Below are 72,089 nucleotides of genomic sequence, written 5' to 3' on the forward strand. Positions count from 1 at the left end.
GGCTACTTGCACACTGCCAGGCTTGTGGTGCTGGGGATCTGGCATATTAACTGGGGTGGATCGGCAAGGTGCACAGGGGCGGGAGGGGCAGGCTCAGCTCGCTTTTCCCTCAGAGATCCACTTCGGGAGGGGCCCTGTGGCACCAGGAGGGAGTCAGACCCGCCGGAGGGACGGATCCGCAGAAGCACAGCGTTGGGTGTTTCCGCGGTGCAAGCAAGTTCCCTGGCAGGAACTGGTTCCTTTAGGGATTTGGCTGGGGGATGGGCAAGAGAGATGGCGCTGGCGAGCGCCTTTGTTCCCCACCAAGCTGCGCTCTGTCATCCGGGGCTCAACAACTCTCCCTCCCGTTGTCCTCCAGCCCTCCCGTTCTCCGAGCAGAGCTGTTAGCTTATAACCTTCCAGATGTTAAGTCCCGCTTGCTGTCCGAACACACTCTGTCCGGCCCTTCTGCTTTTGCCAGCCAGACTCGGGGTCTCTGCTTGGCCGGCAGGCCGCCCCTCCGCCCCGGCTCCCTCCCGCCAGTCCGTGTAGCGCGCACCGCCTCTCCACCCCTCCTACCCTCTTCCGTGGACCTCTCGTCTATGCTTGGCTCCGGAGAATCCGTTCTGCTAGTCTTCTGGCGATTTTCTGGGTTACTTAGGCAGGTGTGGGTGGAATCTAAGTGATCCGCAGGACGCGGTGAGCTCAGCATCCTCCTACACCGCCATCTTCCTCTAATACTTAATTAAAAAATGTGTTCTTTTGTTCCCAGAACTCGTTCCAGTAGAGGTGTTGCTGATCCGGGATGAATAAGGTTTGCCCTTGACCTCCAGCACAGATCACTGGCTTATCCTGGAAGGATACAGCTTGGGAACAGGCCAGATGGAAGAAATGCATCGGATGAGGTATGGCCAGAGCACAGGGAACTCACATCCTTTTCAGGGGACCTGTCTCCCCCAGTCTCCACGTGCTCACTAACCTGGAAGCTCTGTAAACTATTTTTAATTTAGGCATTCCTTTGTGTGTGTAATGGTCCCTCGTTGTGGCTTTATTTTACACCTCCATGATGAATAATGATGTCAAACATTGCTTCATGTGCTTACTGACAATACGTTATCTTCTTCAGTTAAGTGTCTGTTCATCCTCTGTGTCCATTTTCAAATGGAGTTTGTTTTCCATTATTAAATAATAATTTTGAAATATATTTTATTTTTTAATTTATTTTTAATTTTTTTAAGTTTATTCACTTTGAGGAGAGAGAGAGAGAGAGAGAGAGAGAGCAGTGGAGGGGGGAACAGAGAGAAAGGGAGAGAGAATCCCAAGCAGGATCTGCACTGTCAGTGCAAAGCCCGATGTGGGGCTTGAACCCACAAACTGTGAGATCATGACCTGAGCCAAAGTCAGATACTTAACTGACTGAGCCACCCAGGCACCCCTGAAATATATTTTAGATACAAGTCTCTTATCAGAGTTGTATGTGTTTTGCATATGTTTGCTCACTCACCGTGACTTGCTTTTCCATTTTTTTTCCAGCATCCTCTCTCTGTCTACCCCCCCCCACTCCCTCTCTTAACCTGCAAAGAGATGGCTCTATTCCAAACTTTAAATCAAACTATAACTTGAAGTTACAGTTATAATTTCTCCTTTCTTTTTTTTTTTCTTGTACATATTTGTGAGTGTGTGCATGTGTATGATTTAGCTCTATAATATTTAGCTCTATAGGCGTCTATGTTTGTATATCCACCACCACAGTCAAGATCAAGGCACTTCCATTACCACAAAGATTCCTGGTATTGCTCTTTTATAACCACATCCATCGATTCCCCTGTTTTTACCTTCACTTACAACTGAAGTTTGTCATTTCAAAATGTTGTATAAATGGATTCATACAATATGTTACATTTTGAAATTGATTTTTTTCACTCAGCACAATTCTCTAAAGATTATTATATATCCATAGTTTATTCCTTTTATTTTTTTTTATTTATTTTTTTTTTAATTTTTTTTTCAACGTTTATTTATTTTTGGGACAGAGAGAGACAGAGCATGAACAGGGGAGGGGCAGAGAGAGAGGGAGACACAGAATCTGAAACAGGCTCCAGGCTCTGAGCTGTCAGCACAGAGCCCGACGCGGGGCTTGAACTCACGGACCATGAGATCATGACCTGAGCCGAAGTCCGACGCTTAACCGACCAAGCCACCCAGGCGCCCCTAGAGCTTATTTTTAAAAAATAATAAAGGTGGAGTGCCTAGGTGGCTCAGTCAGGTAAGTGTCTGACTCTTGATTTTGGCTCAGGTCATGATCTCACAGTTCAAGAGTTTGAGCCCCATGTCAGGCTCTGCACTGACAGAGTGGAACCTGCTTGGGATCCTCTCCTTCCCGCTGTCTCTGCCCTTCCCCTGCTCACTTGCTCGCTCTCTCTCAAAATATATATTTAAAAAAAATTTTTTTTTCAACGTTTATTTATTTTTGGGACAGAGAGAGACAGAGCATGAACGGGGAGGGGCAGAGAGAGAGAGGGAGACACAGAATCGGAAACAGGCTCCAGGCTCTGAGCCATCAGCCCAGAGCCCGACGCGGGGCTCGAACTCACGGACCGCGAGATCGTGACCTGGCTGAAGTCGGACGCTTAACCGACTGCGCCACCCAGGCGCCCCAGTTTATTCCTTTTAAAGCTCAGTTTTTTCCCATAATATGCTCGTATCACAGGTGTTTTAACCATTCACCCACTGAAGGACAGCTGAGTTATTTCCAGTTTTGGGTTATTAGTAACAGAGCTTATATGAACATTCATGTGCAGATGTTTATCTGAATGTACTTTTCATTTCTCTAGGATAAACCCCAAAAGTGCAACTGCTGGGTCATACGGTAACTGCATGTTTAGTCTTTTAAGAAACTGTCAAGCTACTTTCCAGAAAGGTTGTACTGCTTTACATATTTGCCAGGAATGCATCGATGATCTGGTTTCTCTACATTCTCACCAGCATGGGGGTTTTATCACTGTTTTTTAATTTTAGTCATCCTGATAGATGTGTAGTGATATCTCATCATAGTTTTAACTTGCACTTCCTTGGGGGCTAATGATGTTGAACATCTTTTCATGTGTTGTCATCTGTTCTCTTCATTGAAATGTCTGTTCATTTTCTAATTGGGTTACTGATTTACTGTTAAGTTTTATAGTCTTCCATGTATTCTAGACACTAGTCATTGTTGGATATGTGATTGGCAAATATTTTTTCCTGTTGTGTAGCTTGTCTCTTCTTTCTCTTCACGTTGTCTTTCTGAAAGCAAAACTTTTTCATTTTGTTGAGGTTTAATTCGTGGATTTTTCCTTTTATGGATGACGATTTTAGTGTCAAGTCTAAGAACACTTTGCCTTGTGCAAGACCCTAAAGATTTTCTCTTTATTTTCTAAAAATTTTATAGTTTTGTGCTTTACATTTAAGTCAATGATCCCTTTTGAGTTAATTTTTGTATAAACTGTGTGGCTTATTCTGATGATTTTTTTTTTTTTTGCCTGTGGATGCCCAATTATTGAAAAGGTTATCCTTCCTCTGTTTAATTGCTTTTGTATCTTTGCCAAAAGTCAGTTAAGTATATTTGAGTGGCTCTATTTCTGGGTTCTCTATTGTGTTTCATTGATCTATGACACTATCTCTCCACCAATACCACATTGTCTTCATTATTGTAGCTGTATGATAAACCTTAATATTAAATAAAGTGATTCCTATCACCTTATCCTCCTTTGTAAAGACTGATTTAGCAATTCTAGGGCCTGTGCCTTTCCATAAAACTTTTTAAGAATATCTTTATCTATTTTTGAGAGAGACAGAGCACTTGTGTGAGCAGGGGAGGGGCAGTGAGAGAGGGGGACAGAGGATATGAAGAGGGCTCAATGCTGACAGCAAGCCCCATGTGGGCTCAAACTCATGAACCGAACCATGAGATCATAACCTGAGCTGAAGTCAGAAGCTTAACCAACTGAGCCACCCAGGCACCCATCCATATAACTTTAAGAATAAACTTGTCTATTTCTACAGAAAAATGTGCTGCTGTCTTAATAGGAATTGCATCAAATGTATAGATCAATTTGAGAATTGAAACTATACTATACTGAGACTTCCAATTCATGAACATAGTATATTGTTTATTTAGATCTTTGATTTCTTTTTTTTTAATGTTTATAATTTTTGAGAGAGAGACGGAGCACAAGCAGGGGAGGGGCAGAGAGAGAGGGACACACAGAATCTGAGGTAGGCTTCAGGCTCTGAGCTGTCAGCACAGAGCCTGATGCAGAGCTCGAACCCATGAACTGTGAGATCATGACCTGAGCTGAAGTTGGACGCTTAACTGACTGAGCTGCCCAGGTGCCCATAGGTCTTTGATTTCTTTCATCAGCATTTTGTAATTTTCAGCAAAAATATGCTGTATACGTTATAAACATATACCTATGTTTCATTTTCAACATGACGAATTACATCAATTAATTTTGAATAGTGAGCCAGGCTTGAATACCTGAAATAAATTTCATTTAGTCATGATGTGTATTTTTTATACATTGTTGTATTTGGTTTGCTAAGTTTCGGGTGAGTTTTTTTCATTTTTTTCACAGTAGTTTTCTTTTTTTTATATTCTCTTAGTCTGGTTTTGGTATCAGGGTAATATTGACCCCATAAAATAGGCTGGGAAGTGTTTTCTGTTCTTCTCTTTCCTGGAAGAAATTGTGTAAAATTAGGGTTAATTCTTTAAATGTTTGGTAGAATTTTCTTGTGAAACCATCTGAGCCTTCTTTCTTGAGAGTCTTTTAATTACTAATACATTAACTTAATGATTAAAAAGTAAATTAATCTATTTCATCTAGGTTGAGTCTTGGTAGTTTGTGATTTTTGAGGAATTGGTCCATTTCATTTAAGTTTTTGAGCATATGAATATTTGAATAGATTAATTACTTGTAGTATTCCCTTATTAAGTTGTGTAATAACTTCAGGACCTATAATGATATGCCTCATTGCGGTCCTGGACTGAGACAGATGATTTTTTTTCTTTTGATTTATTTTTTTTAATTTCTTTTAATTTATTTTTTTAATTTACATCCAAGGTAGTAGAATATAGTGCAACAATGATTTCAGGAGTAGATTCCTTTGTGTCCCTTACCCATTTAGCCCATCTCCCTTCCCACAGCCCCTCCAGTAATCCTGTTTGTTCTCCACATTTAAGAGTCTCTTATGTTTTGCCCCCCTCCCTGTTTTTATATTATTTTTGCTTCCCTTCCCTTATGTTCATCTGTTTTGTCTCTTAAAGTCCTCATATGAGTAAAATCACATGATATTTGTCTTTTCCTGACTAATTTTGTTTAGCCTAATACTCTTTATTTTTTATTTAAAAGAAGTTTTTTAATGTTTACTTATTTTTGAGAGAGAGACAGACAGACAGACAGACAGCACAAGTAGGGAAGGGGAAGAGAGAAAGGGAGACACAGAATCTGAAGCAGGCTTCAGGCTCTGAGATGTCAGCACAGAGCCCACTGTGGGGTTTGAACTCACGCACTGTGAGATCATGACCTGAGCTGAAGTTGGACGCTTAACCGACTGAGCCACCCAGGCACCCAAGCATAATACCCTTTAGTTCCATCCACATAGTTGCAAATGGAAAGATTTCATTCTTTTTGATGGCTGAGTAATATTCTATTGTGGATATACACACACACACACACACACATATATACACATACACATACACATACCACATCTTCCTTATCCATTCATCCATCGATGGACATTTGGGCTCTTTCCATACTTTGACTATTGTTGATATTGCAGCTATAAACATGGGGGTACATGTGCCCCTTCAAAGCAGCATACTTGTATCCCTTGGATTAATACCTAGTAGTGCAATTTCTGGGTCACAGGGTAGTTATGTTATTATTATTATTATTATTATTATTATTATTAAATATGAAATTTATTGTCAAATTGGTTTCCATACAACACCCAGTGCTCATCCCAACAGGTGCCCTCCTCAATGCCCATCACCCACTTTCTCCTCCCTCCCACCCCCCATCAACCCTCAGTTTATTCTCAGTTTTTAAGAGTCTCTTATGGTTTGCTCTCTCCCTCTCTAACTTTTTTTTTCCCCTTCCCCTCCCCCATGATCTTCTGTTAAATTCCTCAGAATCCACATGAGAGTGAAAACATATGGTATCTGTCTTTCTCTGTTATGACTTATTTCACTTAGCATAACACTCTCCAGTTCCATCCACATTGCTACAAAAGGCCATATTTCATTCTTTCTCATTGCCAAGTAGTATTCCATTTTATATATAAATCACAACTTCTTTATCCATTCATCAGTTGATGGACATTTAGGCTCTTTCCAAAATTTGGCGATTGTTGAAAGCACTGCCATAAACATTGGGGTACAAGTGCCTCTATGCATCAGCACTCCTGTATCCCTTGGGTAAATTCCTAGCAGTACTATTGCTGGGTCATAGGGTAGATCTATTTTTAATTTTTTGAGGAACTTCCATACTGTTTTCCAGAGAGGCTGCACCAGCTTGCATTCCCAACAGCAGTGCAAAAGAGATCCTCTTTCTCCACATCCTCACCGACATCTGTTGTTGCCGGAGTTGTTAATGTTAGCCATTCTGACAGATGTGAGGTGGTATCTCCTTGTGATGATGATGATGATAAGCAATTTTTCATGTGTCGGTTGGCCATCTGGATGTCTTCTTTGGAGAAGTGTCTATTCATGTCTTTTGCCCATTTCTTCACTGGATTATTTGTTTTTTGAGTGTTGAGTTTGGTAAGTTCTTTATAGATTTTGGATACTAATCCTTTATCTGATATGTCATTTGCAAATATCTTCTCCAATTCCGTTGATTTCCTTTTAGTTTTGTGATTGTTTCCTTTGCTGTGCTGAAGCTTTTTATTTTGATGAGGTACCAATAGTTCATTTTTGCTTTTGTTTCCTTTGCCTCCGGAGATATGTTGAGTAAGAAGTTGCTGCAGCCAAGGTCAAAGGTTTTTTCCTGCTTTTTCCTCGAGGATTTTGATGGCTTCCTGTCTTACATTTAGGTCTTTCATCCGTTTTGAGTTTGTTTTTGTGTAAGGTGTAAGAAAGTGGTCCAGGTTCATTTTCTACATGTCGCTGTCCAGTTTTCCCAGCACCACTTGCTGAAGAGACTGTCTTTATTCCATTGAATATTCTTTCCTGCTTTGTCAAAGATTAGTTGGCCATACATTTGTGGGTACATTTCATTTCTGGGTTCTCTATTCTGTTCCATTGATCTGAGTGTTTTGTGCCAGTACCATACTGTCTTGATGAGTACAGGTTTGTAATACCGCTTGAAGTATTGAGTGTTTTCTTGAGTGTTTTGTTTTTTGATTCTCGTCAATCTTGCTAGAAGTTTATCAATTTTATTGAATTTTTAAAAAAGATCCCAGTTTTGTTTCATTGATTTCTCTCTACCCATTTCCTGTTATCAGTTCCATTGATTTCTAGTCATGCTTTAATATTCTCATTCTTTTGGCTTTGGGTTTATTTTTCTTTCATTTTTCTAGTTTGTGTAGGCAGGAACTTTGATGGTTAATTTGAGGTCTTATTTCTAATGAAGACATTTAGTGGAATAAATTTCCCTCTTGGCACTGCTTTAGTTGCATTCCGCACACTTTGATATAGTATTTTCATTCAGTTGTCTGTATTTTTTAAATTCCTTTGAGATTTTTCCTTCAGCAGGCTTTAGGTTTAGAATACAGGTCATAGGCTTCTTTTGTGGGGTGTGGTTCCTCTGACAGTTCAATTTTCAGGCACTCTGTGGTGTTATTTTGTTCTTTCTGCTTTATCTGGGGCTCCCACTGGTCTCTGCTAGTGCTGAGGGGGTAGAAGGGTATCCCCAGGGTGGGCAGTCTGCTGTATCCTGGTGGGAAAAGAGCATCTCAGGTCTGCAAGACAAAGAGGTTTCTAAGCCTGGACAATTTGTTGTGGCTGGGGCTCCCAGCTACTCTGACTTATCTAGTTATAGGAGGGAAGTCTCGGGCTTGGAGGGGAAGAAGAGCACTTCCTTGGCCAATTATTTCAACAGGGCTCTGAGATATGTCCTCCTCACCGGTGGTGCCAGGCTCATCTATGCTTCATTTCAACCTAGGTTTGGAATGGGCTTGCCTGGGCTGCCTTTTGTCTCTAGGTTGGGAATAGAGAAACACCAGATCTTGATCTCCTTCTTATGTTGGGTAGGGAGAAAGGTAAGATGCCCTTTCCCTGTGTCATTTCTCTAGTCCTGCTATCCCAAACTGTTGTTTCTCTTAGTAGCTTCCAGGTTTCTCCCTTGGTTGCCTCATATATTATTTTAATGTTTATAGTTGTAATGTATATAGTTGAGGGGCAGTGAGAAATGAGTCTATGCCATCTTGTCTGAACAAGAAGCTTACATTGTCTTTTAATAAGTAAGTTTTTAAAATGTTGATGAAGTTCAAATTATTGATTTTTTTTCATCTTTTATGGTTTGTGCTTTTCTAATCTTAAATAGGAAATCTTTGCCTAAACTAATGCTACAAAGATTTTCTCTTACGTGTTCCTTTAGAAGTTTGATAGTTTTAGCTCTCCTGTTTTATTTTTTAAATATTTTTAAAGTTTATTTATTTATTTTGACAAAGAGAGTGAGCAGGAAGGGCAGAGAGAGAAAGAGAGAGAGAATCCCAAGCAGGCTCTGCACCAGCAGTGCAGAGCCCAGGGTAGGGCTTGAACTCACAAACTCTGAGATCATGACATGAGCTGAAGTCAAGAGTCAGACGCTTAACCAACTGAGCCACCCAGGCTCCCCTAGCTCTTATGTTTTAGTTCATGATACATTTCACAATAATTTTGTACGTGCTGTGAAGTAGCAATCAAGGTTCATTTTTGGGCATATGGCTATCCAGTTGTTTCAGAACCATTTGTTGAAAATGTTATACTTATCTATTGAGTTGCTTCTAAATATTTGTTAAAAATCAATTGTTCATATATATGTGAGCCCATTTATGGACTCTGTTCTATTGATCTATATTTTTACTTTAGCAAAAGCCCTTCGAATTTATTCTTCATTACATTTCCATATTAATTATAAAATCAGCTTGTCAATCTCAACAACAAAAAGAATGCTAGGATTTTGAAATTAAATCTACAAAGCAATTTAGGGAGAATTGACCCCTTAATGAAATTGTACTTTCTGATCCATGAATATAGTGTATCTCCCCATTTACTTGGGGACTCTTTTATTTCTATTAGCAATGGTTTATAATTTTCAGTATGACATGTTTTGCACATTATTATTAAATTTACCCCTAAGAATTTCATGGTTTTTGAAGCTATTGCATATGTTAGTAAAATTAAATTTCAAGATTTCCAATTGTTCTTTGCTAGTATGTAGATAATTGATTTCTTTATTGACTTTGTGTCCTGCAATCTTGCTAAATTCATTTATTATTTCTGATACCTCTTTTGCAGATGACTTAAGGTTTTTTAGACATAGTGCCTCTTTTCTTTCTTTCTTTCTTTCTTTCTTTCTTTCTTTCTTTCTTTCTTTCCAGTTTCTAGGCCATTTAGTTCTTTTTCTTGCCTTTTGCACTGTTTAGGATTTTGAGTAGTGTTGAATATAACAGTGAAAGTAAATATTGCAATCTTGGGGGGAAATATTCTATTTTTCACCTTGAGTATTAAGTCAGATTGAGAAATTTGCCTTTGATTCTTACTTTGGTGAGAATTCGAAATCAGAAATAGGTTTACATTTTATAAAATGCCTTTTCTGTATCTATTAAGACGGTGATATGATTTTTTAAAGTTTGTTAACATTATACATTCCTATGATAGATGCCAGTTGTCAAGCCATATTATCTTTTTATATATTGCTGAATTTTATTTGCTGATATTTTGTTAAATATTTCTACATCTATTTTCATGAAGGATATTGGTGTGTAATTTTCTTATCGTGTGTTGGTTTGGTTTTAAGATTAGAATAATTCTGGCCTTATAAAAGGAGTTGAGAAAGATGTCCTCCTGTTTTATATTCTGAGGGTTTGCGTATAACTAGTATTACGTATTCCTCAAGTATTAGGTAGAATTCATCTGTGAAGGAATCTGAGCCTGGAGCGGTTCGGGGGAGATGGTAGGGGGAGAGAGGTAGGGGAAGTAAGGAAGACTCTTTTTAATTGTTACCTTAATATTTCCTATTACATGCTTTGTAGCAACTGTTGATATTAACATTTTGAAGCCCATTTAATTCTTTTAGGACGCCCCAGCAGTACAGTATTTGCAGACATGAAACAATGCTTTGGTCAGCTTTTTTCCCCCTTTTCTTTGTAAGGCCTCATATTTATAGTCTTCCAAATACTAACACATTCAATTTTGTCTTTAAATGAGTCTGGTTTTCCTGTGGCTGAGAAACCATTAAGATCCAAGAAGTTCCCCTTGACAGTTGACTTTTCTCTCCATGACAGTGTAGGTAACTAAGTTTCATCCTTTCATTTTATCCTATGGGCAGCCGAAGTATTTTATTGCGGCGGCATGGTGAGAGTTTATGAGACTCATCTATTCTGGAAAATTAATTTAATTTCTTGGTCAGTTGAATGCCGACCTTTTTCTTCTCACTCTTCCTTCATTGTTGACCCCTTGCAACTTTCTCTTTCACCATTTTGCTTTTCTTGCCCTTTTCCTTTTAAGTAAAAATTAGAATATAGACTGTTTCAAGATTTGATCACCTTGGATATAAAAGTACTTAAAAAAATGCCTTTGAATCGCAGAAGATCCTTTTCTCCACACTAGCCTTGAGCTGGCTTCTTTATACATGTTTTCACTACCGTATCTTTTCCCTCCCCCCCTTTCATACTCATAAACACCTAAACAACTCCAAATAAAAGCCAGAAACTATGTGACTAATGCCAGTGACAGAGATAAATAGAGGTAAAGCCCAATCGTTTGTTAAGAAGTGAAATTAAACACAATGAATTTCTGGAAGTTCACATCAGAGTCCTTCTATAAAAACTATCTACCAACTCAAAATCCTTAAATAAAACCTATATTCCCCAGCCACCCAGATTCAAGATACATAAGAAGAAATTTGTTATTATTACTTTTTAGTATTTTATTTTATCTTTAAGTTATGTTTATTTATCTTTGAGAGAGCACAGAGACAGGCAGAGAGAGAAGGAGAGAGTATCTGAAGCAGGCTCTGTGCTGGCAGCAGCATTCCTGATGTGGGGCTCGAACTCACAAATTGTGAGATCGTGATCTGAGCTGAAGTTGGACGCTTAACCGACTCAGCCACCCAGGCACCCGAAAAAGCAATTTATTATTAGCATATATTGTTTTATTTAGTTGTGTTTTTATTACAAGAGTTGCGACAGCATCTATCTCCTGCAGCATTAATCCTAAATCTGCAGTTTTGGCCTTTCGTTATGAACTAAAGAAGTACTGTTCTTTCATTATGAACTAAGTCAGTACTAAAGACTGATCTCTAATGTAACATTTTTGTTCTATGAAAAATTACATTTGGAATGATAATCTCTCTTGATTCAAAACCAGATTTCGTGAGAATCCAGTCTCTATTTATTACTATTAGTTATTCACTTTCCGGTCTCTCTGCAACTCATTGTCATTTAATTCCCACACCAATCTTTACATAGAATCTACTCTTTTCAATTCTCATTCTCTTCGACCTGTCTTTACTCTTGACAGTATGGATTGTCTATTCCTCTTAAGAGTTTCTTTTTGTTTCCATGGTATTATTTCATCTATCCTCTTAATACTCTGACCATTTTCTATTTGGGTTTCTGACTACCCTTTTCCCCTTTCTGCCTTCAGGGCTCAATTATTGATTTTCTTATCCCTGAGTATATTCTTCTTTTCAATGTTTATTTATTTCAGCGGGGGGAGCAGGAGGGAGAGAGAGAATGCACGCGTGCATGAGAGGGGCAAAGAGAGAGGGAGATAGAGGATCCAAAACAGACTCTGTGCACTGGCAGCACAGAGCCCAATGGGGAGCTGGAACTCACCAACTGTAAGATCATGACCTGAGCTGAAGTCAGATGCTTAACTGCCTGAGCCACCCTGGTGCCCCATCCCTGAGTATATTCTTGTGTCACATGTACGCCATCTGTTTGGTTGGTCTCATATATGCTCATGAATTCAACTCTAGATTTTCAACCCTAATTTTTTTCTGAGTTCTGTTTCACAGTTCCAATTCTTGAGTATAATTTATCTTTCCTTTCTTCCCCTCTCTCTCTTAGTGTCATCATTCTATCAACCCAGCCCCTCTTAGTTACCTGAGTATTACCTAGGGCCATTCAACGTTTAATTTGTAAGTGACCATGATCAGTCCTAGCTCTTCTGGAAGTTCACATGATGCCTTTTTGCAAACTAGACAAAATCAATCCCTTACAGGAGATATAATGCTTCCTAAAACAACATATAATAATTTCAACTCTGCAATTATTTACAATAAAACATTTTATATGAATCTGTGGTGACGAGGATGTAAATGGCACTCCCTTAGATATTGTGCTCCCTATCATCAAGCAGTATACAAGGTATAGAACTGTACACAGAGTAATAATATTTTATATCCCTGTGGCTAAGACAGAAATGGTCAAGGTAGTATCCATCACTTCTAGGGGACTCTACCAAAATTTAAAATATCCCCTAAGGAATCTTAATGATACTTACTACCTTCGAGTGGATCATGGAGAAATGATTAGTGTTGTGAATTCATGGCAAGAATAAGTTTAAGTACATGAAATAATTATACTAGCAATATCTTGCAGACATGTGAATAAATGTCTTGGTGATATAACCTCAGCATTGCTCCTTGAATGATGCCATAAAATATGTAAGATATTCAGTTTCCAAATAGGTGGTGAGCACAAATCCTAAGAAAATATAGGCAATAATCTTGCTGGTATGCCCTATAGAAAATATGGGAGAGTTTAAAACATTTTTGAGATTTAGTGATTTGCTAGGGCTTTCAATAGCTTGAACTGCAGGTTCCAGACAATTAGCAAACCATTATGAAAATAATACATGAAAACAAGCATCTAGAATATTTTAGGGAAGGCAGAAGTTATTATCCATTGAAGCTGTTGGAAGCTTGTAAGCTTTCTTTTTCTTTTTCTTGGGGGAGGGAGGGATTATGTAGTCACTTGAGAATAGTGTTTGATGAAAGGTAATGGTGAGACTTTCTGGCAGAAGACAGCTATGCTTAGTAGGGCAGCCCCAGAAAAAAACATTTTGAGTGGAGAGTGGTGGTTAAGTAACATATCCATGTGGACTTCCGTAAGACTTTCAGAAATACTGGTGGGAAATTTTTGCAGGAGGCTAAATAATACACAGTACATATATTTCAGAAATACTTGAATTTCCTGAATATAGCTAAGTACTTGAATATACAGATGATCCTTGAACAATGCAGGGATTAGAGGGACTGACTCTCTGCATAGTTGAAAATCCATGTAAAACTTTTGACTCCCCCTAAAACTTAACTGCTAGTAGCCAACTGTTAACCAGAAGCCTTACTGATAACATAAACAGTCAATTAATACATATTTTGTATGTTATATATATTATAAATTGTATTTTCATAACAAAGTAAGCTAGAGAAAAGAAAATGTTATTAAGAAAACCATAAGGAAGAGAAAATGTATTTACAGTACTGTGCAGTATTTATTCACACGTTAAGTGGGTCTGAGCAGCTCCAGCCTGTGTTATTCAATGATCAATGGTATGTATGTTTCAGAAATATACTTAAATTACTTGAATTTAGAAATACATAGACATATGTTTTAGAAATACTTTTAGTATTTCAGAAATACTTGGGGACAGCTTTGCAGGAGACTGGATAACCCAGTGAAAAATATATATGTGAATAATGAAGATATATATATTCATTACATCTACAGACTAACGAAGCATAGGAAAGTCCAGTTATTTAGTATATGTATATAATAAACACCATTTATACATGTAAATATACTTTAGAAATTAGATCATACTTTATGCATCTATATCTTTATTTTTCACATGTCTTATCATAAGCATTTTGCCCACGTTAATACATATTTTTCAAAATCAGTATTTAAAAGTCTGCGTAGCAGTTCAGTGTGAACTGTAACATAACTTGTAATTTTATTTTTACTGTTCTTGTGTTTTTATCTTTCTAAGTAGTGCAGAACATTAAAATAGAAAAATTATAAGAGAATCTAAAACCCAGAAAAAGATTTATGTACAAAAAGCTGAGTTATTTCCTTGGCATGTATTCCTGAAGGGCAATTTTATGAGATGATTGAATAAGAGCATTTTTGTGAGCCTTGGTATGTACTTCTGAATTGTTTTCTGGAAAGGTTATACAACTTTTTTGACAAAGTAATTTGACTGCTCTATCAGGGGAAAATTGTAGGCACAATGCAAGTGGACTTAAGGATTTGGAAAAGACTTATTTCGTTCTTTTTTTTTTAATTTTTTTTTTAACGTTTATTTATTTTTGGGACAGAGAGAGACAGAGCATGAACGGGGGAGGGGCAGAGAGAGAGGGAGACACAGAATCGGAAACAGGCTCCAGGCTCTGGCCATCAGCCCAGAGCCTGACGCGGGGTTCGAACTCACGGACCGCGAGATCGTGACCTGGCTGAAGTCGGATGCTTAACCGACTGCGCCACCCAGGCGCCCCAAGACTTATTTCGTTCTTATGGAAAGTTTGAGAAATGCGGAGTAGATAATATTTCAATAAAATGGATTTAATGTACCCATGGGTGCTGATTAAAAATAAGGACATTAGCCTTTATATTTTTTCAAGTTTTATTTAAATTCTAGTTAGTTAATTCACAATGCAACATTGGTTTCGGGTATAGAATTTAGTTATTCATCACCCACATAAAAAACCCAGTGCTCATCACAATAAATGCCCTCCTTGATGCCCATCATTTATTTAACCCATCCTCCCACCCATCTTCCCTCTGGTAACCATCAGTTTGTTCTCTATAGTTAAGAGTCTATTTCTTGGTTTGCCTCTCTTTTTTCTCTTCTATATTCATTTGTTTTTTTAATTCCACATATGAGTGAAGTCATATGGTATGCCTTTCTCTGACTGACTTATTTTGCTTAGCATAATACATTCTGGCTCCATCCATGTCATTGCAAATGGCATGATTTTATTCTTTTTTTATGGCTGAGTAATATTCCATGGTGTGTGTGTGTGTGTGTGTGTGTGTGTGTGTGTGTGTGTGCATTCATTAGTTGATGGACATATTTGGGCTCTTTCCAATATGTGGCTATTGTTCATAATGCTGCTTTAAACATCAGGTTGTATGTTTAAATTTGATTCAATATTTGAATCAATATTTTTGTATCCTTTGGGTATTTAAATACCTATTAGTGCAAATGCTGGACAGTAAGGTAGTTCTATTTTTAAATTTTGAAGAACATCCATACTGTTTTTCAGACAGTGTGATACTGGCACAAAAATGGACACATAGATCAATGAACAGAATAGAAAACCCAGAAATAAGTCCATATCTATATGGGCAATTAATCTTTGACAAAGCAGGAAAGAATATCCAACAGAAAAAAGAACACCACTTCAACAAATGGTGTTGGGAAAACTGGGCAGCAACATGCAGAACAATATAACTGGACGATTTCCTTACACCGTAGACAAAAATAAATTCAAAAATGGATTAAAGGCCTAAATGTGAGACAGGAAACCATCAAAATCCTAGAGGAGAACACAAGCAGTAACCTCTTTGACATCAGATGCATCAACTTCTTATAAGACCTCAGCCTTTAAAAGGGCTTCTCAAAGTTTGCCACTGGGGTCTCTTCTTTTAAAATCAATGATATAAATGAAAATATAGAAAGTCTGCTTAGAAAACTTGGTGATCAAGAAAATCAACATTTGGGAAGCAGTTGCTTTATTATACTTTGCAGGCACCAGAACACTGTAGTTAAAAGCAAGAGATTGGAGTCAGATTGGGTTTTATTTTTAATTTAATTTTTTTATTTTTTAAAGAGATATTTTTAAAGTTTTTTAATGTTTATTTTACTTTTGAGAGAGAGAGAGAGGGAGAGAGAAAGAGCATGAGGGGGAGACTGGCAGAGAGAGGGAGACACAGAATCTAAAGCAGGCTCCAGGCACTGAGCTGTCAGCACAGAGCCCGATGCGGGGCTCGAACTTTCGAACCGTGAGATCATGACCTGAGCTGAGCTGAAGTTGGACACTTAATCGACTGTGCCACTCAAGCGCCTCCAAATAGGGTTTTAAAGATTAGCTTTACCCCCTGCTCACTCTATAACTTTTGTCAAGTTACCTAACCTCTCTCAAACTCATTGTACTTTTTTTTTTTTCTTTTTCTTTTCTTCTTCTTTTTTTTTTTTTTAATTAAAAGGACTTTATTTTTTGGAGCAGTCTTGGAGTCACAACAAAACTGAGAAGGTGCAGATCTCCCATATAGCCCTTGTCCCCACACATGCACTGCCTCCCCCATTATCATCACCAGCCCCCCCACCAGAGTGGTACATTTGTTATGACTGATGAACCTACACTGATACATCATTATCAACCAAACTCCACAGTTTACATTGGTGTTCACCCTTGGCGTTGTGGTACATTCTGTGGTGTTGGACAAATGTGTAATGATGTGTATCCATCATTATAATGTCATACAGAGTATTTTCACTGCCCTAAAAGTCCTCTATTCATCCCTTCCTCCAACCCTCACCCCTGGCAATCTTTTTACTGTCTCCATAATTTTGCCTTTTCCGGAGTATCATATATTTGAAATCATACAGCGTGTAATCTTCTCAGATTGGCTTCTTTCACTTAATAATACGCATTTACATTTCTTTCATGTCTTATCATGTCTTGATAGCTCCTTTTTTTTTTTAGTGCTAAATTATTTTCCATTGTCTGGATGTACTACCATTTATCCATTCACCTGCTGAAGAACATTTTGCTTGCTTCTATATTTTGACAATTATAAATAAAGCTGCTAGCAACATCCATGTGCAGGTTTTTGTGTGGATTCTAAATGTTCAGCTCCTTTGGATAAATACCAAAGAGCACAACTGCTGGAATGTATGGTAAGAGTATGTTTAGTTTTGCAAGAAACTGCCACACTGTTTTCCAAAGTGTCTATACCGTTTTGCATTGTTACCAGTGGCGAATGTGAGTTCCTGTTTCTCTACATCCTCACCAGCATTTGCTGTTATCTGTGTTCCAAATTTTGGCCCATCTAATAGGCATGTAGTGGTACCTCACTGGTGTTTTAATTTGCATTTCCCCGATGACACATCATGTCAATAGTTTTTCCACATGCCTATTTGTCATGTGTGTATCTTTTGTGAGGTGTCTGTTATGGTCTTTGGCTCATTTTTTAAACCAGGGGGTTTGTTTTTTTATTGTTGAATTTTAGGAATTCTTTGTATATTTTAGACAAAAGTCCTTTATCATATGTGTCTTTTGTAAATATTTTCTCCCAGTGTGTGGCTTGCCTTCTCATTCTCTTGACAGTGTCTTGCACAGAGCAGGAGTTTTAAATTTTAAGGAATTCCAGCTCAATTATTCCTCTAATGGATTGTTCTTTTGGCGTCTCATCCTTTTGGTGATGACCTTCCTTCCTGCTCTTGTTCTTATCTATGTACGTGTCACGTGGACACGCCCATTTTTCATGAAGCATTTTTAGTTTTTTAAAACTTACACTGTTATTTGGGAAATTCTGTCATGGTAAGATTGCATTCATCTCCACTAAGAAAAGTAACTTCAATCAACTTGCTGAATTCTGTGGCTCAAGTTATGCAGGTAGTTGTGTTAATCCTCAGATCACTTTTCTAGGTGTGCAAAATGGTTTGGTGCTGATCTAGCTGCATTTCGGGGAAAAGAGAAGCAGAGAACTTCCATGCTGCTCCACCATCTTGGCCCCTCCCCTTACATTTTTCTTATGTTTATTATTTTTGAGAGAGAGGAAGAGAGAGAGAGGTGAGCAGGGGAGGGCAGAGAGACAGAGGGAGACACAGATTCTGAAGCAGCCTCCAGGCTCCAAGCTGTCAGCTCTCAGCACAGAGCCCAATGAGGAGCTTGAACCCACGAACTGTGAGATCATGACCTGAGCTGAAGTCAGACGCTTAACTGACTGAGCCACCCAGGCGCCCTACAAAACTAGTTGTAAATAGACCAAAATACTGTTTGTATTATAAAGGTGTTGACATAATTCTCTACTGTTGTTAAATTCCGAGATAATTACTAAAAATATTTGAAAAAGTTAAATCTAAGTCTTGTCAAATCAACAAGTGCCCTGAATTTCACCCTCTGCTTGGCAGTGGACTTTATGGAAAAGGCACAAAAATTTGACCTACTTAGTCTGACACAGAAGTTGTCCTTCTAAATTTGAGATCTGTCCAGCTGGCAGTGTGACACTGACAGGCTTAATCCCTCACTAACTGTCATTTCCACAACTAAAAAGGATTACAGGGGGTCACACTGTCCATCTGTCATCCTTTCCAATGAGTAAAAATATTTTATATTTAATTTAAAAACCCATGACTATTCCCCGTAACCAGTGGTAAGGCTGTTTCATATGCTTTTGTAAAACACACCTCTACATTCTATTTGGGATCTACTAAACACTTTGAGGATATGCCATATCTGCCTATAATGTGCCACCTACACACAACGGGAATAGCAAGGCAGTCCAGAGAGCAAAAATGTCTATTCTAAGAGTATTGGTTTAAACTCTGTTGAAAGAAAATAAAAAAAATAACTCCGTCAATACCAATGTTATTATTATAATAATTCACATTTAATAATTTTTTGTGCCAGGTACTATATAAATAATATCTATAAGTTAACAGCAATTTGGCGCAATGTGTTTTCTTTTTCCTGATGGAGAGTCTGAGACTAAAATGTTAAGTATCAAAGCAAGCTATACTTCAAGCTGAGTTCCAATTGGCATAATCCCTCACATTTCTATTTTACCCAATAACCAACAAATTTTCTTTCTTTCTTTCTTTCTTTCTTTCTTTCTTTCTTTCTTTCTCTTTCTTTTGAGAGAAACAGAGAGGGCACAAGAGAGCGAGGGGCAGAGAGAGTGAGAAGGAGAGAGAGATAAGTGGGGCTTCTGCTCACCCGATGCAGGGCTCAAGTTTATCCGATGCAGGGCTCGAGTTTATCTGAAGCAGGGCAGGAGCTCGCCCAAAGTGAGTCTCAAACTCAGTCAGTGTGGGACTCAAACCACCAACTGTGAGATCATGACCTGAGCTGAATGCTTAACGGATGCTTAATGGCTGAGCCACCGAGGCGCACCATTACCCAGTAACTTTTTTCTTCTTCTTTTTTATCCTCCATGCTTTGTAAGTCTGCAGTCTACTTGATTGCCACTTTTGGAATACTTTTCTCTATTCTCTACTTTCTAGGACTTTTTGGAACATTGGGCTTGGCTTTCCTATCTAAACCATGATTCTATTAGACTCTTTTTATAAAATTCTGTGTCTTGGGCACCTGGGTGGTTCAGTCAGTTGAGCATCTGACTTCACCTCAGGTCATGATCTCACAGTTCATGAGTTCGAGCCCCGCATCGGGCTCTGTGCTGACAGCTCAGAGCCTGGAGCCTGCTTTGGATTCTGTGTCTCCCTCTGTCTCTGCTTCTCTCCTGCTCACACTCTGTCTCTCTCAAAAAATAAAGTTTAAAAAAAAAATAAAAAAATAAAACAAAATTCTGTGTCTTTGACTGGATTTATAAATGTGGTGACCCAGCTCAATCCCTCCCTTCCTGGAAAACATCTTGCCAGGCCCCTTCTATCTATGGCCTCTTCTGTCCCTTTTCACATCAGAACAGATGCTATTAGCTAGTGGCTGCTGGGCCATACCTACCCTAACATGTTTATCTAACCCCATAATGTTGTTCATTGTTCATTGTGGTTTTTTTTCTTTTCAGCATTGTGGCCATATTTTAAATGGATTTATTTCAGAAATTTGAACCAAAAGAGAATATATTATATAGTTCCATTTATATAAACTACCCAGAATAGGTAAATCCATAGAAATAGAAAGCAGATTGGTCATTTCCAGTTGCTGGAAGAAAGGGGGATTGGAGAGAGCTGCATATGGGTACAAGGTTTTATTTTGGAGTGATTTAAATGTTTTGGAACTAGATAGACGTGGTGATTGCACAATATTATGAATGTACTAAATGCTACTGAAGTTTTTTACCTTAAAATGGTTAATTTTATGCTATGTTACTTTCACATACATGAATGAATGAATGAGTGGAGTGATGTCAAATTTTATGCCTTTCTTAGGAAACTGTTCTCTTATTCTCACCATGTAAACACCAGCTAGAACTTAGTGGACATTACTCCATTAGACAGGAAACTATGTTTTAAGGACCACCAAGACTCTAAGTTTAAAGACTCTAAGTTTTTCTTCCAAATTTTTATTTAAATTCTCGTTAGTTAACATACAGCATAATGTTGGTTTCAGGAGTAGAATTTAGTGATTCATCACTTACATATAACACCCAGTGCTCATCATAACAAGTGCCCTCCTTAATGTCGTCACCTGTTTAGCCCATTCCCCTGTCCCTCCAGCAGCCCTCAGTTTGTTCTCTATCATTAAATGTTTCTTATGGCTTGCTTCCCTCTCTCTTTTTTCCCCCTTCCCATATGTTCATACATTCTGTTTCCTAAATTCCATATATGAATGAAATCATGTGGTATTTATCTTTCTCTGACAGCTATCAATCACTTTAATAAACTTTGGTTTTTTTACCAAAATGTGAGGCTAACACTTTCCCTTCTATTTTGAATAACAACCTGGCTGGATAGATTATTCTTGGGTGCATATTTTTCTCATTCAGCATGTTGCGTATATCTCACCACTCCTCTGGCCTGCCCAGTTTCTGTGGACAGATCTGCTGTGAACCTGATCTGTCTTCCTTTGTAGCTTAAGGACTTTTTTTTTATCCTTTGCTGCTCCCAGGATTCTCTCTGTGTCTGTGTAGTTTGTGAATTTGACTATGATATGTTTTGGTGATGGCCTACTTTTGTTTAATTTAATGAGAGTTCTCTTTGCTTCTTGGATTTCAATGTCTGGTTCCTTCCCCAGACTGGGGAAATTTTCAGCTATAATTTGCTCAAATAAACCTTCTGCTTCTTTTTCTTTCTCTTCTTCTTCTGGGACTCTTATGACATGAATGTTACTATGTTTTAAGGAGTCACTGAGTTCCATAAGTCTGCATTGATGATCCAATACCTTTCTTTTCCTCTTTCTCAGCTTCATTATTTTCCATAATTTTATCTTCTGTATCACAGATTCGTTCCTCGGCTTTGTCCATCCTCATTGTCAGGGCATCCATTCAGGTTTTCATCCTAGTTACAGAATTTTTTATTTTGGCCTGGCTAGTTTTTGATTCTGTTATTTCTGCAGTACGGGATTCTCTAGTGTCTTCTATGTGTTCTCAAGTCCAGCTAGTATCCTTATGATTATTGTTTTAAATTCTGGTCCAGACATTTTACTTGTATCTGTATTGATTAAATCCCTGCTGTGACTTCCCCTGTTCTTTCTTTTGGGGTGGATTCCTCTGTCTTGTCATTTTGTCTGGGCTACTGTTTGTGTGTGCATGTGTGTGTGTGTGTGTGTAATTGTTAGGAAAGTCTGTTGTGTTCCTGCTCCTGAGAATGATGGCTATATTAATAAGAGGTCAAAAAAAAAAAAAAGAAGCTAGATCCTATGTATGTTTGGTGTGCTTGTTTAAAAAACCCTAGATCCAAAAAACAAACAAAACAAAACAAAACAAACAAAAAAACAAATAAAGGAAGCTAGGTCCTGTTTCCCCTAGAGCTGAAGATTTGCAGTGCTCTATGATCAGTAGACTTGGTGCATATGAGGGGTTTGTGCCGGTCTTCTGAGGGTGGGGCCTGCTGCATTAATTCTTAGGCAGATTTGCCCCAGTGAAGGTGCACCTGCAAAGTGCAGTGGGGTGGGGCTTGGTGTAAGCAGCCCCAGGCTCCACTTGGTGGTGCTGTTTTGCTTACTGAAGTCAGACCAAACTTTTCTTGACTTGAGTCTGAGAGTAAAAGTCAGGGCCAATTTTCTACATGCCTTAGCTGTTCATTTTAGTGTACCAGAGCTATTTCTCTACATGTTCCATCAAAAGCAGGAAAAGAAAAAAAATTGCTGAAAGATCTACACCTTTAAAGAAAAATAAGTTTCAGTGGAAAAGTAAGGAAACAGATTTCCTTTCTGGAAAAGAAGGATATTCTTTTATGTGTAATATGCAAACAGAGTATATCAATGTTGAGCCAACATCAAATGGGAAGCTTATTCCTTTACCTACCTCTTTGGGCATTGTACAGGTGATCCCTAACTCAGAGTGACATTTTAGTAATTAAAACTAACAGCAGTGGATTGGAGAAGGGCAAGTGGAAAGAAAGAGGAAAAAAAAATAGAGACAAACAGCAGAAGCATAAAATGAATAGTATCCTATTTCCCATACTATCCCCAATACTCTTTATGATTGCAAAAAGACAATTACTGGTTCCCTCTTCTAAAAAATAAAAATCATGGAATCATGTCTGAAATCAATTGAAAAAAAAAATGGATCAGTGTGCTTATACTCGTCTAATGGTTTCTTCACTTGGAAGCCTGTGTAGTAAAGAGTTTAAGCCTGTGTAGTAAAGAGATTTTACCTTGGCTTCTGTGGGGTAATCACTAAGCTTTTGGAATGACAGGTCAGAAAGCAGTGTCTGTTTTCCTGGGCCTTGCTTCACCAGATGGTCTAACAGTATGATGCATGGTGGGGTGTGGCTATGCCCAGGGGGCAACCACACCAGAAAACCCAGCAATGTTACTTAGGGTCATGCTGTTTCAGACCACCTAAAGACTGAGTTCAACTATGTGGGCAATGAAACCTCTCAACCATACCTGTGTAACGGAACCCCAATAAAAGCTTTGAACACTGAGGCTTGGATGTATTTATTTCCCTTGTCAATATTCCATGTACATTGTCACACACTGCTGCCAGGAAAGTAATGTGTCCTGATGCCCCAGGGGAGGACAATGGGAGCTCTGTGTCTGGTACTTCCCTGGACTCCATCCCATGTGCTTCCTCCACTGAGTGATTTTCATTTGTATCCTTTCCCTGAAATAAACTGTAACCATGAGTATGACAGCTTTCAGTGAGTTCTGAGTCCTAGAAAGTTTACAAATATGTGGGTGGCTTTGGGATCCCCACAAACCTGTTGTTGGTGTCCGAAATGAAGGCAGTCTTGTGTGACTATGTGCTCTTTAATTTTGCAATTGGCTAAAACTCTTCACAAAGTCCCATTCTTGACTTTTTAAAAAATCCACACGTGCATGTGTGCACAAACATGCACCCACACACACATCATATTTTGATTACTTCATGGGAGTAGAATTCATGGGGACAGGGACAAATTTCACCTCTGTTTTACCCAGTTCCATACTGTTTTAAATTTTTCTAAGTATACATTACTTTTAAAATAAAAACATTTAAAAAATTAAGAATCTCCTCTTTTTAACATTACCCCTTTATCAAACAAGAAATACTGTGGAGAAGAAAGATATTGTGTAAAGATAACAGAAATAGTGAAACTGAAAACCAATCACAGGAATACATAATTAAGGTGAAATTATGCACTATACATGATAATTTATTTTAATGCTTGGCAATATTTTAAAGAAGTATATTGAACTGGGTGTATGATGTGCTTGATTTTGAATAGCAATTAAGTCATTTAAACTATAATTAGAATTTTAAAAGAATTCATCATAATTTTTCTAAAAATTCACACTGAGTCACAATATTGCTTTATGAAAACCACATCAAAGAACTATTTAAATAAATCTTGAAAAGTTTCATGTTTGTATCTATGCATATGTTGGACAATCTTCAGTCAAAAAAAAAAAACCCAAACTCAAACTCCTCTAAATGTCAAATTTGGGGCTAAAATAAATATTTAGAAATAGTATTGAGAGATAGTAGACTTTAAGAAGTACAGTGAATGCTAAAATACAATACAATACAATACAATACAGCAAAATAAAATAAAATTAAACAAGAAGAATCTGCTGAGTTCTCCTTCCTCTCTTCCCTGTCCATTTAGGAACAAGGGAAAGGTAGGGCCCTAAACTTAGGCCAAAGGTATAACTGTTTCATGATGTTAAAGACAAAACATGATGTTAGAGAGAAAATGAGCAAAGCCTGCTTCTTCTAAACTGGGCAAGGGAGCCCATCTGTCATTACTTTCTTTTTAACAGGTGTTCTTTTTTTTTTAATGTTTATTTATTTTGGAGAGAGAGAGAGAGAAAGCAGGGGAGGGCAGAAAGAGAGAGAGGGAGACACAGAATCTGAAGCAGCCTGCAGGCCCTGAGCTGTTTGCACCAGAGCCTGATGCAGGGCTCAAACACACGAACCATGAGATCATGACCTGAACTGAAGTTGGTCACTTAACCAACTGAGCCACTCAGGCACCCCAGCAAGTGTTCTAAAGTGGTAGAAAGTAGAGTAAGTTGATAATGGAAAAAGAGGAAACACAGTCTCTGATTGGCAAAAAGGTGGGCTTTTTAGGGGCCCCCGGGTGGCTCAGTTGGTTGAGCGGCCAGCTTCGGCTCAGGTCATGATCTCACGGTCCGTGAGTTTGAGCCCCGTGTCGGGCTCTGTGCTGACAGCTTAGAGCCTGGAGCCTGTTTCAGATTCTGTGTCTCCCTCTCTCTGACCCTCCCCCCGTTCATGCTCTGTCTCTCTCTGTCTCAAAAATAAATAAACGTTAAAAAAAATTTTTTTAAAAAGGTGGGCTTTTTGGAAGTGGGGGAGACTTTCTATTTGTATTTCAGGAACACTCAGATTCTTTGGTTGGCTTCAGTGGGGGCAACTGAGCCATCTGGGGATATTTCAAAAGAGGAAGAAGTGTTCAGTGTTGGAGGGGGTGTTCCATAGCTGACCATTTTCTGGAACAAGTGGGGGTGTCCATGGAATCCTTTTATTGGTGTCAAACTATCGTAATGGTCCTTTGGGAATGGACAGGGATGGTTACCACCGCAGGCAGTTTCTCAATGAAGACAGGGTTGGCCAGCTATCAACTATTATTCTAGGTGGGGTCACTGGCCTTTCCTTTCTTTTCTACCTTTTCACCTCTACACTATCCCTCATGCACTTTGACTTTCCTTTGACCTTCACTTTGATCTTTACTTTGACATTCTTCATTGCTTTGACCTTATTTCTGATCCTTAAATACATGACACCAGTTCCTGCCCTGGAGCCTCTGGTCTCTCTTTCCTCTCCCTGGGACATTCTCCTCCTGGATCTGCACATGGCTCAAACTTCCTGCTACTCAGGCCTTAAGCAATCTTTTAAAGGAAGGAAGAGAAAGAATCTTTAATTCAAGTTTGCTTATATATGCATAGTGATACTCTGAAAGTTACAAGAATGGTTACTTCTGGGCATGAGCAGTAAGGACAACCTGAGAATATGGGGATGAACACTGGGAGGGGGAGTTTTACCATATATACCTTTTTATATATTCTGATTTTTTTTGAGAGAGAGAGAGAGGAGACAGAGAGAGAGAGAAAAAAAGAAACAGAGCATGAGCAGGGGACGAGCAGAGAGAGAGGGAGACACAGAATCCAAAGCAGACTCCATGTTCGGACCTGTCATCACAGAGCCTGATGGGAAGCTTGAACCCATGAGCTATGAGATCATGACCTGAGCCGAAGTTGGACGGACTTCAGAAGTCCGTCTTTGGAAGTTAACCGACTGAGCCACCCAGGTGCCCCTATATATTCTGATTTTTGAACCATGTGGATTAATTACCTATTCAAAATATTTTTAAAAACTTAAAATACATTAACATGAACAGCAGCCTGTTAGCCAGCCACCATCACTCTAACTTGTGTGTGTGTTTTTCTGAAAATGATTTTTTCTACCTTCATGGTTAGTTAATAATGTGTCTGAGCATAGAAGGCTAAGTTGAAGATAATTTCAGCACATAATTTTGAATATACTCTCCTTCCCTGTTATCTAGTATCCAGTGTTCCTGATCAGAAATGGAATGTTCTTTCTTTTTTATGGGTGACTTTTTTTTCCCTCCTCTTTATGGAAACTTTTAGAACCATCTCTGTATGCTAGTGTTTTTCCCCCAACTTAATAAATTGTAGTAAAATACAATAGCATGAAATTTAAGATTTAACCATTTTAAATGTATAGTTCAGGGGCGCTTGGGTGGCGCAGTCGGTTAAGCGTCCGACTTCAGCCAGGTCACGATCTTGCGGTCCGGGAGTTCGAGCCCCGCGTCGGGCTCTGGGCTGATGGCTCAGAGCCTGGAGCCTGTTTCCGATTCTGTGTCTCCCTCTCTCTCTGCCCCTCCCCCGTTCATGCTCTGTCTCTCTCTGTCCCAAAAATAAATAAACTTTGAAAAAAAAATTAAAAAAAAATAATAAAAAAAATAAATGTATAGTTCAGTGGCGTCAAGTACATTGATATTGTGTAAACATCACCAGCATTCATCTCCAGAACTGTTTCCATTTTGCAAAACCTAAAATCTGTATCCACTAAATAATAACTCCCTATTCCCACCTCCTCTCTTTCTGTCTTTATGAATTTGGCTACTCTACATACTTCATATGAGTGGAATCACACAGGTTTTGTATCTTGTGTTTTCAGAGCATTTTTCAGCACTTCTTTCTTTCTTCGTTTGCTTATTGTTTGTCACCTCCATTGCATTTTAAGTTCCATGAGAGCGCGGATGGTGCTTTCCTGCTCATCCCTGTATCCTCAGAAGTGACAGCAATGCTTTCAACTGAGTAAGAAGTGACTTGATGGATGTTAAATGCTATCAAACATGCTAGTTCCTCTTTGGGGAGGAATTCTCTACGTCACTTTCCCAGAAGAGGCGTGAACCTGGTAGATATTTAACATGTCATCAACTTGCCTGGGATATGGGGTAGGCTTGGGTTTGGTCTCAATTGCTTGAATTTCAGACTCCCTGTCTGTGTAATATCATAATGGAATAATCCAAATAAGTCCTCATTCAGTATAATTAGGATCAAACTACCACTATAAGACAATTTGGGAAAATTCTTATTATGAGAAATCCTTAAGTGGAGTTTCTTAGTTGGCAAAGAACTGGTGTGTGTTTCTCTCTCTCTCTCTCTCTCTCTCTCTCTCTCTCTCTCTCTTGTCTTGAAGCAGAAGATTATTCTATAGTCATCAGATAAATACCAGCTTATCCTCTGCTTAATAGAACCTTGGTTATAATCTTGTTAGTGTGCCAATCTTCCTTTCTTTCTGGGATAGATTTAGGCTAGACAGGGGGTCAGCAACATTTTCTTAAAGGGCTAGATACTAAATATTTTAGGCTTTGTGGGCCATATGATTTCTGTCCAAACTATTCAGCTCTGCCGTTGTAGCACAAAAGCAGCCAAGAAAATAGACACTATGCAAAGAAGGAATGTAGCTGTGTTCCAATAACACTTTTAAAAATGCATACTGAAATTTTAATTTCATGTCATTTTCACGTGTCACAAAACATAATTCTTCTCTATATTTTTTCTACCCGTTTAATCAAAACCATTCTTGGCTCCTAGGCCAAATAAAACCTGGCAGTGAGCTCAGTTTGGCCCATGGGAAAGAATTTACCCATCTCTGGGCCAGACTATTGGCACCTTGAAGAAAGAATTACCTGCGAAAGGTAAAGCATAAATCCCAAGTAGTGCAGGGCACACAGAAGACAAAATATAGATGCTCACATTTCATTGACTATGAATGTTCTTGAATCTACCAGGAAAAGAAGAACTTGGTTTAACTCACTTGTAGCAATAGCCACCACATATACAAACACACAGGCTCACCTATAGTGATAACCACCATGTGTGTAAACACACAGGTACACTAAAACTTTCCACCCCCAAGTAATAATTTTAGCTTCACTCCTAAAAGAAATTATTCTAGGGCTAAATTTAGACACTAACTGAAAAGCCCCCACTGAGCCAAGTTGCACAGCTAGTGCCTTCTTAGTAGAAAGGAAAAATATGTCATCTTCGTTGCACCAAGAGTTCATGCACACGTGGAAATTCTTCTGCTGGGTTTCATTGTTGTCCTTTATGTTCTTTCTTTTTAATCACTCAGTTTAAGGATGAAGTCTGCAACATTCTTAGGAGAGTTTGTGTGTATATGCCACAGAGGTTAAAGATGAGAAAACTGAGGCGCAGAGTTGTTAACAAACTTGCCTGAAGTCACACAGCTACCACAAGCAGAGCCTCTGCAGAACCAGGCAGTGTGAACCCAGAACTTGCTCTTTTCACCCCTCTGCTATTTTTAAATCATCACACCTCCTGATTTCCAAGCTAATAATATTCTTTCTCTCCAATGGTAATTGTTTCCTCTATAAAGACAGAGTGGGAGCTAAAAATATTTCACCTACTTCAATAAATAAACTGTGATATATAAATATTCAAGTCTTAAGTGCAGGCTATAATAGTCTCATCAGCCTGGCAAAGTGAGCCCTACCCAAGACCTACTCAGGGAAACCACTTGAGTTCTACACCCAAAACCAAAATAGCTTTTTGGCAAGGAAGTGTAGGATTTGTGTTTTAAACATAGGATAAGAATATTTGGCTATAAAAATGCTCACCTTGGGGCGCCTGGGTGGCTCGGTCGGTTAAGTGTCCGACTTCGGCTCAGGTCATGATCTCGTGGTCCGTGAGTTCGAGCCCCACGTCAGGCTCTGTGCTGACAGCTCAGAGCCTGGAGCCTGCTTCAGATTCTGTGTCTCCCTCTCTTTCTGCCCCTCCCCTGCTCATGCTCTGTCTCTCTCTGTCTCAAAAATAAATAAAAACATTTAAAAAATTTTTAAAAAATGCTCACCTTGCCAGATTTCAATACATATGCAGAGCATAATTAAATAAATAAAATTTCAAGCTGGTGCTAGTAAAATACCTGTGAATAAAAGTGTTTCCACCAATATAAAAAACTAAGTCAAGTCCTTGTTTTTTTTTTAATTTTTTTAATTTTAAATGTTTTTATTTATTTTTGCGACAGAGAGAGACAGAGCACGAGCAGGGGAGGGGCAGAGAGAGAGGGAGACACAGAATCAGAAGCAGGCTCCAGGCTCCGAGCTGTCAGCACAGAGCCCGATGCGGGGCTCGAACCCACAGACTGTGAGATCATGACCTGAGCCGAAGTCGGTCGCTTAACCGACTGAGCCACCCAGGTGCCCCCTTTGTTATTTTTAAATATTAATTGTAGTATATTACTGCAGGCACCGTTGTCTCTTTTGAAGGAAGCATTTTGGTCAAATGTCTATTCCAGAATGCTAGATATAGGTCCTGGCAGGTAATCCCCTTTGGTACTTTAGGTGATTTTTCTCTTCATCAAACATATCTGGGAAGCCAAATTATAAATATATGAAGTCCTATGATGATAATGGTTCTTTATTTCCCACTAGTTAACATATTTTTAATCTCATAATTTGTCATTGCCATTGATATGTTAAAAAAAAGTGGTGTAGGTTGACCTTCAGTAGTAAGGATACAATTGGACAGAAATTGTCACTTTTTGATGAGGCAGTTATTCAGTGTTCTTTCTTCTCATATTTAAAACTACTTCCTATGTCTTCAATCCCTCCTATCCCAAATAAGAAATAAAAATATCTTGAACTCAACTGCATCATGTAAGTTAGAAAGTATTTTCACATATGTGAACTAAGTTTATCTATACAACACTGATAGGTGTCCCTGATCCTTGTTACCGTTAAGGGAATTGAGAAAGATTAGATGAACTTGCTGGGATAGTTTTCTTCCTCTTTTCTTGGTTTTTTGAGGTGAATCATTTTATTACCCAAGGTCTCATAAGAAGACGTTGTGAAAAAGTGAGACTATGGTGAGTGTTCCCTAATTCTTGCTAGTAAGTGGATAAAGATATTTAACTGTGTGTGGCATAGGAGAAATGTTGCTGTTTGTCCTTTGACTTCCTTTTCTTAATGCTTTCAGGCACCATCTACTGAGTTCTTACTCTCTGACAGGCTGTATAAAAAGCATTTAATGTACATTCACATTATAGTCATCACATACCTCAAGTAGTGGGTACATATAGATGTGGAAACTAAGGTTTGGAGGTATTAATTTACCCAAGATCATACATCCAGTAAATGGTTAAACAGAGTTCAATCCAGGCCTGCTGACCCTAAATCCTAAGCTGTTCTACCCTCTTCATTAATTCTTTAGAATTACAATCTATAATACTATATTCTGTATTTTGCTTAGCTGTATCATCTTATGGATCTTGTAGGGCACTGAGTTTCCTTATATAAAAGTTAAATAACTTGAAAAAAATTTGATGTCGATTGTAGGCTGTTTCTTTTTTTTTTTTAATTTTGTTTTACTCTTGATAACATTATGTACTCTGGAGTTTAGAAACATGAGGCTCTGAAAATCTAACCAAGAAGCTTCTACTTACTGGTGTTCATTATGGTACATAGGATATGGCGACTGGCAGAGAGACAAGAGAGAGAATATTGACAGAGTGGGTGAGGGGCACCTGGGTGGCTCAGTGGGTTAAGCATGGGGCTTTTGGTACCCATTCTTGATCTTGCTGTTTTGTGAGTCAGAGCTCTGCATTGGGCTTTGTGCTGATGGCACTGAGACTGCTTGGGATTCTCTCCCTCTCCTGTCTCTCTGCCCCTCCCCCTGCTCATGCCCTCCCTCTCTCTCTCTCAAAATAAATAAGTACATTTCTATAAAAAAGAAAGAGTGGGTGAGTTCTCATCAATGAAATCTTAGGGAAAGTTTCCTTTTATGAGTCTCACTTAATGTAGGGCTAGCTTACTCCCCTGGTATCTTACATGTTATGGGGTCATGTGCTCTCCTAGGACTGTTGAAAACAGCCCCAGGCCTTACAAAGCATGACTACTGAGCAAGGGCTCCAATAGTTGGGACAGGTATGGCCAACCCGACTCACTTGGAACGTCTCAGAAGTAGGCCTCAAGCCCAAGTGGTTTTTTTTTTGTTTGTTTGTTTGTTTTTTAAATTTTAATTAATTTATTTACCCTGAGCGCTCTGGTTTTCCTGTTTATTTGGTCATACTTGGGGACAGGGAGGCTCTGCATCTAGAAGACATTGGCCTCTTGGCGGTGAAGCCTGAGTTGGGCTGAAACGCAGGGCCGGGTGGGGCGGTGGGAACTTGATCTTGGAGTCGTGGAACGGTTTGGCTGCCCATCCGTGGGAGTTGCTCACTGCAGTCTCCTCCACTTCTATGATCTGGATGGAGTGGGCCTGGCGCCCGTGTCTCTGTAGCACTGGGTGACAGCGCCTGCAGTGGTCAGGTCCGGGTACTCCTGGTACCCGTCGTGGGTTCCGCTGGGGGAGTCGTAGCACAGCCAGGTGCCGAAGTTCTTCACCAGCAAGGAGGACTTCTCCAACTCCTGTCCACTGTAGACAATTTCCCCCGAAGACTTCTTTTCTTCTTCAGCTGAGACACGAAGCACCGGAAGCGGGACTTGGCGACAACATGATTACATGGAAAGGTTCTCAGGTGATCAAGGGGCTGAGTGCTGCATTTGGGGGTGGGCGGGCAGCGCTGCCCACCTTGGACTCTTGCAGTGTGCCCGGGGCCTCAGGCCTTCACAGTGCACTCTCGGCTCACAGCCACCCACAAAGCCCAAGTATTTTAAACACGTGCTTGAGGGGCGCCTGGGTGGCACAGTCGGTTAAGCGTCCGACTTCAGCCAGGTCACGATCTCGCGGTCCGGGAGTTCAAGCCCCGCGTCAGGCTCTGGGCTGATGGCTTAGAGCCTGGAGCCTGTTTCCGATTCTGTGTCTCCCTCTCTCTCTGCCCCTCCCCCGTTCATGCTCTGTCTCTCTCTGTCCCAAAAATAAACATTGAAAAAAAAAAAAAAATTAAACACGTGCTTGAAAGTAGAACATCACTTTGATGCAGTCAGATCCAACTATTGGCAGAATCACAGGGGGTACGTTTACAGATGAACGTTCTTAACCCTGGGCAGCCCCCATTTCCTGGACTCTAAGGGCTCAGGACCTACAAACTTCCTTTGGGAGTAGGAGGGGCTATACTCTGTCCCCCTTCTCTCCATCCTCTGCCGTGTCAGGTGCTCCTTTCATCTAGTTCAGCAAGTCGTACAGGATCCAGTGACAACTCTTAGACACAGGCAAGTTTGAAGGACTGGCAGCTAGTATCACCTGCCTATAGGTGTTTTAATGAAAGGGGACGGGGCACCTGGGTGGCTCGGTCGGTTAAGCATCCGACTTCGGCTCAGGTCATGATCTCACGGTCCGTGAGTTCGAGCCCTGCGTCGGGCTCTGTGCTGACCGCTCAGAGCCTGGAGCCTGTTTTGGATTCTGTGTCTCCCTCTCTCTCTGCCCCTCCCTTGTTCATTCTCTGTCTCTCTCTGTCTCAAAAATAAATAAACGTTAAATAAAATAAAATAAAAAAAAGAAAGGGGAGAACTCTGATGTTTGATTAGCAATCCCTCTCCCCATGGAAAAGAATTCTGAATGGTGGGATTTCAGCCGTGATACAGGGCTTAGAGTGAAATGGGATATTGAGAAGTGAGAAATCATTTTTAGGAGGAGGTTCATCGTTAAGGCTAGAATCTGCAGCACTGGATTTGAATCTGGGGCTGTAAATCCCTTTGGCTGTGTGATCATGTACAAGTGATTTAACTTCTGTAATTGCTAGCTTCTTTATCTGTAAAATGGGACCAATAATGAGATCTCTCTCAAAGGGCTGTTGTGTGTAATCAGAGGATGCTACCTAAGTCCTTTAAAACGATTAGACAAAAAGCCTATGTGCACTTCCAGCCCTCAACAGCACAACCACAGCCAAGTGTGTGGCTTGGGGCTAATGACTCAAAGTATTTGTGTGTGTGTGTGTGTGTGTGTGTGTGTGTGTGTGTGTGTGATGAATCCTCAGGATCTTACATTTCAGATTTCATTTTGTCCCTCAAACAAATACAAGAACAAAGCATCTTCCTATTTCTTATTCAAAAGTCATCATGCCACAACCCTTCTCTGGTCCTCTGTAGAAAGTTTTAAAGGCACCAGCAAGGGCTTGGGTGTAGGGCTACGTCGTGAATTGAACGATGACTTAAGCCTAAATGAGATGCTCTTAACTCACAGTTCAATTACTGTGTGACTTGGAACAAGTCACTTCACCTTTTTGAGCTTTGATCCTACCTTAACATGTGAGTTCTTGTGAGAATTGATGAGGTAATACTTAAAACACATGCCAAATATTTGGCACACGATATAGAATCAATGGACGCCATTGTTATTATTACCTACCATTGTATTCACTGAACTCAGCCGATAAGCTGGTACGACCTCTGTGGCAAGGGATCTGGGCTTCCAAACAGCAAGTGAGCTCTGAAAATATAATGGTTCCAGTATTTGTTCTTATACGCCTCTTATGATTCAATCCTTGAAGTATTTTGTTCTGTGGAAAAAGTGAAAAAGAAGAAGGAAGGTGGTTTGGAAAGCTGGCAGTGTGTTGTTTTGCTGAGCTCCACTAGTGGCAAAAGCCAGCATGAGAATTCTTGGAGAAGCAGCCTATCATTAACCGTTAGGGCAACAAATCCTTTCAAACATCTTCATATTATAGAGTGCTTGTTGTTTTAGGCACTCCCTTGCTATCCTTTTCTCTTTCTTAGGTCAGATATACATACATTGAACTACTTTGAAAATTTACCCAAAGAGCACAAGCACTTCTTTGACTGACGAGTCAGGAGCACTGTCACCCAGAGGGAATCCCAGGTTACTGAATTTATCCAGGTCACTTTTCCGAATCCTTTGTTACTTTATGTAGATTTGATACATACAGATGGCACATCTGGGATAAAGTGACAGCTTTCTAAAGACTCCCTTTTAGATAATGGTCCAGGGCCCAGAGAACTAATTATTTAGCCAGAAATCAAAGATGTCATTCTCACTCGTGTACTTTGCAACTCCAGAGGGTTATAGTTGGCAAATTTGTTAGTGAATCTAGATATAATTAAAATTCCTAGAACAAATTCTTGTCTGTGTTTAGGCTTGGAGGCTGATCTTTAATATTTTTGTGCTAATCTGCTTGGGAACAGAACCCCTTGATTCAGTAAACATTTATTGAATCATTGAGTTCATTGCAGAATGTTGAATATAGACATTATATCTCAGCAGGAGCAGGTATGTATTTCAGACGACCAACTCAGGTGTACAAGAATGGAAATAAATTTTCTTTACTAGGGAGAAGTAGCAGATAGATCAAATTTTGAGGTGTTTTTTTTTCTTTTTGTCCCCTCTCGCCCTGAATTTTTTCTCCTGTCATCCAGAAAGGTAGCTTGTTTTGTCTCATTCTTTCCAGGGAGGATTATGACACTTTCCAAAGAAGAAGTCACAGCAAACCTTCCTGGATTTTGTTTCCAAAAGCCTAAGCCAAGGTTAACAAATCCAAATGCTTAGAAGAGTCTGGCAGATAAAGCGATGGGAGGGGTGAGCTGGAAGGGTCTGTGGCGAGCTGCAGGGCATGTGGTTTGGATAAAGAAGGCGGCTGCTGAACTGCCCCAGCTTTTGTTCTGTGGGATCTGAGCCCAGAAAGGCCAGACTTCCAATTTTTTAAAGCGAAAGTGGAAATCCAACTTTTTTAATACTAAGAAGTTCCAGCTCCAGCCTTATTGGAAGAAGAGAATTAGACAAAGAAGAGATAGGTTCTCCCAAGACAAAAGATGGAGTTTCCTGGATTCAGAAAGAAATATAAAATCATGAGTTGCACAGAAATAAAGATCGTTAGCTAGAGCCTCATGGCAGTCCCTCTGTGGGTTGAGGAGAGGGGAGGAGTGGCTTCATGGTTTTCTATGGAGGAGAGATCCTAGGTACTGGGATTTCCACAGAAACCTCCAAACATTTCAGCAAACTGATAGAATGAGTTTTTGGTGATCCCATTTTAAGGAAAGAAAAGAAATGATGGATATAAAAAATTAACTTAAAATGCTTAATATGATTGCATAAGATAATACTATGGCTGTAAGTGTACCTGCTTATAACAGAGTAGTTTAACATAACCTGGTTTTAAGTAATGAGTTCAAATCTTGAATTTCATTTACTTGCTGATCATTTTGAGAAACTTATGTAAACTCTCAATGTTTTCTCATCTTTAAAATGGAAATGGTGCATAATAATTCTAGGCCTACCCCACAGCATTCTGAGAATTAAGGTAAATATTATGTGTATATCTGGTATGTTGAACAAGCAGGGCTCAAGATAATTAGAATATAAAGATACAGTCATCTTTATTTTAATCTCCCATTGTCCTTTTAAAATTTATTTGGCAGGAAAGTCCTTCCTCAGGTGCTGGTTGAAAATGCAGGTTGATTGATGAATGTTCTGCTTCATGTTAGAGATTTAGAAGTTTTTCAGATATTCAAGGTTGCAAATACTATTTCAATTCTGAAAATTGTCTGATCCTATATAAAAGTAAAAGCTCCAGGGGCGCCTGGGTGGCGCAGTCGGTTAAGCGTCCGACTTCAGCCAGGTCACGATCTCGCGGTGCGTGAGTTCGAGTCCCGCGTCGGGCTCTGGGCTGATGGCTTAGAGCCTGGAGCCTGTTTCCGATTCTGTGTCTCCCTCTCTCTCTGCCCCTCCCCCGTTCATGCTCTGTCTCTCTCTGTCCCAAAAATAAATAAACGTTGAAAAAAAAATTTAAAATAAAAGTAAAAGCTCCAAATTTGATTTAAAGTTAGAGTTTCTCTTTTCTGTCATCTGGAAGATGGGAAGGGGAGAGGAAAGCTCTTAGTTGTTTGGCACCTGCTATGAGATGGCACTGTGCCCAGGGGCCAGCAGGAGGCTGAATGTGGATCATCTTTGTATGTACTTCAGGGGCCTCCTCTGAGAATCTCCTACAGGTGCAGGCAATGCACTGTCCTCCAATCAGCTACTTCCTCTCACTGTCCTTGTTTTTTGTTTTTTGGGTTTTTTTGTTTTGTTTTGTTTTGTTTCCTTCTGGCTCCACAGTGCAGACTTTATTGCTTCCCATCCTATTACTTCCCCCAGACAGTCCTCTGAGGTAGGTTATAAAACAGTCCCGTGCTGGCACAAGGCAAGTGTTAAATAGAGATTTGAAGGGGTACATGTATCCCAATGTTCATAACAGCATTATCAACAATAGACAAACTATGTAGAGAAACCAAATGTCCATCAACTGTTGAATGGATAAAGAAGATGTGATGTGTGTGTACATATATAGATAGACAGATGTAAATATATACTACTTGGCCATCAAAAAAAATGAAATCTTGACATTTGCAATGACACAGATGGGGCTAGAATGTATTATGCCAAGTGAAATAAGTCAGAGAAAGGCAAATATCATACGATTTCACTCATATGTGGAATTTAAGAAACAAAACAGATGAACATATGGGAAGGGGATGGAGAGAGGAGAGGGAGACAAACCACATGAGACTCTAATGATAGAGAACAAACTGGGTTTGTTCACAGACTACAAAGGACCAGAGAGCTTTACCAGAAACACCAAATCTACAGGTAGCACAATGGCACTAAATTCATATCATTCAGTAATTACTCTGAATGTAAATGGCTCCAATCAAAAGACATAGGCTATCAGAATGGATTAAAAAACCCACAACTTATCTATATGCTGCCTACAAAAGACTCATAGTAGGCTGAAAGACATCTATAAATGAAAGATAGAGAACCATCTACCATGCTAATGGACACCAAAGAAAGCCGGAATAACCATACTTGTATCAGACAAACTAGATTTTAAGCCAAACACTGTAACGAGATGAAGGAGGGGTCTATCCATCAAGAAGATCTAACAAAATTAAGGGTTCTATCCATCAGGAAGATCTAACAATTTTAAATACTTATGCCCCCAACTTGGAGGAACCCAAATCTATAAATCAATTATAATGAACATAAAGGAACTCATTGATAATAATACAATAATAGTGAGGGGCTTTAACACCCACTTACAGCACTGGAAAGATCACCCAGGCAGAAAATCAACAAGGCAACTTGGCTTTGAATGACACACTGAAACAGATAGAATTAACAGACATATTCAGAACATTTCATCCTAAAGCAGTAGAATACACATTCTTTTGAGTCCACAAGGAACATTCTCCAGCATTGATCACACACTGGGTCAGAAACAAATCATAGATGTATAAGTACAAAAAGTTAAAAAAAGATTGAGATCATACCATGTATAGTTTCAGACCATCATGCTATTAAACTTGAAGTCAACCACAAGAAAAAAATTAGAAAGACCACAAATACATGGAGATTTAAGAACATCCTACAAGGGGCGCCTGGGTGGCTCAGTTGGTTAAGCGTCAGACTTCAGCTCAGGTTGTGATCTCACAGTTTGTGAGTTCGAGCCCCGCGTCGGGCTCTGTGCTGACAGCTCAGAGCCTGGAGCCTACTTCAGATTCTGTGTCTCCCCCTCTCTCTACCCCTCCCCTGCTCATGCTCTGTGTCTCTCTGTCTCTCAATAATAAATAAATGTTAAAATAAATAAATAAATAAATAAATAAATAAATAAATAAATAAATATTAAAAAAGAACATCCTACTAAAGAATGAATGGGTTAACAGGAAATTGAAGAAAAAATAAAAAATACACGGAAGCAAATGAAAATGAAGATACAACAGTCCAAAGCCTTTAGGATACAGCAAAGGAGGTCCTAAAATGGACGTATATTGCAATTCAGGCCTATCTCAAGAAGCAAGAAAGGTCCTAAATATACAACCTAACTTACATCTTAATGAGGTAAAGGGGAAGAGCAAATAAAGCCAAACCCAGCAGAAGAAGGGAATTAATAAAAACTGAAGCAGAAATAAATGATATAGAAACAAACAAGCAAACAATAAACCCAGTAGAACAGATCAACAAAACTAGAAGCTGGTTCTTTGAAATAATTAACAAAATTGATAAACCCCTAGCCAGACTTTTCCAAAAGAAGAGAGAAAGGATCCAAATAGATAAAAACCACAAATGAAAGAGGAGAGATCACAATCAACATCATAGAAATACAAACAATTATAAGAGAATACTATGAAAAATTATATGCCAACACACTGGGCAATTTGGAAGAAATGGACAAATTCCTAGAAACTCATAAACTACCAAAACTGAAATAGGAAGAAATAGAAAATTTGAACAGACCCTTAACCAGCAAAGAAATTGAATCAGTGATCAAAAATGTTTCAACAAACAAAACTCCAGGGCCAGCTGGCTTCCCAGGAGAATTCTACCAAACATTTAAAGAAGAGTTAATACCTATTCTTCTCAAACTATTCAAAAAAATAGAAATGGAAGGAAAACTTCCAAACTCATTCTCTGAGGCCAGTATTACCTTGATTCCAAAACCAGACAAAGACCCCACTAAAAAGGAGAACTATAGACTAATTTCCTTGATGGACATGGATGCAAAAATTCTCAAAAAGATACTAGCCAACCGATCCAACAATACATTAAAAGAATTATTCACCACAATTAAGTGGGATTTATATCTGGGATGCAGGACTGATTCAATGTCTGCAAATCAATCAATGTGATATATCACATTAACAAAAGAAAGAACAAGAACCACATGATCCCCCTCAACAGATGCAGAGAAAGCATTTGACAAAATACCGCATCCTTTCTTGATAAAAACCCTCAAGAAAGTAGGGATAGAAGGATCATACCTCAAGATCATAAAAGCCATATACAAAAGAACCACTGCTAATATCATCCTCAATGGGGAAAAACTGAGAGCTTTCCCTCTAAGGTCAGGAATGTGACAAGGATGTCCACTCTCACCACTGTTATTCAATATAGGGTTGGAAGTCCTAGCTATAGCAATCAGAAAACACAAAGAAATAAAGGCATCCAAATCAGCAAGGCACAAGTTTGTTCTCTATCCTTAATTGTCTCTTATGGTTTGCGTCCCTCTCTCTTTTTTTCCCCTTCCCATGTATTCATCTGTTTTGTTTCCTAAATTCCACATATGAGTGAAATCATATGGTATTTATCTTACTCTGACAGCTATCAGTTGCTTTAATAAACTTTGGTTTCCTTACCAAAATGTGAGGCTAATACTCTCCCTTCTATTTTAAATGACAACCTAGCTGGATATACTATTCTTGGCTGCATATTTTTCTCATTCAGCATGTTGAGTATATCTCACCACTCCTCTGGCCTGCCCAGTTTCTGTGGACAGATCTGCTGTGAACCTGATCTGTCTTCCATTGTAGGTTAAGGACTTTTTTTTTTTCCTTTGCTGCTTTCAGGATTCTTTCCTTGTGTTGTATTTTGTAAATTTTACTATGATATGTCTTGGTGATGGTCAGCTTTTGTTGAATTTAATGGGAGTTCTCTGTGCTTCTTGGATTTTGATGTCTGTTTCCTTCTCCAGATTGGGGAAGTCTTCAGCATTAATTTGTTCACATAAACTTTCTGCCCCTTTTTGTCTATCTTCATCTTCTGGGACTCCTGTGATAAGAATATTATTACTCTTTAAGGAATCACTTAATTCCCTAAGTCTGCCTTTTTGATCCCTGACCTTTGTTTCCTTCTTCTTTTCAGCTCCATTATTTTCCATAATTTTATCTTCTATATCACTAATTCACTCCTCTGTCTTGTCCATCCTGAGTTTGTTGGCCTCCATTTGGTTTTGTACCTAAGTCATAGTATTTTTTTGTTTCAGCCTGTCTAGATTTTAGCTCTGTTATCTCTGTAGAAAGTGATTCTTTGGTGTCTTCTATGCTTTTGTTAAGCCCAGCTAGTATTCTTATAATTGTTGTTTTAAATTCTAGTTCGGACATCTTACTTATATCTGCATTTACTAAATCGCTGGCTATCATTTCTTCCTATTCTTTCTTTTGAGACGAATTCCTCTGTCTTGTCATTTGGAGGAAGAAACAACAGCAATAATAATAATAGAATGAAATAAAAATGTAAAACATTTAAAAAATCAAATAAGGGAAGCGAGATCCTGGATGTGCTTTTGCCTGCTTGTTAAAGTACCTTGTTATTAGAGAAAAGAGAAAAGAAGAAAGGAAAAAAAAATTAAGGAACTAAAAATTAAAGAATAATAAAGTGAAATAATAATTTTTTTTCTCTTTTTGCATCCAAGAAAAAAAAGCAAACAACAACAAAGAAGCAACAACAACAAAAACGAACAAACAAGCAAAAACCCAAATGAAGCTAGATCCAGTTTCTCCTAGAGCTGAAACTTTGCAGCATTCTATGGTCAGTAGACTAAGCTCGTGGAAGGGATTTGTGCTGGTCTTCTGGAGGAGGACCCTGCTGCTCTGATTCTCAGGCTGACTTGCCCTCAGTGGAAATGTGCCCGGAGGGCACAGGGGGGTGGGGTTTGGTGTAATGGCTCTGTTCTAGACTTGGTGGCTCTCTTCTCTGGGGTGGATCAGTCTTGGTAGGCTAATGGTGAAAATGGCTTCATCCAGCTCTCTAGCCTCCAGAGTGGGGAGTTCGCGCCCTCACAGATGCAAGATCAGTTGTTCCCCCCATGTCCCCTGCTTCCATCAGCTCCCTACCTTCCCTCTGTCTGCGTCTGAGCTATCTGCCTACCAGGAGGCACCTCTGTCCAGAGTTGTATTTCAGGCATGGCTGTGTTTCAAAACCCCAAACTTCAGAGACCCCGGGGGGTCAGACCTGCAGCGATCCTCTGATGGAGGGTCTTGCTGCTCTGTAGCCGGCACCGGCCTGTCTCAGGAAACAGTCGTGCCACCACCCAGTGGCAGCAGTGCAGAATTCATAGCAAATCACAACACCTAGCCAGCACCAGATTTGCTGCCCTCAGTGAGCATCTTTGTTCCTATACAGGGGAACGTGGTGGCTTAATGGTTCCTGCCAGGTCTTTTGCCCAGAGAAAGGCCGTATAACCTCTACCAAATGCACTCCAAGTGGAGGAACTACTTGTCCCCGTGTCACTGAGGGGATCCCCAGACAACGCTGCCTGCTCCCGGGCTCTTCCCTGCTTCTTTGCCAGAGCACCACCAGGGACTGACCGCTGAAACTTCAGACTCTGTGCTCCACTGTTTATAAAAAACTGGAGGTATTGAAACTGTCTCCTTTTATTCCCTGTCAATGGTTTTGGGGAACAGTTTTCTTATGCAGTCCTCCATGGATGTTTTCACTCTTTGTCTCTAGCTGCTTTTCAAGGGAAGTTCTCTCTTGCGCAAAACTGATGAACTGCTCTCTCTCTCCCACTCTTTCTCCTCTCTGTGAAAATAGCCCCTTCCCCTCTGCAACACCACGGCTCTTCTCTCCCCCAGTTCACCTCTCTGTACCGCGTACCTGCCACGTTCTCCCTCTCAAATGATGCAGATCGTTCTCCTCAGGCCAACTTCCTAGGTGTTCAAATGGTTTGATGTTGATCTAACTGTGTTCAAGGGATGAGACAAGCCCAGGGTCCCCTTACGACTCTGCCATCTTGACTCCTCCTCTCAAATAATTTCTGAGAGCAAAATTGCAGGTGTGATGTGTATCCAAATAGGAGGAATTTGGAGCTTTTAGAGCTTAACATGAAAGGCTTTGATTTGAAAGGCCAGGAGTGAATCAGTGAGCTAGAACTGAGCTCTGAAAGATAAGAGTTAAGTACATAAGGTTGTAAGAGAGGAGCACCCAGGTGGCAGGAGCAGCATATGCAAAGTCCTGTAGTAGGAAGAAGGATGGGCTGTAAAGAAAGCCTGAGTGGTTAGAGTTGAACACCCCAGAGGGAGACAGCGTGCGGAATAAGATGGGAAAGTAGGAACCTGGTCACGTAGATTCTTGCAGTTCATGCTAGAGTTTGATCTTTATCCTAAAGGCAAGGTGTTCTGATAGCACTATTTTAAGCAGGAGAGGAATCATTTTGAAGATACAGCCCTAAGTACACTGTGGAGAACAGATTGGAAGTAAGAGAAGTGAGAGGAGGTGGAAGGATTAGGAGGTGATCAGTCAACCAGATGAGAGAGTAGTTGCTTGAGCCAGGTGGTTTCAGCAAGGAAGAGGTGGGCAGATTCAAGAGTTATGTAGGGGGTGAAATCAACAGAAGTTTGTACTTGACTGGATATGGGGGGGATGAAGAATGGGGGTGGAATCAGGCAGACTCTGTGTTGCTGACTTGGAAACTGGATGGTTTGCCATCATCGAAAAAGGAAAACTAGAAACGGGTTTTTGTTTTGTTTTGTTTTTATTTTTTTAAGGATTGGGTTGAGAGTGGCAGGGAAGACCATGAATTTTGAGTTAAGGCACCTTGGAGACCTCGAAGATTTTTGGTAATGAAGTTTTAGCTTTAACTTTTCAACTCCGTTCCTGCTGACACCTACCTCTGATTTTCCCACTCGTGGTTCAGTTCTTATCGTATGGGTTAACTTGGTTTTCCCAGACTGACAATCAAGTGTTGCTGTCTAGCACCATTTGCTGGATATGCCCTTGAGCCCCTCAGATTTGACCTCTCCCTCCTGCAGAAGCCAGAGCTAGCCCAGCCGCCCAGAATAGGCTTCAGTGGGCTCAGGTGCTTTAGGCTTGTGACTTCGATTTAGATCACAATGCACGACCCCTCCTGACAATGATTAGGGCTGTCTAGTTGCTCTCTCCTGGCTTCCACTCTTGCTAATTGAGCTTCACCACCACTGGCTTGTCACAGCTCCAAACCCTGCTCTCATCTCACTACCGCCCCTCCTCCACATCCTTACCCATAATTCACAGCATGTCTTAGGGCAGGCTCCACGCTACTATGACTTGCAGAAATTAGCAATTTCTTCCTTCCTTCCCGTGGCTCTTCCTTCTGTCCTTCCTCAGAAACCTCTCATTACTTAAGTGAAGTCGCTAAACTGTCAATCATCCACCAGATGGCACCAAAACATTATATTCCGAGTATTAAGCTCTCCACACCTTCAGCGAAAGAGCCCAAACCATCTAAGAGGCTGAGATGTTAAAGCACAGCTCCAGGTGCAAGTTCAAGAGCATTTAAAATTCTCCAACTTCTCAGAATATTTGGTGTTGGTTTTTATCAGGAGAGGGAGGAGAGAGAGAACAAAAGTTTCTTGGAAAAAGATCACTTTTTGTTAGTTTTTCCTCTTTATATGCTGGCCAAAAGGCTATGGTGGACATTACAAAATGACGAGCATGAATATTCCCGGGGACCCAGTCAGTTTCACTCAGTGTTTGCTTGCTTCACTATCCTTTCCTCAGTGCTAAATATCTGCTTATTACAGAACCGCTGGTCTCAAAGAATAGAATACAACAACTCCCTCATCAAAATAATCATTGAGATAGGTGGAAACAAATCTATGGATCCAGCATCGTGGCTAAACCGAAGGGCAAAACTAACCATTTTCTCCCATTTGAAAAGGTAGTTATCATTTTTACTCAATTCCAAAATTTAATAATGTCATCGATGTAGCAAAAGTAGCCTGGGTGGCCATTTAAATTATTAAGGCAATAAAACGAAAATTTATCACCTTGATATTATGTCCTAAGTGCAGAATAGTTTTTTCTTAAAGCAACATGATGAACCATTATATTGCTGATGGTACATGCAGTTTAAGAAACTTTGAGGATTTCTTCCCCGTAGGCATTATTTTAATGGCTTAAAAAATACCACACACCTTATTAATTAACACTTCTTCCTGGGCAATCAAGTGTTCATTTGGCAAAATTCTATCAAAGTTTCATGTGAGGAAGTACCTATAAGGAGTTATTCTTTCAGATTTGGAGATGTGAGTACTAAATGATGAATGACTTTGCCAGGGTGGCTGGAAATGGATAAAGGGGCAGTAGATATTAACTTTTACTATTTTTATTCTTCTTTGGAAGGGGAAGAAATGAATAAATGCACAACATGAAGTGAATTTAAAAAAGGAAATCATGGGGCGCCTGGGTGGCGCAGTCGGTTAAGCGTCCGACTTCAGCCAGGTCACGATCTCGCGGTGCGTGAGTTCGAGTCCCGCGTCGGGCTCTGGGCTGATGGCTCAGAGCCTGGAGCCTGTTTCCGATTCTGTGTCTCCCTCTCTCTCTGCCCCTCCCCTGTTCATGCTCTGTCTCTCTCTGTCCCCAAAAAAATAAATAAACGTTGAAAAAAAAAATTAAAAAAGGAAATAATGTTAAGAAGTAATTTAATGCTGTTAGTTTTACATATGCACTTTTATAATATATTTTATATATGCTCTTTTGTAAAAAATTGCCAGCAATTGTAATAGGCACATTCATATGCATAGGATACATAAATATAGCATGCTTTACAAAGGTGTGTGTGCACGAGCGTGGGTGCTGTGTTTTTCCACTGCACAGAAAAGAATGTGTCTCACTCTACGGCTTGGATGAATGTTTCACTGCTTCCCTACCCTGGGGTGTCATTTGAATGTCCACCGTTCCCAAAGTGCTTTGGGATCACTTAGGCTAAAAGAGGCTATTTATTGTGAAGCTATCTTATTTTATTCCCAAGGGAATTTCATCATTTTTGTATTTGTGAAAAATGTCAATGTGTCTTTCTCACAATGCAATTATCTGAAAGAAGCAAACCAACACAGAGTGGACCCCTTGTCTTCAAAGTCATTTTATTAAGAGTAAATTAGACTGGAAAAATGATAGTCTAAAATGCATTTTCAATAGATTGCTGTCTAAAATGCATTTTCAATAGATTGCTGTCAGGCTTGCTACCTGTCAAACAGAGAGGCCTGAAACTTCATAGTGACATATGGATTAGCCCAGTCTTCCCTGCAGCGTGAAAACAAAAGACAATTGGTGATGCATGGGGCAAACTCATCTTAAAACAGAGATATCAACAAAGGAATATGACAGCATGAAAAGACAGAGTGCAGTCTGCTGTCCACATTTGCAAAGAGATTCTGTCTGAATCCATAACTTCAATACACTATGAGACAGAAAAAGAGAAAATACACATTAAATGTAATTGTTCGTTGGGTACTTCATTTTAGTGAATGCTGAATTTCATCCTCTAAAGTGAAGAACGGGTGGAAACAATGGATAAAATAGCTACCGTTATAAAAAGTCATTAAAAAGAATCATATGGAATTAGAATTATTTGATTTTTAAAAATCACCCAGCGTAGAGACTTTAAATAAAAGTTCAAATTTCTCATCTACTAATCAACTGAAAAAGTAAAGGCTGAAGTCACAAAAGAATCTCAAGAGCAAAAACTCTTTTCCCGGTTAGAGCTTTTAACTAGACTGGTGAGGTCACTTAGTTCAGAGCTGGGTTGGAAAATAAGGGCATATCAAAGTTAAGGAAAGTCATACAGATCTGCTTAGGTTTGGGAAAATACAGTATAGATTTTTTTTTTTTTAGCATCCCATGTGAACAATTACATAGAACACTTGTCTGACCAGTAACTTTCAATTAAATAGAAATGAAAGTTTCTCTCCTAGCCATTTTAATCCATATATCCTAAGGGACTCCACAAACAAGTGTAATAACATGATGCAAAAGTTAGTGAAGGAAAATGGTGCATTGAATTATAAAAGCTGCTGGGTTTCTAAGCTTGAGATCAGGTGCTAAAAAAAAACAACAAAGTAAGATAGTTTCAGAGTTACACGTTGCCCACCAGAGAACCATGCAGAACTCACTAGGAAAGGTTCAGGAAAGGGCGCCTTTGGGGTATCCTGAAGGAGTTTGTCTATAGGACAGGGGTGAGTGATGACTGCTGTTTTGTCAAGCTGTCATCTGTGTGATGGCCTCTTCCTCTGGTGATAGGGCTTTCTCTGCAAACAGGAAGAGGCCAGTCCCTACATGGTGTCTGAAATTCCTGTGAATAGTCACATCTTAGAGCCCTCCCAGAAACATGTCTTAAGTGTTCCTGGATATATTATGTAAGCAGGGAAAGAGGCATATTTTTTTTTAATTGTTCGTCTTTTAAAATCTATTTTATTGCCAAATTGGCTAACATACAGTGTGTAAAGGGTGCTTTTGGTTTTGGGGTAGATTCCCGTGGTTCATCGCTTACATACAACACCCCAGTGCTCATCCCAACAAATGCCCTCCTCAATGCCCATACCCATTTCCCCCCTCCCCCACCCATCCCCCCATCCACCCTCAGTTCGTTCTCTGTATTTAAGAGTCTTTTATGGTTTTCTTCCCTCCATGTTTGTAACTGTTTTTTTCCCCTTCCCTTCCCCAATGGTCTTCTGTTTCTCAAGATCCACATATGAGTGAAAACATATGATATCTGTCCTTTTCTGACTGACTTATTTTACTCAGCATAATGCCTTCCAGTTCCATCCACGTTGCTGCAATGTGGGTGGAATGAATCATGCAATGAAATGGCAGGATTTCATCTTTCTCGTTGCCAAGTAGTATTCCATTGTATATATAAACCACATCTTTATCCATTCATCAATTGATGGACATTTAGTCTCTTTCCATGATTTGGCTATTGTTGAAAGTGCTGCTATAAACATTGGGTTGACAAGCTCCTATGCATCAGCACTCCTGTATCTCTTGGGTGAATTCCTAGTAGTGCTATTGCTGGAATAGCACTATTTGAGGAACCATCACACTGTTTTCCAGAGCGGCTGCACCAGTTTGCATTCCCACCAACAGTGCAAGAGGGTTCCCATTTCTCCACATCCTCGCCAGTATCTGTAGTTTCCAGATTTGTTCATTTTAGCCACTCTGACTGGTGTGAGGTAGTATCTCAGTGTGGTTTTGATTTGTATTTCCCTGATGAGGAGTGACGTTGAGCATCTTTTCATGTGTTGGTTGGCCATCTGGATGTCTTTTTTGGAAAAGTGTCTATTCATGTCTTCTGCCCATTTCTTCACTGGATTATTGTTTTCTGGGTGTTGAGCTTGGCAAATTCTATGTAGATTTTGGATACTAACCCTTTATCCAATATGTCATTTGCAAATATTTTTTTCCCATTCTGTCAGTTGCCTTTCAGTTTTGTTGATTGTTTTTATCTTGATGAGGTCCCAATAGTTCATATTTCCTTTTAATTCCCTTAAAAGACATATTTTCTAATTAATATATCAGGGTACTTTAGCATATCCAGGCCTTTCCTAGCAAAGTGCAGGGTCCCAAAGGTTTGGAGAATGGGGCAAATGAGTTTTGGGTATCGTCCTTGGCCGAGTCAGAGGACACACATAAAAGGCACTAAATCAGAAGTCATGAGGTTTGGGAGGGAGCTGAGGATATGAGAAGTTGGTATGGAAGTAGTAGAAAATTAGGGGTATCAGTGAAAACATTTCTGAAATTCATAATTTTGCCTTCATAGAGTTCTTCCCAGGTAGTTTAGCTTATTGATATTTGCTTTAGTACAACGTGGAGTTAAATGTGTAGATACATTACATATGAGTAAAATCAACATGTTTGTTATACATTTTACATCGTTATTTACACTTGTGTTTTCATTTAGCATCTCTTTGTTTTCTCTATCGATTGTATCTCTTGTCAATAAATGCCTCTCTCTTTTTTCACAAGCCCATAGGAATCAGCTTTGATTTCTCATTTTTGGAGCATAAACTCACACCCTTGAAACCACAGTGTGTGCTCTTCTTATATAATTGCTGTTGATTTTGTTGCTATTAGATTTGCTTTTCTTGTTGTTGTACCAGTGTGGTTACACTATTATCTCAGTATTAACACACTGTGTCCGATAAGATTGTATTCAACTGCATAAAACAAATCTCAGTCAATTATCCAAATAAGGGTTTCTTTTTCTTTCACAGAAAATCGACCAGGGTTCAGCCATCCAGGACCGTTACAGTGGCTCCTGGTGACATCAGAGTCTAGATGCTTTCTCTCTTTCTGCTCCTCCATTTTTGACCTATGACTTTTATCCACATGGTCACTTCATGAACCCCACATGCTTGATCTCTAACCTTCCTTGAGCACTGCAGGTGGAAGAAGAAGAAATCCACAAGAAATAAGAGTGGTGTCCTGCCTTATCAGGAAAGCAAAACTTTCCCGGATAGCCCCAGTCACCTTATGCTTGTACCTTGTTAGCCAGAACCATGCATGATGACCACCCCTACCTCAAGAATGCTTGGAAATAGAGTATTTAAGCTGGTCACAAAACCAAGGTTCTATTTTTTAGAGGATGGAGAGGCTAGATAGATATTGGTAGGTAATTGGCAGACTCTTTCCACTGATGTTCCACAGAGTATGTGTAGAGTGGAAAAAGATAATGCATATTTTTTAAGTTTATTTATTTTTGAGAGACACAGCATGCACAACTTGGGGAGGGGCAGACAAAGAGGGAGAAAGAGGATTCCAAGTAGGCTCTATGCTGTCAGTGCAGAGCCTGACAAGGGGCTTGAACTCAATAACCATGAGATCGTGACCTGAGCTGAAATCGGACACTCAACTGACTGAGCCACCCAGGTGCTGTAAGGATAATGCATTTTTAAAAATATCCAATATGTAATTGCTTAGGGTGTAGGGAAAATATATTGAAGGGAAATGTCGACCAATGGAAGCATGGTTGGAAATTCTACTTGAGGACATAAGGCGGTTGGTGCTCGGCTCAAGTATGCCAAGAAAGCTATTTTTTATTTTATTTTATTTTATTTTATTTTATTTTATTTTTTAAAAACATTTTTATTTATTTTTGAGGGAGGGGAGAGGGAGAGTAAGAGGGGGAGGCAGAGAGAGAGGGAGGCAGAGAATCTGAAGTGGGCTCTGCGCTGACAGCAGAGAGCCCAATGTAGGGCTTGAACCCATGAACCATGAGATCATGAACTGAGGCAAAGTTGGATGCTTAACCCACTGAGCCACTCAGGCACCCCGCTATTTTTTATTTTAAAAGGATTTGAGGTTGACTTGTGTGGAATGAAGGAAGAGGAGCAGGAAAGAAAACTAAAGGAATAAAAAAGATAGCAATATTTTTCCTTCATAATGTTTGAAAATCAGAGATGGGTAGATGAATTTTCCTTTTACACTGCATATAGTGTAACGATGTAGACCAAAGGCAGGTTAGGGCCACCAATTCTGGCTTCTTGACTTTTTGCTCCCTGGGTGACTTGGCCAAGTTACTTTGCTTCCAACCCCATGTCTGTGAAAGTGAGGCAATGACTATTCCTATCCCCTTGGTTGGCAAGATTAAACGTTACAATGCCCAATACGTAATAATCTATCAGAGTATGTTAAATATCACAATCATTAATTTTATGACTACAGGATGGGAATTATTTCATTGATTCTGGCCTAATCTTCATACAGCTGTTCTGTGTAATCTTGGGCCAGTGATGTATCCCTGGGCCCAAATTTTTTCGTTAGTAAAATGAATGTAGTAATACCAACCTCATGGGCTGGCTGTACCAAGCAAATAACAGAATTATGTAAAAATCCTTTAAATAGGGAAGTGTTATATCCAAGTGGGAGATATTATTAGTGTTACCATATTGTCTGTACTTCCCGCCCGCCCTCTTTTCTATTTGTTACTTCTTTTCTTTCCTACTCTCTACTTCCTCTCTCGGATGAAATTGGCATGGGGGAGGGGAGTAGATAATATTTGGGATCCTTCTAAAAATTAGAGTTGACAAGTATAGATGGTATTCCTTCAGTCTGTAGCTACTAGTGCTCAAATATTTATCTATAAAAAACTGAGCCATGGTCTAAAATATTCCTTGTGATTTTTAGCTCAAATGGAAAAATTGTGTTTTCAAGCTATGTGTGCCAGAGACCAACATATTCTGACATGCTACAAGTGCTCATTGCTTCCTTTCAGCTTTGAAAATTATTAAAATTATCTGCCTTTATAATAAACAATTCCCATTAAAAATAATCTCAGCTTGGAGAGTCCCCAGAGGAGAATAGGACAGATTATCTGCCTCTGGTGGTGAGAGTTGTCAAGGTCTTCATTACCACCTGCCTCCAGCCCTGGGGCAATTCCATATGCAGTTGGCCTTAAAGGCACCACAGTTCTTACATAGACCGTCAGCTTTAGTCACTTTAAGTGGTCTCTGGTAAGTAGTAAAGAAATGGTTTCAGTAGGATACTCTTAATTTTTAGAGCCTAGGTAGATTCCAACACGTTCCTTTTATGCCACCTACATAATTTTCTATTTGTGCAATATATTGAATTTCTATTCCAATTTTCCATAATTTTACTTAAGGGACACTTAGCACTTGATAACAGCTTTTTCCAAATTGATGCATCAGAACTTTTGCTTTTTCGCCATTAATACTGAACCTTTGAAATGAGACTGAATAATAGCTGACATTTTTCCTTTTTATGTATTAGAAAGAAGAGCTCTTTCTATCTGGCTTCAGCTCTCCTTTAGTTTATCCTTCTTTTCTGCTCTTCCTTCTTACCCTTTTTACAGAGGAGATCAATGTTGTTGTCCAAGATACCATCCAACGCTTAGGCAAATCAGGTGGGTGCCATTGTCTTCACATGGTCCCTATGGTTTAGATCTAGTTCTCAAGGACACAGGACTAGGGAACTCAATAGATTGCCTGAAGAGGAAGTGGTTTACAATCAGGAAAACCACCACAAATTTATTTATAAATAAGAAGACCTATATACTAATTTAGAATAGAAAATATTTCTTGTAATGACCAGAATATTTATGACTAACCATCCCTGGTACTAACAGATCCACCCTTAACTTGTGTGGGGCGAGAGTACAAAACAAGGCCCACATTCCATCTAAGTGTTTATAAATAATTAATTAACATGTTATTGATTACAATATGTTCTGTTTTCCTACCTTGACAAATATGCCTTCATTATGATCTAGAGTGCCAGGTTAGGCCTCCTAGACCTTCACTTTCCTTGTGGGGAGGAATTAGCCTCACAGCTCCCAGCCTCCATCCTATGCTCTTCTGCTCTGACTCACCTCTTTTCATTCCTGATTCTTGCCCTGACTTGTTAAGGGTCTCACGTCTATGTTGGGAACACCTCTGCCAACACAAATACAAGTTTAATCCATCCCGCCAACAAACGGCCACCCATTGGCCATTCCTCTGCCTTTCCTTAGGGCATGAGACCCAAGTGAGAATGAGTACAGACTCTTGAGGCGCACCTGGAGCCATTTGGGCAGGTGACTCTAAGGTCTTGGGCACTTAGAACATGATGCTGCAGACAGCCCTGTTGCCCAGAATAGATTTCAGTCGACTCAGGTGCTTTAGGCTTATGACCTGTCCTCAGACCACAGATGCGTGACTCCTCCTGACGCTGATTAGGGTATTCAGCTGCTCTTTCTTGTTTCATCTTTTGCTAGCGTGGCTTCATCACCACGTACTTTCTCCCTACCCAGTCCTGATTGCTGCCTTCCCTTCGCTTCTTACCATTATTCCCAGCCTCCCACACCCTCCCTGCCCTTCACTCTGTCTAGATGTCTTTGCATGCACTTTCACATTTTTGTTTCTAGAAACGCCAAAGGTGATTAAATTTAATCAAACAAATTATAAGTCTGTAATCTTGAAATTTTTCTGAGTCACCCTGCTTGGATTTGGGGTGAACTTCTTAACTCCCTAGAAAATTCTTGTTCTTAGGAATTTAGGGTTTATATACCTATTATTAATCTCACTTTTGTGGTGAGCTTCCTTAACCATTACTAGAAATCATTAAGAGAGGGGCACCTGGGTGTCTCAGTCATTTGAGCATCCAACTTTGGCTCATGATTTCATGGTTTGTGAGTTTGAGCCCCACATCGGGCTCTGTGCTGACAGCTTGGAGCCTGGAGCCTGCTTCGGATTCTGTGTCTCCCCCTCTCTCTGCCCCTGCCCAGCTCTCTGTCTCTGTCTCTCTCAAAAATAAATAAACGTTGAAAAAACACACAACCTCTTTAAAAAAAAAGAAATCATTAAGAGATATTTCACTGGTTACCAAGGTACTTTTAATATAATCACCCCCCACCATGTTCTTAAAAAAGACAATATAAATTCTTCCTCATTATTGTTAAATAAAGACCTCAAGATCAGCACAAGATCCAATAGTTCTCAAACTCTAGCAAGCATCAGAGTCATCTGGAAGGCTCGTGAAAACCCAGATTGATGGCTGTGTGTGTGTGTGTGTGTGTGTGTGTGTGTGTGTGTGAGAGAGAGAGAGAGAGAGGGAGAGAGAGAGAGAGAGAGACGGAGACAGAGACAGAGAGACAGAGAAAGAGAATTTGCACGACTAACAAGTTCCCAGGTGAAGCTAATGCTGCAGGTCCAGGGGACACACTTTGAGAACCACAGCTCTCCATGTACACAGTTTGCTTCTTCTCCTCTAGTTCATTCTTCAGTATGGCACTGTCCACTGGCGTTACTCTGACCAGAGTCACCAATGCTCCCCTGTGGCTAAATCCAATGGCTAAATCGAAAGAACACTTTTCATTGTCCCTTAGATTCTTAGGAAGTTTCCGATACATTTGATGTGACCACTCCTATATTCCCTCTTCTTTGAGTTTTATTTCACACAACTTTCTGGTTCTTCTACTTCCCTGGATGCCATGCTTGTCCTGCTGCCACTCTCCACCTAGAAGCTTCTACCCACCTGTCTTTCTAGACTAGGTTCCAGTGTCACTTCCTCAAAGAAGCAGTTCCTTTTCTTGTCCCAGAAACATGGAGTACCTTCCCCCACCCTTCCCATTCTACTTTACTTGTGCTTATATCATTCTCTCTCTAACACCTCTGATGGGATATATTTATTAATCTCCTTGCTCAGGGAGAATTTTGACCAGGTTTTGTTTGGTCCTCCTAAGTACTGCCAGAGAATAGGGGTGAAGACTTTTTATAATCCATTATCACTCCACAAGGTACCAGTGCCCACTCTCGTTCTTTGGGACGTAGCAAAGGTGTGTCTATGGGAGGCAAATAAGACGGGTGAAAGCAAAGTCTCTGGATCGGGACAGAAGTCAACTGCTGGGTATCCGCTGGACAAAGTGCTAGTTGCCCGTGAAGGGAAACCCTTCACAGATTCCGGCGCCCGTGGCAGGAAGTGCTGGTGTTATCTTGCGAGCATGCAAGTGTTTTGCAGGCTCGGTGGTCTGGAGATGAAAAGTCAGACCCCGTTCTTCTCTTGGATGCCTGAACAATGCCATGGTTGTCCTTTGCAGAAAATAGTTTTCGGTTTACATGACTTTCATGGAGTTGGCACTCTCTTCCCTTTCTAATTAAACTCTCTGCCCTCATCCTTTCCCCTTTCATCTCTTCTCCCTGCTTCAGAAAAGGAGAATCTGTCTCTTTATCTTCAGAAAAGGAGCAAATGTTTTATCCATTATAGGAGTTCACTGTGTCCTCTAGGCTTAAATCTTTGGAAGCGGAGTCAGGAAGAAGAAAGACTTTTTTTCTTCTTTGCTTTTTTTTCACCCAATTATGTTGCTTCCCTGAGTCATATGCCGGTGCCTCTCTGTAGGATGATGTGAGGGTGAGAAGTACTGTGTCTGCAAGAGGGAAATATGTTGGTTATTAGGCCGGAACATAGCCTATGATTCAATTCATCGCACTGCTAGACGACTCGACTACAACCACTCTGTGGCCAGGAACTCAGAGCAATGCACCCTCACGGCCACCTTGCCTGTCACAGCTGTCAGGCTATTCTTGTTTACTAGGTAATCAGGAGACATCATCATCTTATACAAAATGATAGCCTATGGCCACATCTTCAGAATTTCAAAGAGCACACAGTTAACCCCTAACATTAACACCTCTTGAGGCCTTTAGGTCTAAGGGTCTGAAAAGAGCCCCTTGAATAATCATCCCTCCCTCCTCCAAAGCGCTGTTTCTCCATATAATCCAGGGTCAGTAGCAGCAGTAGGAAAGCCAGCAGCAGTCACATATGTGTAAGTCAAGCTTCTCTCCATCTGCTTCCTCCTTAGGGAAAATCTAACGCTAAAATGACTTTCTAAGGGGAGGAAGCACAGCTGCTGTCACCACCATCTCTACAGAGTCGCGGGATAAAAAAACCTGCTTCCTCTCCCCCGAAGCCCCGGTTTCTTTTGGACACGTTTTGAATGGCAGCGGTGATTCACTTTGCTGCTTGCTGGGAGGCTGGCTTCAGCAGCACCTCCCTCGCGGCTCTGGCCTCCACCCATTTGTCTCCTGGCCCCGGGAGCCAGGAAGACAGGACTATTTCTATCTTAGGCATCTGTGTTTCTGATCAGCTGGCGTTTTAGGCCAATTTAAGTGTGAGGAGGAACTGGAACTACTTCACATTTCTCTGAAGTCGTGCTTTCATCTGGGTGAAGGGCAGAGAAGTGTATGCCGAGAGCGAGATGCCGGAGTCACGGTGCAGGGAATTGGGGGGAGATGCCATTGCTGCCTTTGAGAATCCTGCTGGAGTTCAGGCTGTAGGCTCTGGCGGATAACTTTGGACAAATCCGGCAGTCGTCATGTTTCTCATCTGAAAATGGAACGGTGTCTACATAAAATCATTTCTGCTTTCTCCGACCCTGAAAATAAGATTGCCAGCCTGGGCAAGTGATCTCAGGCTTTTACTTTCGTTAACCCATCCCTGTGGCATTTCTGATTTTCCAGAGGGGCTCTAATTTTTAATACTAAAATATTATGAAAACAGCCCTTAGCTTCTTTTATGTTTTTCGTGTAATGTCACTCTTCTCAAGAAGGAATATTTAATCTAACGTAGTGGGTTTGAGGGTAGGGCCTGGGCGTGTGTATTACCACAGGTGATTCTATTGTACAGCAAAGACTGAGAACCACTGATTGAAAATCTGTAAGATTGCCTCACTCTAAAATGTTACTTCACAAGTCAAAGATTTACCAATAACCTTTTGATATAATTTATTGATTGGTTTCTTGTTCCATACTGTAACAGGATACAGTTAGCAGCCTTTAATTCCATAATTTGTTTTCAGTACAGAAGTATCTTAGAATTGGAATAAAGGGGGGCACCTGGGTGGCTCAGCTGGTTAAGCGTCCAACTCTTGGTTTCGGCTCAGGTCATGATCTCATGGTTCATGGGTTCAAGCCCCACGTCAGGCTCTGTGCTGACAGCATGGAGCCTGCCTGGGATTCTGTCTCCCTCTCTCTCTGCCCCTCCCCTGCTCTCTCGCTCTCTCTCTTTTTCTCAAAAATAAATAAATAAACATTTAAAAAAAGTTTAAAAAAAAAGAATTGGAATAAAGGGCTAAATGGATTGTTTCCTTTGTGAATTAATAATAACACTATGATATCTTACTTTTTATTGTCATTCACATTTTATCAACAGCTTTCATGCAATCTCATTTTATTCCGAAAACAATTCCAGATGGTCAATGTGCTGGCATTTGTAATGGGATGGGAGAAATATTTCTGTAATGCTTCATAAGGAATATTATCAACAAAGTAGCTTTTCCCTCCACACTGAATCCACCCTATGAGCCCAGCAAGAGGTCATAGTCAGGGATGTGAAATAGGGAAAACAGTTGAAAAACAAGAAGAAGTATAAATCCGGCCCCTTCTACCCCATGTAGGAGTGAAGAGGAGGAAAGGCTAAGAAATGAAGGAAGGTAACCAGTCAGACACGGTCGTGTGCCTTCCTTTCTGTGGGTTGGAAACCCAGAGGACATCTGGGAGAGTGGTGGTCATTTTGAAAGGAAATCTAAAAGCAGAGCTATACCCTGGCCTCCCACTGAAACGTAGGGATGGAATAAAAGTAGAAGCAGGATGTAATTATGCAAAGTTCCATGTGACATGGAAAAAGTGCAGATGTTCTCTTGGCCCCCATAGAGAAGCACAAGATTGGGAGCCATTGGCTTGTTCTGAGTCTATGAGGTGGAGATAGATGGTAGATAAGACTCTGAGAGCTCTGCTGAACCAGCAAGCACCACAGTAAGGTCAAGTCACCAGGGGAGGGCAACTCCATATTTAGTTTAGTTGTTCCTTAAACTCATGGAAATGACTGCAGAGTCCTGGATTATCTAACCACTCCCTCCTCATCAAAACTTACCTAATTGTGTCTCTTCCATGTGGATACTGGTAGCTAAATGATTTCATATGGCTGATTCAAATAGAAAGGAATGTAATAGAAAGGCTTCGTGGTCAGACACCCCTAGTCCAGCTCTAAAACTTTCTAGTTTGGTCTCTTTAAACATGTCACTTAACATCTCTCAACTGAGAATTCTTATCAGCATCATGCACATGCATCTAGCTCTTAGAGTGACATGAAAGTAACTCTCCTTATCAATTTGGGGCTCATTGGATCATTACAGTAGCCCCAATGCCTAAAATAGGGCCTAGTATATAGTAAGTGGGAAATAAATAGTTGTTGAATGAATTAAATGAATGACTCAGCTAGGAAGCTTTTAGCTGAAAGTGACAGAAATCCTAACTCAAACTTTCTTGAAAATGAAGAAATATATTGGATAACATAATTGAGAAAGTCCAGAAGGTTGGCAGTGATCAGGTATGGTTGAATCGATGGCCTTGTTTCTTTGTGATTCTCTAACTTTGCCTTCCTGCCTGTGATTACTTCTTCATACCAGTATTGAGGTGGTTGTTAAGAGTTCTAGACCTTATAATGCTCATTATAAGGTCTAGAAAAGTCAGAGACAAAGAGACCATTAATTGACAATTCTCTCTTTGGTGTAGGAAATGTCTTTCCCAGAACTGCCATCAAACTGCTCTTCAAGTCTCATTTGGCCAAATTGTAGCACATGCCTATTATGAGCCAAAGTCTTAATTAATGCCTGTCATGAATGGCTCAATGGATTATCTTTAGAATAGTCCGTCCTAACAATCTTAGAACAATCGGAAGTAGCTGTAGGGTCAGCTCTGCCTGAAGCACATGGGTTATATGTGGGAGGGGTGGATACTTGAATCCAAATTAGAGTACTTTTTGAAAAGAGAAAATGGATGGTGGTGAGACAACCAACCATTAATATTTACCACAATCATGTAAGCTATAGCCACCATATTTGACATGTGGTGAGCTCTCAATCAATGCTGCCTCTATTTCTCTTACAAGAAGAACTTGTGTAAAGGTTCAAAGAAAGTAAACAGATTTTAAGTGGTGGATAGTAAATAATGGGGTTGGGAGAGAATAGAGAGCATATTAGTTAGTGTCCCAAGAGTGAACACATAACACACTGAACTGAGACAACTGAGGACAATTTTAGTAAAAGAGCTATTTATAAAAGCAAAGAAACCAGGGATAGAGACCCAACTGTGGTGTTAGCAGTGAGAACTGTGTACCACCCCTAGGCCTGAAGGGGCAAAGGAAGGGAAGTGTTAATAAAACCAGGGGAGAGTAGCTGCCAGTTGTTCTCAATGGTGGGGGTGGGTGATAGGAAGAAATTTTTCCCTTTGGGGGACATTTGGTAGTATCTGGAAACATTTTGAATTGTCATAACTGAGGGGATGCTATTGGCCTCTAGTGGATAGAGGCCGGGGATGCTGTTAAACAGACACATACAAAAAAGTATTATCCAGCCCAAGATATCAATAGTGTTAAAGTTGAGAACCCCTGTGCTAGAGAAAACATCATGAAAACAGAGCTCTGAGAATGTGGGCTTTAGATATAATTCAAAGCAATCTGAGACACAGAGAGAGCTGGGGCAAGAGGTATCTCTCCTTCCCTCCTACCTGCCCATATTCCAATGGCTCCCACTGGGAAAACCCAACCTGAAGCTAGAAAGCAAGGAATTTCACTGATGCAGTCCACGTATGTCACCCCCACAGGACACAGAGTAGGATGGAGAAGGGCAGAGAGTAGACTGGAGGAGCAAATGAAAAATATCTAATGCAGAGGATAAGAGTTGGGATGTGGGTCAGAAACCATACAATATGGATAATTTCATATGGTTCAACCTAATGGAATCTGAAGGCAGGTGGGCAAGATGCAGGTCCAATTAGAGGAAGAGTTTAAGCTCTTGATTCTGAATTCTAATGATCCTCACAAATTTTTGTAATTTCTGAAGACATGAGCTAAATGAACATTTTTCCCAAAGTAGTTTCAGTAGAATGCTAGATTTCTCAAATGTTTTTAGGTATTGTGGGCAGGGCATGTAATGGCTTTTATCTAAATAGTTTAGCAAATGCTGCATTAAATAATGTGAAGGAAGACTAATCAGAGAATTTGATATTCTAATATTAACATAAATTTTCCAGAGAGGGACAGATTTTAAATTGTTTCCCAGACTTATCTGACTCAGTCAAGAACCTGTCCATGATTTATGTCACAATCTAGGTGTTCCAATGGACACACTGTGGGAAATATAGGCATATATCTTGCTGGCAAAAAAATGGATTTTGCTAAAACATGTCTGAGAGAACAGAGAAGGACATCAGTAAGGAAATACGAAGTAGCATGCAAATATTTATTTTAATAACTGCATGGAATATCACAAATACTCAATGAGTAGTGGACTCTTTCCCTTAAGTCAGCCATTGTTTAAGTGGTATTTATGGTCTTTGAAAGCCTATCAGTGGTTGGAGACCAAGCCTCTTATAGAAAGGTTCATTATATGACTTTTATCATCTTTAGCTTTAGGTAGGGATTAACAGCTTGCTTTCATTAGTAAAACACACCAACTTTTCTTCCAATTAATAGAAGCCCTGTTTTTGTAGTGACAGATGAATGGGACAGGTGATCCATTAGATCTGTTCTGTTGTTGACAAATATTCATGGGTTACAGGGTTATGAAACACTTTATAGGGAATGCATAGGTATTAAAAGTAAAGATTTTTTCCTTTTTTTACCTACCAAAAATTCACCTAAAAAAGACATAAGTATAAAAGGAACATATTGGCTCACATAATAGAAAAGCTTACAGGTTATTTTGGCTTTGGGTGAAGTTTGATGCAGGGGATCAATTGATGCTATTAATACTCAATTTCTCCCCTTTTCTTTGCTCAGCTTTCTGCCTATCAGCTTTATAATTTAATCCTAGCAGTTCCATCTCATGTCATCTGTAGAATTGTTTGTCCCTGCAGTCCAAAGTATCACTGTATCTATTGGCTCTGATTGGATCATATGACAATGGTTGGAGGAATTCAGTGCCTGGATTGGCTAGGGTTGACCATATGCTAACCTAGGAACTAGAGTTAGAGTCAGCTCCATCCAAAGCACATAGAAGAGACAAGGGGAAGGAAGGGAAAACCCACAGAGTTTTCCTGTGGGAAAACCCACAAATACAGCAGAGGTGCTCTTGAACAGGTATCTTTCCTAAGGATAGGTCATCCCATTGTAAGAGAGGACCTCAGGGCTTATAGATTCTAACCTGTTATGACGCAGATGAGACAACTAACAAGTAAAGAAGTTCAATGGTTTCCCTAAGCTCATAAAACTGTTGGCAAAAGGTAGGTGAAGAACCATACATTCCTAAGTTTTGGTTCTGACTCCATTCTATTCAACATTACATTCAACCACACAAAGGTAAGTGCCCACTTTGTGCAAGGTATTCTGGACAAATGGGGTAGGAGGGGGAGGGGGCAGTAAAAAATGTGGTGAAGGACTTGTTATGAGGCTTGGAATAAGCCAGATGTGGATGTCTTTTGAACTCTCTTACTCTGAGCTCACAATGGCCCTATTTCTTCACCTTCATACATTTGGCAATATCGCTCTTCATGCTGGTAATGCTTGAGACGTGTATCAGGTAGCTTGATTAGCATCTGGGTATGCATGCCATTAACTTAGGCCTTATATTGTAAATCAATTAGAATACACGCCTGTGTAAACTAATTGTAGCAGTGGCCACATGGATGCCCTGCCCACTTTATGCAGCAAGATTAGTATTTCTTTTTGCCCTTAGAATATTTTTTTTGGTCTTGATTACCATAGACTACTGATGCTCATATTAGCTTCCTTTAAAATCTTTTGCAGTTAAAGCTTGCTAGCCATCTTTGGTTCCTTCCTGATATGATCTTTCATTAGTATAGCACTGAGTCTCCAGGTGAAAATGACGAGGAATGGAAGCAGACTCCACTCCGGGAAAAATTGCAAAGAGAAGAGTAATTTTATGATTAAACATCTCTCATCTCGCTTGCCTTCTGTATCCTCCTTCTTCACCTCTGGGTTGACAGTACCCAGTGTCATCTGCATTTGCAGGGCTATCCCTGAAAGATGAAATTTCTTTTCATTCTGTCTGAAGTCAGGATGAGACCAAGTCAGAATTTGAGACCAAGAAAGGCCTATTTCTAATTTATTGTGACAAAACTTGCAATTTGATTCTATCAGGTGAGTATGAGGTAACTTGTGGAGACTCAGATGTGCAAAATGCAATACTGATGCCTGTTGGATGAAATATTTTAAGCCTAATGTTCTTTGGCCAAAGTAAGAATCTCTCTTTTCAAATTTTACTCTCATTAAAACCTTGGATCCCTTCTAATATTGACAATTTAGAAAAGGGTGAAAACCTTGAAGTTGTTGTAAAACAGGGAAATAGACACCAGGCATGCCCTAAGCAGTCGCTGTGATTGCAGCTTGCAGATTTCTTTGCAGATAAACGTGATAAATACTGGTGATAAATAAATCAAAATATAAAGTTTGATCGTAAATGTCAACCAATCTCCTCAAACATGTGAAATTAATTAGAACAAATGATGACACAGCCATCTTCTATAATGTACATTCATTTTCTCTGCAATCTTCCACGGTCCTTCAAGGTCACTAGAGATCAACTTCTCTATCTCATGTCTAGGCAGACTCATCCTATGCAATGAAAGGAAAAGACTTTTTCTACACTATTTTTTGCCACTCTGGCCTCTGACCAGTGTGAGAGAGAATTAGATGGGGAGGGTTTTTTTTTTTCCCTTTTTATAGAGTTTTTTTCTCTGAAGTACACATGGAATAGCCTTTCACATAGTTTATCCCAGATACTGTCTGAACTCGTTATTTAACAATAATTAATGAAAAGAGTGAAGTGGAAAATATTTGCAACGCTTACTCCTTTCTTATGCTAATGCATTCTTTGGAGGTTGTTCACCCTGTTGTATAAGGCATTCCACTTCAGGATATTTCAGTTGAAAGAGGGTGCTCTGAAATGGAAGCAAATTAAGGTAATTCAAGGCCTTGTAGCTTTTAAGTAGTAAAGCAATGCTAGATAGAGCTACCTAGGACTGGGGCAATGTTAATATGTCCAAGGCTCTTCTGAGTGAGATTCAAGATAAAAGCATACTTATGAGTGAAGTGAGAAGCCTTATTTCATGCTTCTGATATTTCGCTTGTTCTGCTTCCTTTTGGAATTTTTAGTATCAGATTTATTTATTTGCAGTAAATGAATAAAGTCAGCTAACATATTGTAAACAAATATGGACGTATTTATCAAATTGTATCTGTGGACTGTCCTGGAGAGTTGTAATTATTTTATCTTGAAACTCAAACCAAAACAACTGTTCTGTTCATGCTGTTCTAATAAGCTAGTGGCAACATTGAACAGAAGGCCCAATCTAGAGGAGACCCTTAAAACTCATTTAGGATGTCTCCCTATACCTACACAGTTATGGGAATGATAAATGCAGCTCCAGGGACATAAAAAAAAAAATGCACTGACAGAGATATCCTAAACCTGGAAATAACTCTGTAGAAAAACAAATCTGGAAGATTTGTAGCTTTTTGTTTGGTTTTGTTTTGTGTGTTGTTTGTTTTGTTTTGTTTTGGTTTTTTGGTTTTTTTGGTTACTCCACCTGAATTTCTGTTGTCGTTTTTTTTTCTTTAAAAACTTTTTTTAATGTTTATTTACTTTTTAGAGAGAGAGAGAGAGAGAGTGCGAGGAGGGGAGGGGCAGAGAGAGAGAGAGAGATACAGAATCTGAAGCAAGCTCCAGGCTCTGAACTGTCAGCACAGATCCCTATGTGGGGCTTGAACTCACGAACCATGAGATCATGACCTGAGCTGAAGTCGGTAGCTTAACCAACTGAGCCACCCATGTGCTTTTTTTTCTTAAAGCAAATGAATAACAAGTTATTAACTACAGATCACTAAAACATCAAGGAAGTATGCAGAGTTCATTGAACCTGCTGCTTCTGGCTCAGCTGAAGGAGTGTGGTCTTTGTTTCGCTTTTGATGTTGCAGAGAATTGAAATTAAGATTTCTATATCAAAAAGGAGCTATAATTTCAGGAGATAAACAAGTAACCAAAGCCGCTAAAACCCGGCGAGATAAAAAGATGTTCTTTTTAAATTTCATTAGTGCTCCTCGGTTTCCAACCTCCCTGCTGCCAACGACAACAAAATCCTTGAGAATGTAGCTACATGGAAAAGCCGAACATAACGAGCCACACTTTTTTTTCCCTAAAAGAGTATACTAAAAATGTCTTTGAAGGTTTTTTTAAGAAGGGAGAGACAGACTGTGACAACCTTGATGGCTGGCCGTGGGAGTTCAGGGACGGGTTTAACAGAAATCCTCCTACAAGATGCCCCCACGGGCCAGCTCAGACATTTGGTTAAAGAACATTACATTGTGGATAGCGGTGCCAAGCCTTTACTCTTACTCCTCTTACAATGGGAACCCGCCTTCGGAGAAAAGATGTACTCAACCTTAGCTCCAGTGTTTTTCAATGAAGCAGCCCATCAGTTCTACTCTCTGACACTCCGCTCACCTTCTATAACTCCAGGCCAATACCTCTTGTCGCACTGTGTGATACTCCAGTGATTTCCATTCATACCTATGCATTTGTAAACCATCCATAATAGATGCTGTTTTGGGGTGGGGGCATTGCTATGTACTCCAAGTTATCTGAGGTTATTCTGTATGATGAATGTGCTGATTACTTTCTGCTATTCTTCTTCTATTTGGCCAATCACCTCTCAGGATGTTTTCTAGCTCCCATGGCGCATACAATCAGCTATCTCTTCTTAATCATACATTGTAGCTCAACAGTGTAATCTCTGAAGCTACATACTAAAGCAGATTTATCCTCTATTAAGCTTTTGCTCTTTTTACTCATTTTCCTGGACAGGGAATCCTTAAAGTGGCCATCCTGGAAAGCAAGGTAATGAATCACAGGTCCTTTGACACACCTGCTCTCCCTCCAGACCATATAAAAGTGCTTGCTAGGAAAGTCGCAGATATCTTAAATTTTTGGTTCCTCTCTTGTGGCACGCTGTATTATGCGTTCAGGTTCTATCTGGCTCTCCATGTAGCCCTGTGGAACTTGGAGCTTAGGGAGCTGACACAAATATGCTGATATGCCTGCTATTGCTTTTCTTATAAGTAAGTTCTTTGTCTCTGACGGAGTCTTATGTCTTTTGTTAGCATCTGTGGAACTGTGGAAAGCCACCGATTAGCTTCTATACTTTGGCGATCTGCTACTGCTTCCAGCCATTCTCCACTCTGTCAAACTTATTTGAGTAGGCAGTTCTGCCTAAATGTGCAGGCATTTCTTTCCTCCTTTCCTTCCTTCTTTCCTTGCTTCCTAGCTTCCTACCAGTATCTATCTATCTACCTATCTATCTATCTCTCTATCTATCATCCATCTACCTATCTCTATCTGCTTATCGCCTGCCATCGACCATTTTTTCTTTTAATCAACAAATATTGAGTGTCAGGCACTGTTCTAGGTTCTTCAAATGCAGTAGCAAACAAATAAAGTAAGTGAATGTCTCTCAGTTTTGTCTATGTCTTTATTTGAAAAAAAATTAGAGCAGATTTCAAAAAATACATACAACTAGCATAATCCATACTAGGAACAGGTAAAGAAGAGATGAAAAACAAGGAGGAGGGGCACCTGGATGGCTCAGTCGGTTGAGCATCTGACTTTGTCTCAGGTCAGCTCACGAACTATGGTCGAGCCCCACATTGGGTTCGCTGCTGTCAGCACAGAGCCTGCTTCAGATCCTCTGTCCCCCCTCTCTGCTCCTCTCCCCATTGCGCTCTCTCTTTCAAAAATAAGTAACATAGAAAGAAAGAAAGAAAGAAAGAAAGAAAGAAAGAAAGAAGGAAGGAAAAGGGTAAAGAAATAAAATAGTGGCTAGGAATGTGATCAATACAAAAAGAGAAAACATTTTGTTTTTGTTGCATATTTGACTCTAAGGTTTATGCTGAAATCTTCTATGTTCTACTGGTACGAAAAGGTCCCTAGATTTGTCATGTATTTTAAGAAGTCCCGATGCCTTGGCACATAAATATCTTCCCTTGAGATTGCTTCACGATTGAAAGTGCTTTACTATTCTATGGTAACATCTAATCATGAGGACCACATCTAGAAGCCACAGAGTAAGAGCCCATGTAAGCTATGCCCATTTCCTAGGCTTAAGTTCCTTATTAATAAACCACTTCATTGTAAATCTACAGCATGTGTCTCTTCACTACTGTGGTATTATAGGTGTTCTAATACACAAATGTGGAGACATGCAAAGGCGAAAAGTGATTATGATTCTAAATGGCACATAAAACATGACCCTTTGGATAGGCTCGTGAGTGTGTAGAAAATTCCTATTTACTCCTTCACTTGTCCTTCATTGTACCCAAGTTCTAGCATTTCAGCTCCTTAAGATTCTAACTTGGTCTTTAAGACATCTCTCATATATTAAACTATTGCAATAAGGGTTGCTCAGCATGTTACTTGTTAATAAAGGACATCTGCATTTGTTTTAATGCTTATTTAAAAAGAAATTGGGATTTAGTGCTTGTCGGCACTAATGGAATCAATGGTACTTTAATATGTGTTAATGGCACTTCAGTTCCCTTAACAGCAGAAAACAGTGAGGTTATTAACCAAACACACAGTTGCTCCAAATAAAAGAGAAAGTATATGGAATCCAGAAAAGGCAAAGATGGCACACGGTTTTGCTAGCATAAGGTCATTTGAACCTAAATGAAATATATACATTTTTCTCCTTTACTTTTTTAAAATATGATTTATTGTCAAATTGGCTTACATACAACACCCAGTGCTCATCCCAACAGGTGCCTTCCTCAATGCCCATCACCCATTTTCCCTCTCCCCCACACCTCACCCCCCCATCCACCCTCAGTTTGTTCTCTGTATTTAAGAGTCTCTTATGGTTTGCCTCCCTCCCTCTCTGTTTGTAACTATTTTTTTCCCCTTCCCTTCCCCCATGGCCTTCTGTTAAGTTTCTCAAGATCCACATATGCATGAAAACATATGATATCTATCCTTCTCTGACTGACTTATTTCACTTAGCACAATACCTTCTAGTTCCATCCATGTTGCTGCAAATGGCAGGATTCCATTCTTTCTCATTGCCAAGTAGTATTACATTGTAAATATAAACCACATCTTCTTTATCCATTCTTCAGTTGATGGACATTTAGGCTCTTTTCATAATTTGGCTATTGTTGAAAGCGCTGCTATAAACATTGGGGTACATATGCCGTTATGCATTAGCACTCCTGTATCCCTTCTGTAAATTCCTAGTAGTGCTATTGCAGGGTCGTAGGGTAGTTCTATTTTTAATTTTTTGAGGAACCTCCACACTGTTTTCCAGAGTGGCTGCACCAGTTTGCATTCCCACCAACAGTGCAAGAAGGTTCCCATTTCTCCACATCCTCACCAGCATCTGTAGTTTCCTGATTTGTTCATTTTAACCACTTTGACTAGTGTGAGGTGATATCTCAGTGTGACTTTGATTTGTATTTTCCTGATGATGAGTGACGTTGAGCATCTTTTCATCAGTTGACCATATGGATGTCTTCTTTGTAAAAGTGTCTATTCATGTCTTCTGCCCATTTCTTCACTGGATTATTTGTTTTTCGGGTGTTGAGTTTGGTAAGTTCTTTATAGATTTTGGATGCTAACCTTTTATCCAATATGTCATTTGCAAATATCTTTTCCCATTCTGTCAGTTGCCTTTTAGTTTTGTTGATTGTTTCCTTTGCAGTTCCTTTGCTCTACTTTAATTCAAAGGGCAAACAAGATTATAACAGCAGGTGTTGGTAAATCTATCATGCATCTTAGCAAAACTGAAGGAAAATGAACATCCTCAGTGCTCCTTCTTATGAAATTTCATTGAATTATTAACTGTCAGTTGCTACCTTTAGGAAGGCATTTTTCCTCCCCATTGATAGAAATATCTTCAAAGACCAAGTGATTAAGAGGGAAATAAGGGAAGATATGTTCTGAAAGAACAGAAAAGGGTGTTATACTGAGTTAGGCCTTAAGTCATTATATTAAACTCAACAAAGCAGGAAAGCAAACTAGCAGTGAGAGCCTTGACTTGTAGATCTTGCTTTTGGACCACCAAGACTAACTTTACATTGCCCTGTATAGTGTTTTATTTTTTATGTGTTCACCTCTGCGTGCTTTCATTACACCTAGAGGAAGAACTTGTCATTTAGCACTGTAGCCTGTTAACTGAGAGACTAGAAATAAGATTATAAGAAAGTAAGACATAATTACCCTCCGAAAAACAAAGAACTATTCTTCCATTTGTTATGTGTATCAAAATGATCGTGAATATTTCCTAATATGGCTAATCCTTAGCTTTTTAAAAGACTAGTGAACATTTTTTGCAATTAAAAGATTAGTGAAGCATTTTGAATTAGTAAAGAGTGTGCTTAAGTTTTGGAATATATCTATTTGGAAATAGATATATTTGGAAAATATCTATTTTGTTGATCTTTTCTCAACATTCACTTTATTCTTCTTTAGAATGAAATAATAGGCTTAAATCCTCAGCTAAAAGAAAGTCACTCGAATTCTCATACAATTGATTTTTAAATGTTTGCTTAATGGTTGATAGGCGCTAAGAGAATCTTCTCTGAAAGATTTTTCTATAACCCTTTTCAAGTCTTATATGGAATGAGTAATTTTTGGCATCTTTGGTGACTGGAAGGATGACTAATGATTAAACGTTTGAAATACTAGATTAGGAATTGGGAAATTTAAGGTATTATCTTAGCTCAACACATTGTGGTCTCAGATATTGTGCATTGCTGAGTTGTTATAAAACCCAACAAGACAATTTTAAGGAAGTGCTTTTTACTTTTTGCAAAAAAAGGTTTTACATCAATATAAAGCATTAATACAAGTTGGCTTGGAGTGCTGTTGCCTGATATCTGGGAGTTCACACGTTATTCTCTATTGCTAGTGTCTAGTCACATAAAACACTCTAGGATTATGCTGTCAGTCTCATAGCCATGCGGGGTTTTTGTTAATGCACACTCTAAAAGGTGACACCAAACAGTCAGATCAATGAACTATTAGAAATCACACTGTATGTGGGCAACATTTCTTCCTGTGTCATTCTTACCAGTTTCCTAAAGGAACAATTTCCTATCTTGAATTTCAACAGGTTATATATTTACTTTCACATCACAGAAATAAACATATTTAAATTTTCTCACTTTTAAAGAACAGTGACACACAAACGAACAAATAAGCACCAGCGGTTTTGAATGTTTCACAAAGGAGAGCAATAATTCTATTATGGATCTACAGCAGATTGCTGGACATGAGTCAAACAGCAATGAATTAAGTCAATAATAATACTTCAGCTTCAATCCAGAAAGAATGGACTGCCTAGAAGGCAAGTTTATATATAGCACAATTTCTGCCACAAGACTGTAGCTATTTTCAAATCTTTTAAAATGTATTTCAGGTAGCATTCTTAGTACTTTAATGTGGGGCCATTTTCTTCAATGTTCTCTTCAGGGTGAATAGCTATCATCCTACAAAATGAGAATTCAGGCCACATGTCAAACTTTCAAGGAGGTACACTGGGAGGTGATAATGCCCAAAAGATAAATTGGAAAGATACCATGGGTATTAGCTTGTGTAAATGCTGCTTTCAATTTGTGTAGCAGCCACTGTAGTGCTTTTAGAACAAGATAATGAATTAAATGTAATTCTTGGCTGTCCCCTGAAGTCCTAATAAGGACCAAATAGCTGGATTCAAACTGATTTGAAACGTATCCTGGAACCATTCCATAGATACCTCACTTTCACTCCATAATTGGGCCAAGACAAGCTTTAATATAGCTTAATTTCTACCTTCTTTAAAGCACTGACAGAATGGCTCTTGAATTATAGCAAAACCTCACGTGTTTTCTTGCTTATGAAGAACTCACCAAAACACCAAGACTTTTATCCTTGGTTCTTATTTCTGAAGTAGGAGAGTGTTTGTATTTTAGCATTGTATTGTATTGTATTTAGCATTGTATTTAGAGGCATTGCTGTTATCTATGCTTCCTTCCCCTGCCCCCCCCGCCCCCCCCCCTTAACCAAAGTAATAATGACAATATGAGTCAGTTCTTTTGTGAAATAGTTTTCTAGAAAAGGCCCCAAAGAAACTTTAATGTTAACTAAGACACTTCAGTCTTTCAACATGACCTTATCCAATATAGTTTTGTCATTTGAATAATATAAATAAGTATAAAACATGTTTCCCACCTTAAGGAGTTCAAAATAAATTTGAATGAAGTAGACAGTAAAATTTAAACACCTGGCTATTAATTTGAAACAATCAACTCAGATTTCATCATACAAAATTCATTTTAAGTGGACAGAAAATGTAGATATTATGTTTGTTTGGCCTTCCTCTGTTAGTTATTGCTAGGAGTGTATTGAAAAGGATTTGCCATAAGGAAGAATGTGAGGGCAAGTTAACAAGAGCTTATCTTCCTTTGGAATATGCAAGCTGATATTTTCTAAACTCAATTTGTATTTTAATTCATGCTTTGCAGGGCTTTTCCAAAATTGGTTCAACCAACCAGTAAATCAAAAAGGATTCATTAAAGCATTTCCCTGCAAGGCACTGTTTATAAAAAAATTAAGCAGATAGCATCATTTAGGTTTGAATGCTGTACAGGGAGAATCAACCCATGGAGTCAAGGTTTTCTAGAGGAAGAGGCAGGATGACTCAGAGCTTCCTTGTCCACAACCAAATAAGTGGGCATCCTGGTTATTGCCCTGCTTTTGTTTAAACCTCTCGCTGACCCCGAGGATCACAGACTTAACACTTCTCTGCCTGGTATCTCACCTCTAATTGCCTTGACACTTGTCTTCTTGAATGCATCTATCCCAGACTCTAGGTTCTACCTGACTCTGTCTTGTCAACCTGTTTCCAGGGTTGTTCCAATTAATGACGCAGGCTCCCACTGAGATTTCCCGTATGGAAATTTCTAAATAAAAAATTGTCTTTACCTCACACTACGGCCTTGTTTGCCTTCACACCCTTGGTATATTACACTCTTCGAAGTACGAGGGGGACCTTTGAGACTTGCAAAGTTTAGACTCAGGAGGGTGATCTGTAATGGGTGAGTCTCCCTTTTGAGCACTGACACTGAGTTGGTGGCCCCAATGAGTCCTGATGAGCCACCACCAACTGGGCAGAGTGGGTCAGGGTCTTGTGTCTTTTCAAAGTGGGAAGAAAAGCTGTGGCCTGCCTCAATTGCCAGAGGGCCTAGAATGCTTTTGTTTGTGTAGCTTCTGTAGCATTAGTGTAAATCAGATAGCATTCTTCCTGTTGAGGCTCTTCTGACCACACACTCTGAGAAACACAGAGCTTTTCTGGATTTAAAGAAAAGGAGTAATATTAAGAAGAAAGACAACTCTCGCCTCTGGAAAAGCATGGTAAAAAAAAGCAATGAGATCTTAACACTAATGAGTTCATTATTTTTTTCAACAAGAGAGAAGATAACAAATTCTTACATACCTAAAAATTTTCCCAAAGCCTCACTTTTTTCATTAAAAAAAAAATTGTACTTAGTCTCTACCTACCTGTGGTTTGAGATCAATTTTTAAAACGTGTTATGGGGTGCCTGGGTGGCTCAGTCGGTTAAGCATCAGACTCTTGATCTCAGCTCAGGTCTTGATCTCAGTGAGGTGAGTTCAAGCCCTGCCTTGGGCTCTGTGCGGGGCGTGATGCCTACTTAAAAAAAAAAAAAAAATTAGATAAAATGTTCCCTGTTTAAAAAAAGAAGAAGAAGAATGCCTTTGTGCTAACAAAAAGCATGCTGTAGAAAAGAACTTGGCAGAGATGGAGTGGCATCCAGGCAATAGCAGAATTGGTTAGGAGAACTGGGGTCAAATATCCGATTTTGTATATAGTCTTGGGAGAGGAGCCACATCAGATGGTAAACAAAATCACACAGGGAAGCACCAAGGGTCCTAGAGGGAGTGCCGGGATACTCAAATCAAGGGTCAGAGCTGAGTTAACCACCAAATGGGAATTCAAATATCATGAAAAAGAATAGGGCTATCAGGCAGTGGCTCCTAAAGTTTTCCAGAACAGATTTCTTCAGTGTATCAGCCAGCTCTTACCGGTCCAATCTAATTTGTAAACAGATAAACCAGTGGTGTCTTCAGGGTAGCTCAGGCTTCTGACACAATCACTGTGACAAAATTTCATTATGTGAAGATACTAAGAGAAATATGCACATAAAAACTAGTCAAATAAGTCCATATATCTAAAAGACATTCTACGTTTCTCATAATCTATTCATCACATGTGTGGGGAAGAATCCCTTCAACAAGAAAAAATCATTTAAAATTGGATATCCATTCCAAAGTGCGGGCATCCTATATCTTTTATGCTTGCCTCTTACATTACGCATCAAATAGCAAATAAAGCCATGTGCAAAGGTTTGGGGGGAGTCCCCAGTGAGGGCTACTGCGAAGACAAATGGTTAATGTCTGCTCTCCCAGCTGCTCAGTTAATTACTGTAATAGAAAACATCTTGAGGGAAAACACTGCATACAGTTATTAGCAATTAACCCACAACTCTAAAAATCACAATTCTTACTAATAATAGAACATAGCCCAGCCGGCCTAATTATAATTTCTACACAAGAGTCTTGTATTTTCAGAAAATGTGAAATCTTGTAGGTTGCTACTATTTAAAACGTGAAAGCAAACTGGGATGATGATTACACGGAGAAATGCAAAATGGAGTGGAGTAGCTAGAAACGGAGGGGGCATGATTGATGTGGTAATAGACTAATTCCCAGACATGCAAAAGACTCAGATATATTGGCCAGAGGAACTTTTATCTGAGTGTTTACTACAGTACAGGGTGCTGTGGTGTCGGTGGTTGATGGTACTAACGTGGTAAAGAAGGTAGGATAGAATCACGCAAGGCAGGATAAATCCATGAAATAAAATAAACAGATGTGGTATTGCTTTGTTTTTCTTTGATTCATGTAATCTTCTTAGGTACAGCACAGTTGTGAAGCTCAAATGATTTTCTCCCATTTGGATATGTCTCTTCTACTGTTCCCCATATGTTGACTCTGCCCAATGCTTACTGGTCTTCTTGCCTTTCTAAAACACACGAAGTTTAGTGTCACCTGGAAATCTTAACACTTGCTGTTGCTTTTGCCCGGATAGTTGGTCCTCCAGATTTGGCATGACAGACTCCTTCTAAGAATTGAGATATCTGCTCAGAAAATGCTTGATCACACTGCAAAACAGCCTGCCTCTCCTTTCTTTCTATCCTAGGACATATTTTTCCATATGTATACTACTATCTGATAGAATAGCCTATTCTGTTATGTCTTAATTTATCCTATCAGGCTGTGTCTATTGACTTCCTTTTTGTTTGGGATCCATTAACCCCTCATTTCCCCAATCTTCCTTTCCTTTATGCTCTGAGTAGTTTATCATAAATATGCATGAATATTTATATTATTTTATGTATGGCATATTGTTTGCAGCGAAACCAAATAATATCTTAGGATATTGTCTTTCTCATCTGAGCTTTGGTTTTTGTTGTTGTTGGTTTACAGTTTATCACTTTCTTGAGTCGTTTTTTTCTCTTTTATTGGTAATTTTCTCCCCAAATGCTCTAATGCCTAGAAATGATTTCTGTATCTTCCAGACAGGCTAAATGGCCCCTCCCTTTTGTTTTCTAGAGATTTTCACCCCATACCCCCTGCTTATCCCCAGCTGGTAGGATGCTTTTTAGTTCTGGCTCACACAGGTTAGGTTGTAAAAAATTTCCTTTGCCAATTTCCTGGAAATTCTCTTTGCCTCATAAGTGCCAGAGCCCCTATTTTCTGATTTCCATATTTTTCTTCATATTTCCTTCCTTTTTTTTTCGTTTCCTCATTTTGCTGAGACATTTCCTCTAGTACCTTTCTAAGAAAGGGTATAAGAGTGAGTCAATTTTTTGAGTTTTTGTATATCTGAAATTATCTTTCTCTTATACTTGATTGATAGTTTAGTTGAGTACGGAATTCTGGGTTGAAAGCATTTCATAATGTTATAGTTGTCAAATCACTATGTTGTACACCTGGAACTAATATAATACTGTGTGTCAACCATGTTGTAACTAAAAATCGCTGTATAAAAC

General features: G+C 39.6%; 1 pseudogene; it reads right to left on the reverse strand.

Moving 5' to 3' along the window:
- Positions 1-31,082: 31,082 nt before the first annotated feature.
- LOC125174452 (60S ribosomal protein L18a-like) lies at positions 31,083-52,326 on the reverse strand (annotated as a pseudogene).
- Between the last annotated feature and the right edge of the window lie 19,763 nt (positions 52,327-72,089).

The sequence above is a fragment of the Prionailurus viverrinus genome, chromosome C2, assembly GCF_022837055.1.
Source record: "Prionailurus viverrinus isolate Anna chromosome C2, UM_Priviv_1.0, whole genome shotgun sequence".
NCBI lineage: Eukaryota > Metazoa > Chordata > Mammalia > Carnivora > Felidae > Prionailurus > Prionailurus viverrinus.